This window comes from Cricetulus griseus (genome assembly GCF_003668045.3).
Source record: "Cricetulus griseus strain 17A/GY chromosome 1 unlocalized genomic scaffold, alternate assembly CriGri-PICRH-1.0 chr1_1, whole genome shotgun sequence".
Taxonomy (NCBI): domain Eukaryota; kingdom Metazoa; phylum Chordata; class Mammalia; order Rodentia; family Cricetidae; genus Cricetulus; species Cricetulus griseus.
The window spans coordinates 111,899,168-111,971,256 of NW_023276807.1; the positions used below are offsets into that span (position 1 = coordinate 111,899,168).

At 38.4% G+C, this 72,089-nt stretch overlaps 1 protein-coding gene across 1 annotated transcript; it reads left to right on the forward strand.

The window, feature by feature from the left end:
• The first annotated feature begins 5,670 nt into the window (after positions 1–5,670).
• Positions 5,671–59,209, forward strand: Cpeb2 (cytoplasmic polyadenylation element binding protein 2). Its single transcript, XM_035452639.1, is given in 14 exon segments — positions 5,671–6,222; positions 6,224–6,916; positions 6,918–7,316; positions 9,505–9,795; positions 10,539–10,628; positions 16,847–16,937; positions 30,592–30,642; positions 36,959–36,982; positions 45,602–45,772; positions 46,678–46,767; positions 50,750–50,868; positions 51,012–51,126; positions 53,456–53,637; positions 55,196–59,209. Coding segments are annotated over 14 exon segments (3,096 nt in total). The 3' UTR covers positions 55,424–59,209.
• The last annotated feature ends 12,880 nt before the right edge of the window (positions 59,210–72,089 follow it).

Genomic DNA, 72,089 nt, shown 5'->3' on the forward strand with positions numbered 1-72,089 from the left:
ACCTAATTTAGTCAACTAAATTAAAATAGTAAGGTAAATAGCTAGGCAGATTTGGGAAATATTAGCATGTAGATGATATTTTAAAACATGAGCATTGGTGAGAGCACTTAGAATATGCAAAGGCAAGAAAGGCACCAAGGAATTCCTACCTGAATAGATATCCAAGGGAAAAGGCAGACACAGCAGAAACTAGAGGAAGGGTTAAAAGGTAAGATGAGATCGGGAACTAAAGTAGGAGAGAGCAAGTCTGGAGACTGTATCAGTAGAGAAGAAACTGTCTGGGGTCAGTCTGAATCTTAATTTACACTTTCTCCCTCCTTAAGCCCAAAGCAGAAATAATCAGCCCCATCGAAAGACTTGACCTTGTCTCCTTTGCCCTGGCAGTTAGACACCAGAGACAAGCAGCTGGGATGCAAGGCACTGAGTTGGTCTATGCTGTTCTTCCTGAACTGGCTCACTGTTTATAGGAGTTTCAGCACCTCTTTTGCTCAAGCTTCTCAACATTCCTGCTACTGGAGGCTGATAGTTCAGCTCCAGGTTCTAGGATTCAGAGATATCTCTTCTCTGCTTAAAATATTGGGATTCCTTATCTATTTTTTTCTTTATCCTACTGATGCCTAGAATTGGTTTGCTATTGGACCCCAAGTAGCATTAGTGTGGCATCTGGGATGCTCCTGCTAGAAAATGAGCAACTGACAGATATATCTTGCACTGTCTACTTACTGCTGTTATTTCCTACATGGTTCTTTGTCAGTACAAGAGACCCTTCAATCAGTGCATGTACTTGACAACTTCTGTACATCTACTCTGTATCTACTGTGTATCAGGCTGTGTTGTACAGAATAAAGATGCTGCAGTAAGCACAACTGATAATGTATTTTCTGTGTGGGGTTCAGGTCTAATTTGAATTTCAAACTGTATGTTAGTAAGTAGTTTGTCAGGTGGGAAAAATATCACACAGCCTATGAGCGACAGGGAGCCTGAGGTGTAGGTGTGAGTGTTTTACTGGGGGTGGGGTGGACAGAAAGGGTAGTGCTGTGTATATGATTTTGAGCAGTAGACAGAATTCTCTAGAGGGACAGAAAGGATAGAATTAATATAGACTACAAAGGGGATGATTAGATTGGTTTACCTGATATGAGATGGGTAGTTCAATAATGGTTGTTTGCCTGCTGAGATGCTGAGAAACCTAGCAGCTAACTATTTGGTATAGAAGACAAGATGCCTCAGCAGGCCTAATCTGGTTGCTGAAGATTTGGAAGATTTCTAGAGGGTTGCTAGTCGTCTGTGATTGTGGGAAGGCGGAAGAAGCTAGGATCTGGAGTCAGTGAGACATAACAGCAGTGGTAGGAACATAGCAAATACGTGCACAAGCAAGGCAGGCAGGTGGGAAACCTTTCTGCATTTCCTTCCCAACTCTATATCTAAGACACTGCTAGAGAGTTCTGCCCACTCCGGGAAAGGGTCTTTCCCTATGTTACTCCTAGGAAATACTCTCACAGGCCTGCCTCTTAGTTGATTCTAAGTCCAATCAAGTTGACAGCCAAGATTAGTCATCAGGAGCAGAGACCTCACATAAGCAAAAAAAAAAAAAGAGGCTTAAAACAATGTGACGAAGTAGGAGCCTGTTGGTATTCGGAGGACATACTCCAGACAGTGGAGATTGAAACAGCAATGAGCTCAGCTGACTTGGCTAGTGTGTTTGGAATAAATCACTCCATTCTGGGGCAGAAGGAAGAACCTTTGGTTGTTGAAACCATCCCTTTATTCTGAAAAGTTATATTTAGTAAATGGGTTTGCTATATCTTTCATTCTGAAAAAGGCATTGTAACTATGTTTAGAATGGGTTATAGAGTTAGGAATATTACACAGTGGAGCTCACTACATCACATTCTACTGACTGGAGACTTAGAAATGAGAAAAACAATTAGGAGAGAGGGAGTGTTGGCCTGGACCAGATTGCTGGTGGTTGGAGTGCTGAGAAGTGACTGGACTCTTACTGTGACTTATAAGTAGAAGAAGCAATATGTTGTGATGACTTGGACATGATACAAATATGGATGTCAAGGTTAACGTCAAGGCTTTTAACCTGAGCAAATGGAGCAACGATTTGAGTTATCTTTGAACCATTCCCTTAGATATTCAAATAAGTACTTATTCTGGTCTGTAAAGGCAAAAAGGGAGCAGGAGCTAAAGAGAAAGAACCAGAAGTCAAGGGTATATTTTTGTGTACCTTGGAGTGTTTCCAAGAGAGGAGAGAGATGGTGATAAAAGTAAGGGAGAACTATTGGAACTAGGGCTTGAATAGGTGGGGGTAGATGTGCCAAGGGAGGGTCCGCCCTTAGGCAGGTAAACAGGCATTGTAGGAAGAGGTTAAGTCCTGTGTTCAGGGACAGAGGCAGAGTGACTGGAATTCCTTTGGTGACTGCCTTCATTTCCCAGTGAAATAAGCAGTCAGGCTAGCAGCCGAAGACTAGGCAAGAAGGTGTGATGAGAGATTTTAAGATAGAGCAGAAAGTATGATGAACCTTTAGGGCTGTGGCTTTTAGATTCTGTCTCTAGATATATTTATAGATCTTAAGATTTGTGATTTGAGATCATTTGGATAGATCTAAGCTAAAAGGGAGTTCTTCACACCTACCAAGATTAAGAATTGCTTAATAAAATCTTTTGGATCCATGAACATATGTGGTTTGAGTGCATATAAAGTGGAAGCAAAAATATACATTTTAGCACTTGCCCAAGATGGTGGGAGTGAATGAATGAACTGCTTATTTTGATTTACATACATTTGAGATACCAAAAAGTGAAAATTATATTTAACTAACAGAGAATGAGTCATATACAGAGTCATATACATCCATAGACGATGGCCGCTTATAATATCTACTCTTAGTCTAGTCTGAATCTGCCCCCTTAATTAATGGCTACAAAGTAAACATATTTTCAGAAGAAAGCAAGATCATAATGTGGACCATACTATTTAGGGTTAGAACTTACTAACAGATCACAGGTCCTCATCTACCCTACCTGTCAACACACTCCAGAAAACCTTACTAGATCAAAGCATAGACTCATGCAGTCTGAGTTTGGAACTGTTGTAAGGCCACAAGCCCTTGCCCACCACCACAATCACCCACCTAAACATTACAGGAAACTTTTCTCTCTGAACATTTTCACACACACACACTCGGTAGCTTGAAAGCTTTAGATGTCAGAAAGTAACTTTTCCTTCTATGAAAAATGGGCCCTTTACAACACTCTCCGAGGTATTAAATTAGTGAGTGGAGAACAAGGCCTATAGGATTTAGAATTTGTTGTATTGAAAATGAGATTTGACCTCATGAATAATAATAAACGTGATGGCCCTTGCCCATTCAGAGGCCTTCTGTCCTTTAAAACAATCCCCTGCACTTAGAGCACTAAGAAATCTTGTGTTGTTTTGTGTTCAAACCCTGGTGCAGAAGGGCACCATACAGAATTAGTAAGCACTCGCTCTGCTCTTAGAGGGTCCAGCTAAGGGATGCCTATGTTTAAACCACATCTGTTCTTAAGATTTCATTGGCCCTAGTTGCTCACTTTATATTTTATCCGTATAAAATATATTAACAATATCTAGAATCTTTCAATAGACGAGTTAGAAATAGACCTGAGTGGGGGGTGTTCAGCAGACTGATCTGGGACTTACCTTGACCTCTCAGCAATCCTTCTGCTCCATCCTCCTGGGATGACAAGCGCAAGCCTCATTGACATTTATTTATATACTTTCAGTATGCAGGTTTTCTCCTATTGTAATTTAAAGGAAGCATGTCTCCAGATTCATATTCACTTTGGTTGTTAAATAGGACCTTGAGATTAACTTCAAACAACTGTTTACCAGGCTAATTTCTGAAGCATTTATGATTCTACAAAATATGTTTTTGGGAAAGTTAGTTTAATAGTATATTACACCATTATAAATAAGGCATTTTCTTTTTGCAATGCTGTGGTCAACTGCATATTTGACTTACATATATTTGAGACAAGATGAGGAAGCAAGAGAGAGAATGAGGATTCAGAAAGACGAACAGTTTCTCTTCATCCTTAAAGGATGGTAAATTATAAATCCACTCTGAATCAACCTGTATACGCTTGCGATTAGTCTGTATTTCTGTTTTTTTGTTTGCTTTTTGTTTTTGTTGTTTTGTTTTTCGAGACAGGGTTTCTCTGTGTAGCTTTGGAGCCTATCCTGGCACTCCCTCTGGAGATCAGGCTGGCCTTGAACTCACAGATATCCACCTACCTCTGCCTCCCGAGTGCTGGGATTAAAGGCGTGTGCCACCAACGCCCGGCTAGTCTGTATTTCTGGAATTCATTCACTAGTTTCACTTTTCTAAGCATCAAGAAACTTGAAAAATAATACACAATTCTTACTTTATTGCGTTGTGTGGATCCGTTATTATTGACCTACAGTTAAGTATGTTTTTCTCTATGTAAAATGTTCCTGCGTAAAGGAATTACTCAGGATTAAGTCCCCTTCCAGCGCTCCTCAGAGCTTGACATGGAAAGCTCTTTTCTCTTCCATTTTGCAAGCCTCAACAAGTCCGCTGCTGAGTCACAACCTCCTTTCCCCCCTGATGTGAGAAATCTTTTCCCTTGGAAATTAATAAAGCTTCGGAAATGTTCTGATTCGAGTCTCTGGGGGGAAGCAGGGAGGGACGCCAGAATGAACTTGTAGAGGAGTCCAGGAACACCCTGGTCTCAGTGACAGCGCACCCAAGGCATGCTGCAGCGGGGCTGGGAGCTGGCCTCGGAACCTACTCGGTGCAGGCGTGTGCTCAGCCCCAGACTTTGTTCCCCTTGATGATGTGAACACGTTTGCTACACGGGGCGCTGGTGCTTTTACTCTGCAAAAAAAATAACTCCTTCCCGCGGCGGCAGGGGTCGGTGACAGCTCGCGCCGGTTGCACCAGAACACACAAAGCACGGAACCTTTCCAGATTCCTGCAACAGAGCTCCCTACTCCTAAGAGCTCCCTAGTCCTAAGAGGAGGTCGGGGGACAGGGGGGGGAGGACAGCGGCCTCTCACGTGACCCCAGGGGCTGGGAAAGGGCGGGACCTGAGGAGGGGGCGCGTGCTACCGGAGCAGGAGGGGCGGTTGCCCAGGAACCGTCCACAACGCCCGCGCGTGCTCGCTTTCGTGCGCAGGCGCGCGCTCGAGCCCCGCTAGCCTCCTCTTCAACTTCAACCGGCCTTTTCTCCTATTCCGCTCTTGGCAAGGTCCAGGCCTGAGCGACGCGCTGCGCGCGCCCGCCACCTCGCAACCTGCACAACGCATGCTAATGAGGGGCAGGGCGGGGCGAGGCTGGCGACGGCGCGCTCGCGCGTGCCAGGGGCGCGCGGCCGGGGGCGGGGCGATTGTGAGGTGGCTGCTGACGCACGTTCCGGGGTTCTTAAGCGGCGAGGGCGGCGGCGGCCGAGGCAGCGGCGGTGCCGGAGCCGGTTCCGGGAGGCGGCGGTGGCCTCCGTGAGGGGCGGCGGGGCCCAAGTCGGTGCCCCGGCTCAGTCACAGTGTCCCTTTCCCACTGACCCCCCCTCCTTCCACCACGGCCGCGCCGCGACGGCTCCCGGGGCTTCCTAGGCGGGGCAGGGGACGGGGTGCGTCTCCTGCCGTGGCCGCCGGCCTGATAAATGCGGGACTTCGGGTTCGGGGTGCTGCACACTGCCTTGCTGCGCAGCGGCAGCCCCCGGTCCTCGCCCGGCGGCGGCTCGTACCGGCCCTTCGCCGCCGGGCCGTCCGCCACGCCCTTCGGGCCGCTGTCGCCACCGCCGTTGCCTGTCACCGGCTTCTCGGAGGCCGCCTCCCCCTTCGCCATCCCCTCGGGCGGCGGCGCGGCCACCTCGGCCGCAGCTTCCTCTTCCTCCCCGCTCGTGGCGCATCAGCAGGCCGTGCAGGATGAGCTGCTGCTCGGGCTGACACAGCAGCCGGCGAGGCCGCTCTCGGGGGCGGCGGCCGCGGAGCAACTCCCCAGCCACCACCCCGGCGGCGGCACGAACGCGGGTGTGACCCACCTCCTCCCCTCCCAGGACTTCAAACCGAGTCTGCACCACCCCTCCTCCTCCTCCGCCTCCTCCTGCTGCTGCTGCCGCACCTCCTCCCCGCAGGACTTCAGTAAGCGGCAGCAGCAGCAGCTGAGCAGCCAGAAGAGGAAAGAGTTGAGCCCGCCACACCGTCCCCACCCTCCCGGACGCGAAGCAGCCGCCGCCGCCGCCGCCGCTCCACTGCCCCGGTCGCTTCAGCTCGCCGCCGCCAACGCCGCCGCCACCGCCCGGGCCGCTCCTGCAGTCGGCGCCGCTCGCCCAGCGCCCGCAGCCGTTCAGCCTCCCGCACACGCAGCACCTCCCGCCGCAGGACTTCACCCCGCGGCAGCACCCCGGCCGACCTGCCCCCGCTCCCGCAGCTCCACCCTCGCCGCCCGCAGCCCCGCGGCGCCGCCACGGAGGCGCGGGAAGCCCTCGCCAGACCCCGGCCGCGGGCGAGGGCAGCGCCGCCGAGCCCCCCAATGCAGGCTTGCCCCCCTCGACGCCGCCGGTGAACCCCGCGCCGGGCTCCATGGAGTCGCCCAACCACCCACTGCTCAACAGCCCCAGCACCCTCCTGCCCGGCGCGGCGCTCGGCACCAGCGCCTTCAGCAGCCTGCAGAGCCCGGACCTGCCGCACCCGGGCGGCGGCGGGGGCGGGGGACCCCCCGGAGGCGGAGGGGGAGGCGGCTCTGCGTCTCCGCCGCCGCTGCCGGGTTTCGGCACCCCCTGGTCGGTGCAGACCGCATCGCCGCCGCCGCCCCAGCCTCCGCCGGCGCCCCAGCAGCAGCCACCCCAGCAGCCGCCGCAGCCGCCCCAGCAGCCGCCGCAGCCACAGCCCCCGGGCTCCTCGACCCGCCACCCCGGGCGGCGGCGGCGGCGGAGGCGCGGGCGGCTCTCTGAGCGCCATGCCGCCGCCCAGCCCGGACTCCGAGAACGGCTTCTACCCCGGGCTGCCGTCGTCCATCAACCCGGCCTTCTTCCCGAGTTTCTCGCCGGTGTCGCCGCACGGCTGCGCGGGGCTCAGCGTGCGGCCGGCCGCCGGCGGCGGTGGCGGCGGTGGCTTTGGCGCCCGTTTCTCGGCGCCCACGGTGCCCGCGCCGCCCGCCATGAATTTACCTCAACAGCAGCCGCCGCCGGCGGCACCGCAGCAGCCGCAGAGCCGGAGGTCGCCCGTCAGCCCGCAGCTGCAGCAGCAGCACCAGGCGGCCGCAGCCGCCTTCCTGCAGCAGAGGAACTCGTACAACCACCACCAGGTACGATGCAGCGGGAGGCGGTGGGGACAGGAGCCCGTCGCCCCCTCTAGCGCCCTGCGCCAGGGCATGGCTGCGCACCCCGGGTCGGGGCAGTGCGCTCGGGCGGGCGGGCGGGCAGGCGGAGGGAAACAGGCTGGGGCTGCTCCTTCCCTGGCGTGCCCCGAGGGGACCTGAGTGGAGGCTGTTCCCTTCTGGAGTTTGTTCGGTGCAGCTGTAGGGAAGCCGAGGCGGCACCTGCAGCAGCACCCCGGGACTGTCACAGGCAGGCAGGAACTGTCAGGCGTTGCGAGGCTGGCGGCTGCGGGGCTGGGGTATTCTTGGGGTCTGCTTTTCAGTACTTGGTCTCATCCACCCTTGGATCTAGGAATAATGTGTTTCTTTCTAGACGTCTCTACATGGGGTGTGTACCGGGATCATGGGGTATCTGGCATTAGGAAATGTCACCCAGGCAGGCTCTTCGATAGTCTGTGCCCTTACTGACTGGGGATCTTTTCTGTTATAGCTCCCCCACACCCCGGCCCAATGCACATTTTGGGTGGCCGCTGAATTCATTGATGTTGAGAGTTTTGTGGCTATTTAATGGAGTTAGCATTTATTATGGTGAAAATTCAAAGTCTAATGTCAAGATTAGACTGTCATGGAACCAGAATTTGACCTTAACTGGTTCTTACTTCTCAAACTTTTCTGTTGAACAAAGTTTTCAAAAATGAATGCTGTTTAAATTAACCAAAGTATCGATCAGCTAACAGTTTATCAAAATGAACCCAAGTGGAAGTTAGCAGTTTTGTTGAATCGATGTTTTCTCCCCAAGAATGGGGGATGTGACCTATGAGGAAGGAAAATACCGACTTTTGAAGCAATACGCCATTTCCATGGTTTATGTGATCTTGAGCAACACTCTTGTGTGTGTCAGACTCTTCGGTTTTTAACTGGAAGTTTGCCACGGAAATTTATAGGTAATTTTGAATTCCCAAAGTCAAAATAGAATGTTATCGGGATGTATGTCATGATTCATATTTAACTGCAATATTCGCCAGTAAACAAAAAGAAATGGGTCTTACCTCAAAGTGTAAGAGTTCACTTGGCTTTCATATGGAATTTTAGGTCACTGGAAAAGAACTTTGAACTGTGAGTCATTTAGTAGGCAAAATAAGGCCCTAGTGCATGGGATAATTCTGCCGTGACTCCTTACTGTGCTTTGCAACTATGTGGAAGGGGAAGACTATATATCTTCATGATTAAATTAGCATTTAAAATCCTGTAGTAGCATCTATAGGTACTGGATGTCACATTTTTAAGTTATTCTTGATAGATTTTAATTTTAGGATTACCATATTTATTGAGTTTTAGAAATGGCATGCTCTATATTTCCACCGTCTAAATCTTAGCAGAAAAATTATTAGTTTTAGCTTATTGATAGTGAAATACTAGCAATTCACAATTCCATTTTTTGATTAAATGACTTTCCTTACCATGGGTTCTAGATTGGAATATAATTTTGCTTTTGAATGTCAATGAATTTAACAGAGACTTGCATTAAGATTAAGAATAAGCAAAGCCAGTGGTTGTTTATTGTATATCTCAGTGGATCCACCTATGGGTAGCATCAGATAATTGCTTTAGCAATTCCAGGATAATTAACTGAAATAAAAAATATTGAAAGAAAATGGGAATAAAATAACTTAAAAGTTGAATTAACAGTTCAGGAAAATGAATTTCTTCCTGTACTGATCTGTCTGTCCTTAAAGGCATCTTCAATCTCTGCTCTGTCTCTGTTTTTTCAGAATTGCCCAAGCTGTTAGGGAAGCCTAACAGCTAACTAAAAGTTTTGCTCCCATAGCTGAAATGATTAAGACCATTTAACTAATACTAATTTAACTAGTTAGAAGATAGTTGCTTTCGGGTTCTTCAAAGTTAACTTCAGCTTTAAAGAGTATTTTTGTAACTGTCATGAGACATCACTGTTTACAGTAGATAGGAGAATGAAAATGTCCCTAACGGTGAGTAAATAGGATCTCAAACAGGAAGATTCCAAGACTTCTTTTGTAAGCCGCTTAGGAAATACTCTGTTGGCTTTTGTGTTTCACTTTTTAATGGTCACATTAAATTCTTAGCTTAGTTCTAAAATTTTGAATTTGAATTATAAGCTCTCCAAGGCCTGTAATTTAAATAGATGTGTTTTCCTCAGCCTCTTCTGAAACAATCTCCTTGGAGCAACCATCAGAGCAGTGGTTGGGGCACTGCAAGCATGTCCTGGGGAGCGATGCATGGCAGAGATCACCGTAGAAGTGGAAACATGGGAATCCCAGGGACTATGAATCAGATATCTCCACTGAAGAAACCATTTTCTGGTAATGTTATAGCACCACCGAAATTTACTCGCTCTACTCCATCACTGACTCCAAAGTCTTGGATTGAAGATAATGTGTTCAGGACAGACAACAATAGTAACACACTCTTACCATTACAGGTAAGAATGGTATGTAAATGTCCTTTTTTTCTAATGCTTATCTTTCAAAATAGGAAGTTGGGGTGGTGGAGGCAGCAGTGGCAGTATAGGAAGATTAACAGGATTAAAGATACAATTTAAGCATATCAGTTAATTATTAAAGGGTAAAACACAGAGAAAACACTTGTAAGAATTTCTCTGTAAACACACAATGAATGGAAATAAGCTTCCAAACATTAAAAAAAAAGTTTCTTCTATACAGAGTAAAGCCTTTTAAGTGGCAGTTCCTGAAAAATGCCTAAGCTAGTTATTTCTTAATAAAAAACCACAATTTGTTTTTCTGATAAGCTAAAACATTTTGTAACTGTAGTTGTACATAAGTTTTTCTGTGATCAGCTGTTTACATATTAGAATGTTCTTAATACAGCTGTGATTGTGCACAATAATATTGACTCTAACTCTGATTCAAATTGCCTCCTCTGGTTCAGTGACTATAAATATATACATATGTACATATGTATGTAATTTTCCCCACTACATATGGCCTAATATTAATGGAGATCATTTTTTCCAGGCCTTTTAATATTTTGTCACACTTGCAAATGAGCTTTAATTTTCCTCAAAACCTTTGGAGGATGGAACAAAAATTAAGATAGAAAGAACTTTGATTGTTTTTTGTTTCTTTTTGTTTTTTGTTTTTGTTTTTGTTTTTTCTTGGGTGGGATGGGGAAGAGAACTGCTCATTTCTGATGCAAACTTCTATGCTATTGAAGGTGAGATCTAGTTTGCAGTTGCCAGCTTGGGGCTCAGATTCACTCCAAGATAGTTGGTGCACTGCAGCCGGAACATCCAGAATAGACCAGGTAGGCTGCACAGTGTGTGCTTCTCAGGGTCCTGGCTAGGAGTTTAGTATTTACATTATAAATACCAGTGATCATTTGCTTTTCAATTATGCCATGTAAGCATATGCCAGAGATTATTAAAACAATTTACTTTTTAAACATCTCTTGATTTAAATTCTTAATTCATTTATTTTCAAATGTAAAAGATTTGTAGTCATATTTTAAAATCATAAAAAATTGGTTTTGATTACAATGAATTAATTATGTATCCAAGAGCACCTGACTTTAAACATCAGTCAAACTAAACAGATACTGTCTTCCTTTCAGAATTATCTACAATTAAAATACAAACTTGTAAGTGTATTTAACATCCAGCTTTACATTTCATGTTTTAAGAAATATCTCCCAGTAAATGTTTGTCATGAGGTCTGATGCATTTGTTTTGTGATATATCTCTAAATAGCTCCAGTTTTAATTTAGTGTTTTTACCTTTATAAAAATACTTTTGTGGTATAGTATCTTTATTCTAAATTTTATTATTGCTTATAGCCTACAAGTTACCTTCAAGATCTTTATGATTTAAAAATGCTGTCTATCTTTCTGCAGACTGAATTGAATGTATACTGGTACCAGGTCATGAGGATTATTATATGAGGACATAAAAACCTCAGTCCTTATATATGAAGCTTTTCTTATAGATTCCAAGTTTGATCTTCGTTTTGAGATTTTGTAAGTTAAGTGAGTGGAGCTGTATAATTCAAAGCTAAGGCACTTCCTCAAGTAATTTATCAACATGAACTGATTTTTACAAAGACTGTGTAGACAGATTAATAACAAAACATTTTATGAATAGCATCCTAATTTGGAGGACTAGCACTGACTTGAGTAATCAGTCATTAGCTATTTTTTTAGACAGGGATCTCAGCGTAAAAATGGGTAGTTATCTTGTGTTTTTCAGCTTATTTTGTTAATATAAGCTTCCCACTCATCTGTTTCTATTCTCTTTTCCACTTTGCTCCAGTTTACTTGTATTATGGTAGCACTGTCACAATTGTTCAAACTGAATCCATGATTTCTCAAAAGTGGCTAGGCTGGGATAGAAAAATGATTGTAGTTATTTTGAAGGTGAAAAGGGAAATATTTTCAGAGAGTAAAGAGTAAGTGTAAGTACAAAAGCAGTGGGTTCTGTGTATGACATACAGCCTTTATGAGTGTGTGGACGGGGAGATAGGGCTTGAAGTGTTCCATTGAGCTCTTGTCACTAGAGTAGATAGTGGTGATGGTGAAAGGGGGATTTTATGACTCAGTTCTGGGACTGACGGAGTACAATGCTTTAGCCTTCCTAAACTTCAAAGCTACTGTACCTTTGACCATTTTATAACTTAGGATTTTAGCTAGACTTTTCTTTTGCATTTTGGCTCTTAAGGATATACTTTCTAATAAACTGCTGAGTAATTAGTATTTGTACAGAAGTGTGATGTGATGATGGATAAAAATAGGCTATGGAAATTGAACTGACCTGGAAGGCAAGACATTCCAAAACCAGAGTCGTCTTCTTCTCTAGGTCATAGCCCCATCTATAAAGAAGAGTCTCGAACAACGAACGTCATGTAAAACCTTTGCAGGCCAGGCCTTACACATTTTTGATCTGTTTGGCCTTTTCTATTTCTCCCTGGTCTCATAGTCCTCTGGTCCCGCAGTCTGTGTGTTTTTTTAGTTTTTGTTTTTTTTTGTTTTTTTGTTTTTTTTATATATAAGGGGTTTAGGACCTGTGGGGGAGAGGAGACTAAAGTCTTAAAATAAGACATTGCAAGTATATATGATCCTATTATTGCCTTCTTTAAGTACTCAGATGGTCTTTATTATACATTCTGTTCCTGTTTCCATCTTTCCATAAAACCCTATGGTATTTAGAGTTCTTTAAAACACAACAGCAGCTATAAACTGGCACTGGTATCATAAAATATAGAATATTTGGCAAAATTGAAATACTTTAAATGCTTAACCATTTAAATAGCTTGAGATTTTAATTTTGTGATCCTGTAAATTTTAATTAGTAATTTTTGTTAGCAAGTATTTTAAACCATTTAACTTTGACTTTAGTTCATTGTTTGTATTTCCTTTAGCTTGAAATGAATCAGGTCTACAATAATAAAATTACAGAGCTAACATCTCCATTCAGGATACTTCAGGCATGACCTACACCAAAGATCTGGACACTTAATCAAATTCTTTAATTGAAAAAAAATTTCATAGATTAATTTATTTCATTTGTTTCAAATAAAATTTTGTTTCTTTAATTTCAATATTTTTTATGGAAAAACTTCAAATTTAAAACATTTTAAAAGCACATGTGAATTGTGCACGTTCCTGACTTTAAAAATATCAGGTTTTTAAAATGCATGTGGTGTACGCATCTGTGAGCCAGGTGTATGAGCATGTGGAGATGAAGATGATGAGGTGTCATCTCTCAGGATTGCTATCCACCTCCTTTGAGACAGGGTCTTTCATTGGCCTGAAGCTCACCAATTAGGCAAAAGCTAGGCTGACTAGCCAGTGAGTCTCCCTGGATTACAAGAGCTCTCCACCCCGTACTTGTGAGGCAACCACCTTACCAACAAGCTACCTGCCCAGCCCCTCATTAGACATTCCTACTAATTCTCATAAGCTGCATTTTCTGTTTTGTTTTTTTCTTTGCTTTTGAGAATTGGATCTTACTTTATAGCTGAGGCTGATCTCACTTTGGAATGTCCCTGCCTGTCTCCTGAGAACTGAAACTATATTAGATATGGCCAAATTTTATTAATTTAAAAATGCTTTTAGTATTTAGTAAGAAATCATGCTCAAAACTATTATTTATTGATTTCCTCGAAATAGAATTTTCCATGGGACATTAAAAAAAAAAAGACAGTATGTTTATTCAAGAATACTTAGATGTTCTAAATCAATGTAAATTCCCTTTTAACTTGGTTGTTTATCACTTACTTTTTGTATGTGGCACTTCTACACTACGCCCTGAGAAACCAATCAATACACATTGGTCTGCTACTTGCTGGGCAGTTTTCAGTGTTTTCAGTGCTGGATATTTGCTGTATATATCATGGAAACTACCTTGAATTAATTGAAGATATTTTCTAATATCAATCAAACATCCAAACTGATACAAAGTGATGTACCTAAGCTTCAAGGAGCCTGAACTTAAGAAACCTAGGGAGTGTAAAAGTGAAGAATGCTCTTTTATTTGAGCAGTAGGTGCTTTTCCTGGGTATTTAGTGTCTTAGCCTCAGTTCTTTAAATGCTTTTGAAATATCATTTGCCTACCCTTTTCTTCTCATACGTATTTATGGGTAATATATGGGTAAAGAAAATAGTAACATAAACAGACTTTCAGAGGCTACTGTGCATTTTCTATTTGTTCTATTTTTTTCTTGTCACTATAGGATTCTTACCATCTTATTTTTGTAAAACTCCACTTAACTGATGGCTTTACTATTTTAAAGTAGGTTGGATATGAACTTTTCCTCAGTTTGATTTTTCTGAACCGTCTTAGTAATTTTCAAGTAGCCATAGGATAGTAAATATAAGGTACATTGCTATGAGTTTTTCTGTATTTGTTAGTGTATCAGGACTATTATGTTCATCTTTATTTCTAAATTGTCTCAAGTCTTCCTTATAGTTTTAAACTGATAACAGTTTAGATGAGTATATTCCTATCCTTACTTTAGAAGAACACGTATTTGTTTTATAGCCAAATATAAATCATTAGATACAATTTGTTTTAAACTGTTGTCTTGAAAAGATAGTTCTGCCAGGTGTTGGTGGCCCACACCTTTGATCCCAGCACTCAGGTGGCAGAGGCAGGCAGATCTCTGTGAGTCTCCAGAGTGAGTGCCAGGATAGGCTCCAAACCCTGTCTCGAAAAAAAAAAACAAAAACAAAAACAAAAAAAAAAAGAAAAGATAGTTCTGACCTGTAGCATGTTTTCTTCTAAATATTTAGGGTATAGAACATAAAATATTTTAAGTACTTATATAAAGACTTTTTTGACATTTTATGTATTAATCCTATTTTAAATAGACTTAAGAACTAGAATATTACAATAGTCTTCCATTCAGTAGCTAAAAATTCATTTGATAGCAAAGCTATTTTAATATCTGATACTTGTTCCAGTTTAGTCAATTAGCAGATTCTTTAGAGGATTCTAAGATTTAGTATTTTGTAATTACCATTTAATAATAGTCTTTGTGTGAGATTTTAGGGTAGTGATAGAATATTCATTTAACAGACATCTGAAAGCTAGTTGTGTGTGATTAGAAGGTCCTTAGCATTAATTATTTGAGAAGTTTAGTGGGAGAATCCAGGCAATGTGCACACTGTAGAGTAGAAATGGAGATGGTAGAAATGGCGACATTAGTAGATATGTAGGTGTTGTTTGTACGAACACCATCCTCTCCTTGCTTCCATTTTATGTCATTTATTGTAACAGTACTTTAGCTCTTCTATGATTTCAAGTGGCCTATGGTAACTGTCTAGTCTGACTTGGTTATTTTGTAGAAGACAGAGCTAGAATATAAAGAGGTTCTGTGGTGTAGAAGATTACAAATCTTAGTGCTGTTCATAATGTGCTGGACAGTGGCTTCACTGTCCACCTAGCAGCTACTGAATCAGACACAGTTAAGGTGTGCCATCGGTGTATTAACCTGCTTTTCACATGGTTCTGAAGCATGTTGAGTTTGGGAAGCACTGCTTCATTTCACTGTTTCTCTTTGTCTCTCCTACCAAATTTACTTGTTATACTGAAGAGCATTATAGATGGGTATGTTGTTTGTTTAGGATCTTTCACTTAAAAGTCAGTAAATTTGACTTGTGTAGGTAGTTGGTGTTGAATTGGAACAACAGCCTCCTCTCTAGTAGCTTTGCATCTTTCAGTGTTACTACTCTCACTCTTCCTAATTCCTTGATAGCACCTTGTTTAGTCTACAATGGTGATCCTGGCCCCTAGCTTTAAAAAGCATACAGCCCCAATTAAACATCAAAGAGGAATAAATAAACAACCCTTTTGTTTTTCTTTAGCTCTCTAAAGACCTAGTTTTGAATGTTTTTCTGGGTTGTTGGTCCCTTTGGGAAATCATGAAGGCTACTTTTCTTAAGGAAATAATATATGTAAATATCTATGGGTACATATGATGCTAGAGACTTCTGGTTTGACTTGGAACACCTGGATCCAGGTTGTCTGTGGAAATTGTTGGTTTACTTTTCTGATTGTTTTCTTCTTTCCTGTGCTAATCATCTTGAGAATTTAAGATGGCCGATCCTACTTCCTCCACATGTACACAAATTTGTACATTCGTGCATACAACAGATGGGTGGAGATGGCATTAACATATTTTGAGAAAAGACTTCAGCCTCTGTGGCGGGCATGGACCATAGCTTTTTTGGCTAGTTTTCCATAAGTATCATTGCATAGTCATTGAGTTTGTATTGAGTAGAATATAGTATGAATCTTAGGCAATAAAGAACTAAATGTCTTCTAATAAGCAAGGGGATTGTGCTTTCAGAGAAAAAAAAAAAAAGGCCACTGTTAACACAGAAGGCAGTTCTCAGAGTTGGGAAAGGGAATGTGAATTGAAGTACCACCTCCTTTCTGCTTGCCTTCTTTTGGAGTGGAGTTCAGAGAGTGAGGATTATGAAAAGTGGGAGCACTTTGGAGAGTGAGATTTGAATATAAATATGTGAGGCATTCATCCTTGTTCTGATATTAGTGTCCTACATTTGATTTTTAGTGTATAGGATGTTTATGCATTCATTGTTTTGCAATCTCAATGACTAAGTCAAGTTATAAGTGTATGATAGATGTTTAAAGTGTGGTGCAATTGTTAAATTCTTCTCAAGATACTTATTTTTCAAGTGCTAATATCTGTTTTCCTAAAATATGAAGCAACTGAAAATGTTTTCTGTGTATAGTATTTGTAGATTATTTCACTGCATTCAGTTAATACTGCCAATGAAATTACATTAATTTTTATATATTTTAGAGGTAGATATGCTAAAAATGTTGTCCCTTGATAAGAGATATTGTAGTTGATAAGATACTTAAATAAGTGTTTTCTTGGGATACAAGTTAAGTAGTAATATATTAATCAAGTATCTTGTTTTATGTAAGAAAGATTACTTTATGATTTTTAACTTTTTCTTTAAAATTACATAGATCTTATATCTTTTCTTTTTCTGTCTTCCAGGATCGAAGTAGAATGTATGATAGCTTGAATATGCACTCTCTGGAAAATTCCCTTATTGATATCATGAGAGCAGAGCATGATCCTCTCAAAGGTAGGTGGCAATTTACAGCTTCAGTTTCATATCATATGTTGGTTTATCTGCTTATGGAAAATTAGCACTTATAAATTAACTGATACATGAAGAAATGTCATTAACATTCTTATTTCTTATGTGGTATTTTCTGTCTCTCATTGTCCTTTATATTAGTGTCCTTTATATTGCAATTGTGTCACCTTGAGGAAAGAGGAGTATCGTCTTATACATATAGCCAAACTTTAGCCTCGTGGAGCATCAATAAATAGTTAATTGCCACACAGTGTCTTAGTTAGGGTTTCTTTTGCTGTGATAAATCATCATAACTAAGAGCAAAGGGTTGGGACAAAAAAAGGTTTGTTTCATCCTAGAGCTTTTAGTCCATCAGGGAGGGAAATGAGGACAGGAACCTGGAGACATGAACAGAAGCAGAAACCTTGTAGTAACATTGCTTACTTGCTTCTCCCGTGGCTTTTTCAGCTTGCTTTCTTAAACCATTTAGGCCCTCCTGCCCAAGGGTTGCAAATAATAGGCTGGGTCCTCTTATATCAATCATCAATTTTATGGATACATATTCTCAACTGATTCTCTCTTCCAAAATGATTCTAGTTTGTCTCAAACTGACAAATCAATAGACAACACAGTATATTATGAATTCATGAGAATAATAATTGCTGTTTCTAGCTTAGAGCTTCTCATTGAATCAGAATTATAGAATTCTTTATAAATTCTCCAGTTTTAATCTGACAAATGTAATTCTTTTAGAAAATTTTGCCCTACAAACTCCCAAACGTTTTTGTTGGCAGCTGAGTTGATAACAGCAATCATATGTTGAGTCTTACTCAGGTGCTGGGTTTTATACATAGGTTTTGACTCTCTAATCCTCTTATTTTAAGGATTTTAAGGAGTATGTTATTAATGATTGATGCACACTGGTAGCAATTCTTCAAACTAATAAGGTTATGTGTTGAGTTCTTTTTGTTTTCTTGTGGGTTTTGTTGTTGAACTTTTGCCTCTAATATATTGTTAGGCTATCTGTATGCGGTCTTGTTCTTTATCATAGTGAATACTGTTTACCTTGGATCTTCCATTTCAGAATACAATCTATACTGGATGTGGTGGCATATGACTATACTAGCATTCAGGAGACAGAGACTGGAAGATCACCATTTCAGGGCCACTCACACATGCAAGAAAGAATAAGATTGTTAGCAGCTTACAGCTAAGAATTTGTGTTGGATTCTGTCTTCTCTAGAAAGAAAACTCATAGGCATTCTAGCGCAAGTAAAGTCAAGATAGCTCACTATCACCAGTGGCTAATGAAAGCTTTTTTTTATTTTTTATTTTTTTATTTTTTATTTCTCCTGGTCGTTCTTAATGAGGCTTCTTGAAGATGCTAGAGAAAATGTTTGTTGACACACTACTCGTTATCTGTTTTTCTTGCCTAGGCAGTTTACAAGTAGAAGGGAATATAGAAAGGAGACCTGAAAGGAAATAAAGCAACAGAGTGATGCTAGGAGTAATGATTTAAAAATTACAAGAAACTCATACTTTTTGTTAGAAAGTTAACTTTGGCTCTAAAATAGAAAGGAAAACCTAACCCTTCTGTGACTTATAAATCCCCATGTTGACCGATTTCTAACTGGATGATTATATTTTCCACATGTATTATGGCAAAAAAGGAAACAGAAAACTGAACATTTGTGAGAACATCTATATGTAGTATAAAGAAATAGGGCTACCTCATCTGCCATTGTGTAACAGCTATCGATACTGTTCCCTGAGCACTCCAACTCTTTTTTTTCTTGCTGGCTCATTCCACTGCTTCCTGCTTTACCGGGATATATTTGCTTTTTCCACACATTCTGATTATTACACTTTTATGGGGGTGGGAATACTGGACCTCTATACAATCTGTCTAAGCAAGGTGATGGCAAATAGAATGAGCCAGCCAGGGTTAACCAATGCGTTTGTTGTGTACCCATCTTTGTTTTCCTCATCTTCAGGGCAGAACTTTGTCTTCTCTTATCTTTCTATCTCAGAAAAACCCTTCCCCCTGTTTAATACACAAACTGCCAACCTATTTCTCATAGGAGCAAGATGCTTTTTTTATCCTTTTAAATGCCTTCTTAGACCATTATTTGCTTTGTCTTTCTTCATGAGATCTACCAATAGACAGGAGAGTGAAAATTTTTAATGAGCTCCTCATTCTTTCTGTTTTAACTAGAGATTTTATTTCTTGTCTATTGCTGCAAAACAAATAACTCAGAGTTTAGGTTAAAGCAACAACAATAAGTATTTACCTTATATAATTTCCAAAGGTTAGAATTGAGTAGCAACTTGATTATTTCTGGCTAAGGGTTTCATGAGGTAGCAGTCAAGTTGGTTAATCCTACAGTCTGAAATCTTGGTTAGGGTTGAGAATTCCATTCCACATGGTTGGAAAGTTAGTGTAAAGTTATTGGGAAAAAAGAAAAAAAGAAAGAAAAAAACCTCAGTTCTTTGCTCTATGGACCACTCCACAGACCTGGTGTAGCCTTCTTATAACATGACTGCTAGTGCTACGTCTGCCTACCCCTGCTGCCCAGAGTGAATGGCACATATCAGTGCAAACACTTCAGTGTTCTAGAGCTTAGCCTTAGAAGTATCACTGATGTTTCCACTATATGGCTCATGAGAGTAAATATGAAGAGACAAGGAGAGGTCAAAGGCAGATATATAAGTTCACATTTACTTCCACTCATAAAGATAAACTATTCACAGTGGGTATCAGCAGGGAGCAAATAGTCGAGTAGATGTATAGAATATGGAAAGAGTAAACATTACTGATCTGGCTAAAAACTCAGTGGCTTTGCTTATAGAAGCAACCTCACACCCCACATTCATATAAAATTCTTTGCTCTAGTTACTCACCTTTTCCAGCACCAACCTCTGAGTTTAAAAAGAATTTTATGGTCTTGTATAGCAAACAGAAAGCTCTTGGTGGAGATGTACAGATAGCAAATGGTGGTGGCCAAACATGGAACTTTCTGTGCCAACGTTGTACCCTTTGCTGACTGTGCTCTGTGAGGATATACACTGTGAAGAAAGTCAAGTTCTCCTTCCCTGTGGAAAGTATAGCCAGCTGGGAAAAGACAGTCAGACCATATAGCCAAAGCTATACGTATATCTTTAGAAGTTGGAACTACTACAGAGAGAAAGATGTTTAGAAATATGGTAAATGGAAAGTTATTCCTAATTTATATGTGAAATAAAGGAAATTCTGATACGAAGCTGGAGTAGAACAATGATGAAGTATTGGGAGGAAGTGTCATTACATGAGAAAGCATACATGAGATTATCTATCACCTCTGAAGAACTGAAAGAATGGTCCCAGCATGTTGTTTAGGGCCACATGACACTGTTGGTGATAGCCTCACTGATTCAGTGTGGTCAGGCATGTGCTCTTCTTCACTGTGGAATCAGAAGAACTAACACACTGGATGTGCTTTCCTCAGTCTGAGTGCCTCTGACTGAACTGCTTTGTCCTTTCTGCAGTGTGTTCTCTCTGCAGACACTATTTCTAATGGCTGACTTGATTCTAGGCAACTGCTTCTTTCCAGAGGAAGAATAAGTGTGGAATTTTAAGTGGCTAAAGAAAGTCATGCTTTGCCAAGTACAGTTCCATAATTTTGCAATTTTATATTTGCATATCTACTTAAAATAGTCCATGATCTTTTTTATGTTTGTGTGAGTCGGTTCATTCCCCTATAAACAAAAGAACAAGACAGATCTGTGTTAAGTCATCCTCCCTCCTGCCACCAACAGTTTTTAAAAAAGGGTCTTACTGTATAAGATTTAAACATAGTGCCTTCCCTCCAACTGTAAAAAATTGAATTCCAGCTCATAAAAGTTGACTGAAAGACTACAAGGAGAAATTCAGTTTAACAGTTCTTGAGATGATCAGTCTTAGCTGGTCACAATGATGTTTCCAGTGTTCCCAGAACAGTTCAAGAAAACACAGAAACAAGGTCTTAGAATGGGATTTTATGCCAATAATATCCTAAAGTACAAGCTTTTCAAAGGATTTATGAACCCAAGTCTTTATTACCTAGTATCAGTTTTATTCCTCACTGATAAACACCTGTGTTTATGACTTTAGAAGCAAGAAGCCCTGCTGACATTAGGGTGCCTACTCCAAGAGATAAGAGCTGCTCTCAATATTGCTTGTGTGGTACCAGATTCTTGCTATCTTCCTATTTTTGCCTCTGTTTCTCTCCCATTGGGCTTATGAAAGGAATAGAGTCCAAAGCCACACAATAACTAAGATGAATATGTGAGAAAACATATTCTAGAATTGAGGAACTTCTGGGTGGGTAGAGGCTCTCAAGCACACGTAAGATCCACTCTCCACAATTCTGTATTTTATTATTATTTTTAAATTCTTTTTAAGGTTATTTTTATGTACATTAGTGTTTTGCCTGCATGTATGTCTATGTGAGGGTACCATATGCCTTGGAACTAGAGTTACAGACAGTTGTGAGCTACCATTTTGGTGATGGGAATTGAACCTGCTTGCTCTTAGCCGCTAAGCCATCTCCCCTAGAGCACATTTCTAAAATAATTTTAAAAAAATGAGAATGCTTACTACATTTATGTGTTAAAGCAAAATAAATTACAAACTAAAAAATATACAGTGATAAATATATGAATCATTTTTGTGACATCCCCCTATGAGGCTCTACTTTATTCCCTCTGACAAAGGAATGCAGTCACCTGTGATTACCGAAACCAAAATTTTTACAGCTTCCAAAAGCGTATAGACAAAACTAAGATGTATATGTTAGAAATCCAAAATTTTGATGCCACAAGTAGAAAATTCATGTTACCTTATATGTCACAGTCAAAACACATGATTAAAAATATTATGCAAAATTATCTTCAGACTGTAGGTATAAAACATTTCATGTGGATTTATATCCATATCAAGAGAATGCATTGTATAAATATATTAAATATTTTAAAATTCAACAATAAATCCAGTGTCTAAAATACTCCCAGCCTTAATCATTTTGGGTTCTATACTAAAATGCTTAAAAAACAAAACAAGGAAGCTGGTCTATAAATCCCACCTTTTAGAAAGCTGGAGGCAGGAGGATTCCTGTGAGTTTGAGGCCACCTTTGGGTTATATATGAAGCCTGTCACAAAAGTTCAAAACCAAAACCTATAAAATAAAAACTAAAGGTGTGTTCTCTATGCTTTTAGGCTGTGTGATTTTTAAAATGCATCCATTTGTTCTATGAAAAATTATGATATCATATTTTTCTCTTACTTCATTAATTCCTTTTTCCTATCAGGCATTGACTTTTTGATCCCTACTTTTTCAAAGTAGCCACTTTGAGTCTTTTCATCTTTTAGCTGATTCCCTATTTAGTTGCTTCTGTATTTTTTAAAGCTTCTAGTATTATGTGTCCATGTCCTATAGCTTACCTATCCTTAACATTTCCCCTACTCTGTGTTCACAGTTATTATAAAATTAGCTTTCAAAATATTTTTATCTCAAAATGCATCTATGTAACTATACAGTGCTTTTTGATACATGCAAATACATCAGGTTACCATCACATGATTTTATTTCATGTATTTTAAGTATCCCCATAGCCCTGTGTAGCTGTCAGTGGTCACTGTCATCCTACGGAGCCCATGTCCTATGATTTTCATGTCCCCCTTTCTTTCCTTTTTAATCTTGACTTTTTAATTTTTTTCCTTTTATTGAAAATAGATTCTTTTCTCACATAAAATACATCCTGATTGTGGTTTCCCCTCCCTCTAACCCCCCCAGTTCTTCCCCACCTTCCCTTCCCTCCCATCCAGATCCACCAGCTTTCTATCTCTCATTAGAAAACAGACAGGCTTCTAAGGGAATATAATATAAAAATAAATAGATTTTCTAACACATCATAGTTGGACAAGACAAACAGAAAGAAAAGAGCCCAAGAGAAGGTACAAGAATCAGAGACCCACTCATTCACACACTCGGGAATCCCATAAAAACACTAAACTAGAAGCCAAAATATATCCACAGAGGCCATGCCCTTGTCTTAATGGTATCTAGATCTTCTTTTGTTGGGCCTGCTTTACAATACCTTCCCACTGATAGGAAATAAATTTTGAACCCTTGTATGCACTGATTTTCTTTTTATAAAGATGATAGAGCAGTGTATAGTTATACTGTCTCGGTTTGGGATGTCACAGCATTACTGGCTTCTCTTTTAGTTCCTGGATTGCTATCAAGTATGATGCTGTTGTTATGAAGCCTCAAACATATATATGTATAGTTGTCTCAACTTTTTTTTGAGGGGGGCTCTTTTTTTAATGTCTGTAGTTCAGAAGTTCCATAATAATAATTTATTATAGGTTACATAGACGCATGCATACACTCTTCTCTATTTTTCCAACTTTTTAAGTTGCATATTCATTTGGATCCTCAGCCTTCTTTACTTCATAGAAATTTGGAGCTTGACTTCTTTTATTAATTTCACCGCTTCTACTAGTTTGGGAATCCTTTAAATGTTAAACCTCCTATTCTCATAATCTGGTTTTAAAAAGCCAGTTCCCATTGTTTTGGTTTGTGTTTCTTTATTCTGGTGCTGGGATGGAGAAGATGACAGCATGCTGTCACTGTTTGACCACTGAGCTCTTGAGAAGTTTGCAGGTTACATGACAAGTTTTAAGACCATCTTTGGACATTTTCCAAACGTTGTTAATATACCTTTTTAACTTAGTTGTCTGATGTATATAGTGTTATTTGAATATTATTATACAGTGTTGTCTGTGCTTTCTCTGTGTCCTTTTTTTCTGCTTGTTTTGCTCTCATGCTGGATGCTTTCATCAGATACAGTGACTGTTTACTCTCCATACATACTTAGAAGTAACATAGTAAAGTGGAAATGGGAAGCTCTATGCATGCCGTTAGGTATAATAGTAGTGACTGCAATAAAATAATGGTATGAGATACTGGCAGTGTCTTTATGTTGGTCTTTCACTGCAGCGTCACTATATTAGGATTTTAGATATTTACAGTTTATAATGAAAATCTTGTGAGTTTTTATCAGTATTCATTTCTACAGGGTATACTAAATGTATGTTTTCTGACTATAAGTTGAAAATATTGTCAAAATGTATTTACCAAATGTCAGCCAAGCTGAGTTGACATGTGTACAGAGCATTTACCACAGCTTTGTATAAAGTGTGTAGGGTGAGGGATGGAATTACTCAGGGCTGGTAATGGCTATATTCTAAGTGTATTTTTGGAACTTCATATAAAATATTTAAATATAGAAGTAAAGGTGAAGTGTAGATTGTGAAAAATACTGGATTAATAAACAGTGAGAACAATGCTTCATTGAAAGCACTTAAGATAGAATGTTATTTGTCTTCAAATAAGAATGTATAGGTATGGGTGTTAATATACCTCTACACTGATCTCAGATCAACCTTACTTTTCCCCACAACCAGCATGTTTCAGCCATACTTTATGTTTGGACACCAGTAGCTCATTATTAATGATTACTAGCAATTGTCAACTGCTGATAAGTAGTAGACCTTGGTTATTCTTGAGTTGGCACTTTTAACCACTGTGCCTTTTTGTGCCTTTCTTTTTAATTGGTCTAATGTTAATTCTAACCTAGGCTCTTTGGGATAATAATATGTGATATTTAGTTTTCTCTTTTAAAATGTTGGCAAAATGCATGACATTGTTTTTTAGCAACTTTCTCATTATTGGTGAGGAACAAGTTAGAGTCATTAACATTATCCACAGCAGAAGATGCCTGAAATTGCTAAAAATAGCATCAAACTCTAGATAAACACTGTAACTCCATAGTACTTTGATTTACAAGATGGCTACAAAGTGATAAGTGGTGAATAGCATTTACAGCATGGTGACAGTAGACAAAAGGGTAAATGCATCTCCTGGGTAGGACAAAATGGTGTTGTGTGGGAATTTATGATACTGCTTAAAAAAAACACACACACACACAACTTAAAATTTACAAATAGTGTATTTCTGGAAGTTTCTCTTTAATGTTTTCATATCACAGTTAATTAGAACTGAAAATACAGAGAGAAAAACCAGTGATAAGAAAATAATCCTGCTTTCATTAAAGAAAATTGCTTTAAAGATAGGGAGAAAATTGTCTTGGCAAAGATTAAAAAGCAATGCTTTTAGTCTTTGATGTGTTTTGTTATCCTGTTAAGTTTGTTTCTGTGTGCTCATACAGCACATCTTTAGGTAACTTCTTTTAGTTAAATTTTTATTTCACAGCATAGAATAAAATGATATATTCATTCAACAAGTAATTGAGAGTCTATTATATAGTACCATTCTGTTATTGGTACTAGAAATAAAGTAGACACTAAAAGAAATGAAGCCCTGCTCTTGGAGATCTTTTGTTTTAAAAAAGAGAATGATGACAAGAAACTTAATTTTTAAAATGTGATATAATGATGGTAGAGGAAGAAAGACGCTGCTGTTGGGGACAAGATGATGTTTAATTCACCTAACACTTAGCACTCCTCAGCACAATCAGACTCAGATTGTGCAGAAACCAGAAGTAGAAACATCCTGCAATGGAAGGATACCTGACACATGAGAGAAACAGCAAAAAGACCAAAGTAGACTCTGTAGAAGATGAGGCACCAACTGCTTATTATAATGTATTCTGATACTTTGTCCAAACAGGAGATAGCTTGTTTTCAGTTGTCCTGTTCCTAGTGTAACCAGTTGCTCAATATACATTTAAATGGCTAACATGAACTAAGACTTGTGTGTGTGTGTGTGTGTGTGTGTGTGTGTGTGTGTGTGTGTGTGTGTGTGTGTGTATGTGTGTACAAATCATTATCTAAAAATGTAATAGACTAAAAAAATGATTTAGAGATACTATTAGTCCTCTAGCTTTTCATAGACACTTAAAAATTAAAAAATACACATTCTTAAAAATATTTTAAAATACTTAATATTGTCATTTTTTACAGTTTTTATTTGTGTTTGTGCATGCATGTACACATTTGGAAAACAGAACCACTTGTGAAAGTTGGTTCCCTCCTTTCATCGTAATGGTCATAGGGGTCAACTCAGGTCCTCAGTCTTGGCAGCAAGCATCTTTACCTAGTAAGCCCCATGTTAATGCTAAAAGAGAATTGCCTAGAAGTAGCACATATTCATTATGGATGTATTATAAGTCTTTGTGGGCTGGGCATTGGTGGCACACCCCTTTAATCCCAGTACTCAGGAGGGAGAGGGAGGCAGATCTCTGTGAGTTCTAGGCCAGCCTGGTTTCCAGATCGAGTGCCAGGATAGGCTCCAAAGCTACACAGAGAAACCCTGTCTCAAAAAACCAAAAAAAAAAAAAAAAAAAAAAAAAAAAAAATCTTTGTGAAATGCTCATTCCCCAAACTTGCTTACAATTACAAGGAATGACTTGCCTCAAGACTTTGTAAGCTTAGATCCATTGGGTTACCATGAAACTCAACTTCAGGGAGATGGAGGTTCCTTTTGTAGAGTGGAGCACATAGAATATGGTGGTTTGATGAGAATGACCCCTGCAGGCTCATATGTTTGAATACTTTGTCACCAGTTGATAGACTTGTTAAACCTTGTGTGGTCCTGGAGGAGGTGTGTCACTGGGAGTGGACTTTGAGGTTTCAAAAGCCCACACCAGGCCTAGTGCCTCCTTTCTTCCTGCTTATCAGAAAGTAGCTCATAGCCACTTCTCCAGCATTGTGCCTGTGTACCTCCATGCTCCCTACCAAGATGATAATGAACTGACCTTCTGAAACTATAAGCAAGCTCCCAGTTAAATGCTACCTTTTATAAGAGGTGCATGGTCATGGTGTCTCTTTACATCAATAGAACAGTTCCTTTTCACTTTTCTGCTATCTGGAAAATCCTGTTTCTGCCTCCTGGAGCCTAAAACTTCATTAGTTTAGCCACCCCCCTGCATCTCAGCAAGCAGAACAAAAGGAAGTCTTTCCTTTTAAAAGTATATTTTCCAAAAACTGTACATACCACTTTTATCTTTTATCCTCTGGCCATAACTTACACAGTATGATAAAAACCGAGAAATGATTTTTTTTTTATGTTCTGAGCCTTTTCTTTTGTAAGAGAAATTGGAGTGTTTTTGTTGATAGGTACGTATTAGTGTCAGTTTATGCACCACCAGGCTTTTAGACTAATCGAGGAATTAGTTTTATACCCATGTGTTCTTTTACACACTTTTCTATTCAAGTTTAAGTATTCCACAGCCATGTATGCATGCCTTTTCCTATATCCTGTTATCTATAGGGAGTCAGTATCAAGGCAATATGTAAGAGAATTAAGTCAGTCAGGTTCCCATGCTGTCAGTCATTCCTGCTGTTGATAAAACCTCAGGCAAGTGACCTAACCCTTCTTATGATAAAGTATTCTCACATTAAAATGGAAAAAAATAGTATCAAATTCAAGGTATTGTTAATATGAGTAAATAATTGGCAGTCGAGAACCTATAAAAGCCCTTTGCATATAATGAACCCACAGATTATTTGCATATAATGAACCCACATAAAGTAAACCCATCATTACTTTCAGCTGGCAGGTTCTTAGTAAAAGCGGCTTTGATTTAAGTAAAACATAACTGTGAAAATTAACTTACTAATTTATATTAACATTTTCACCATTTAATTGTGCAGTATTTTATTACATTGATTTATTTTTGTGATGAGCTGTAATATTTTAGTACATATATTAAAATGTATATTCAAATGTATGTTTAGTACATATATTCAAATGTATATTCATAAATAAGTTTTTTCTGTTGCCTTTTTTTTTTTTCCCCCGAGACAGGGTTTCTCTGTGTAGCTTTGGAGCCTATCCTGCCACTCACTCTGGATACCAGGCTGGCCTCAAACTCAGAGATCCACCTGCCTCTGCCTCCTGAGTGCTGGGATTAAAGGTGTGCACCAACAACGCCTGGCTTCTGTTGCCTTTTAAAGTCCATTTAAGTGCCAAGATGTATAAAAGACCGTTTTGCAGTCAAAAGGAATAGTGAACCTATTAGAGAATAAATTGTTGATGTAAAGTTATCTGCCTTTAAGATGGGGCAAGACCTCAGGACAAAGGCTCTGCTTACATAATGTAACATTCTAGCATGTAGGCCTGCATGCCTGGGTTTAGCTAAGTACTCTTTTGTGTTTTGTTTTGTGAGATACTGGAAATACATGATACTTACAGCAGTGGGCAGATGTTACTGAAGTATAGTGTTTATGTCCCTTTGACTACACCATAGGGAAGGAAGACTTGTCTTATTTTTTGTTTATGCCTTTTGTGTGCTATATTCTATTAGGAAAAAAGTACTCAACAGTAATATAGATTACCACTTGAAGAAATTTGGTGTTTTAAATATCATGTCAGAAAATCTGCAATTTTTGATGGATGTAAATTATTCTTTAAATTTGCTCAGCTGCAATAAAATGTTAGAAAAGTCCCAATTTCCCAGTTAAAGTTTTGTGACTTGTTACTAAAATGCAATTTAAAAAGCTGTATTTCTGCGGGTGCCTGCTTCTGAACACTGAGCCATACTCCTGGAATCCAGTTGTAGAGAGGGAGGAGGGATGAGCAAAGGAGACAAGATCATGCTGTAGAAACCCTCAGAAACAGTTGGCCTGACCTAGTGAGAGCACAGAACCCTAGTGGTAAAGCTGGGGAACCAGCATTGGACCAAACCAAGCCTTCTGAATGTGGGTGCCAGCTAAGAGGCTTGGGCAGTCTATGGGACTTCTAACAGTGGAACCAGTGTTTAGCCCTAGTGCACAAATGCACTTTGAGAGCCCATTCTCTATGGAGGGATACTATTGCAGCCCAAATATAGGCAAGAGGGCCTAGGCCCAAATGATGTGACAGACTTTGTTGATCCCCTGTGGGAAGGCTTCACTGTCCTTGGGGAGTGGGTGGGGGGTGGGTTGGGAGGGTCAGTGGGGGCATGGAAGGATGGGAGGGCGAGGGAATGGGGGATTGATATGTAAAATAAGATTATTTCTAAAAAAATAAAAAAAAGAAAATTAATGAATTTTTTTTTTCTTTTTTTTTTTATTTGAATTAGAAACAGGATTGTTTTACATGTCAATCCTAGTTCCCTCTCCCTGCCCTCCTCTCCTACCGTCCTCCCTTAACTAAAACCCCACCTATCACATATCCTTTCTGATCCCCAGGGAAGGTGAGGCCCTTCATGGGGGCGTCATCAGAGTCTACCATATCCTTTGGGATAGGGCCTAGGCCCACCCACCCCCATGTGTCTTGGCTCAGGGAGTATCCCTGTATGTGGATTGGGCTCCCAAAGTCCATAACTATGCTAGGGATAAGTACTGAACTACTACTACAGGAGGTCTCGTAAATTTCCAAAAATTTTCTTAAAAGGGAAAAGAGCTATATTTCCTAGGTCTTTCTGTTTTGTACCTTCTGCATATATTTTCCTGATTCCTACTTCCCAGAGGAGTAGACATAATTGTATGTTTTGGGGCTATGGAAGCTCATTTTGGTAACTAATGTCTTCATTCTTGAAACTTGGGAGTAAAAAAAGTAAAATGTCCTTTTAAGGGACAATCACTTACTTTTCTTAACTATATTGATTCAGAAATCAAGATATGCCAGAGATCATATTGTACGTATTTATCTGTAAATCTCTAAATCATTTGTATGTGCATATGCATGCTCATCCTTCTGATGTAGTGAATTTTATGGAGGATTATGGTCATTTTAAAGAAAAGCTATACAGAAGGTGCCTTGAATGCAATCCTAGTACTAAATTTAAATGTAGCCTTAAAAATAAAGTATCAGAGAGTCAGACATCAGAAAACATTCCTGTCTGTCAATGAGCGGCAATAATGGTTATCCTTGCTGTTGGCAGTAGCCAAGCAAATATTCCGTTGTGCAAACCATAGCTGAGTTACATCGTGTTTTCAGCATACAAACTTTGTAGCATATATATAATACTGTTGTCTCCAAATTTTATAAATACAAAGTCTTCAAGAAGAGCAGCATAGAGCAAACATTTTGTTACTGTTTTCATAAGCCTTAGTGTTTTCACTTTTTTCTTCATAAACAATTTTTAAACTCTAAATGAAGTACTCATAATATATTTGTAATAATAGCCTAGGATATCTTTGAATTTCTTTATTAACATGACAGTATAAAACCACATTGACAGTTTAAAAACTGCCATTGAATTAAATTTAAAAAATTAGGTTTGTTCTTGTTTTTTCCTTTTAAACTTTTAGTTATTCTTCATTTCAAAATTAAATCCATTTTGTTGAAGTTTTGACAGCAAAAATCTAGAGAAAAATTCAATCTATTTGAGTACATTAAAAAAAAATCCATGTATTATGTTTTCAGAACCAGAGCACAATTCAGATAGAAATAAATGTAGTTTTAGTTGCTCTCAAATCACATTGTGATCTGATGGCATGGGACTACAATGAACTTTTTCATTTTATTTTCAGGTTTCAAAGCTAATATTCTTTGAGTTAAAGATTAGCCTTTTAGTTTTAAAAACTATACAGTGCTTAATATTTTCTTCCTTATCCTACTTACCACTACCCTTTTTTTCTTCTCAGATAGCTTCATGGTCTTTAAATTCTTCTTTCTCTGTTTTTTTCAAGGTCGTTTGAGCTATCCACATCCAGGAACTGACAATCTGTTGATGTTAAATGGTAAGTTTTGCCTAACATGTTATGTTTCCATTTGGCTCATGCAAATGAAGATGATTTTTAAATATGTATTCCCCTGAACCTTCCCTCATATAGATAGTTTAATCATCTTGTTAAATAAAGCAGTGTTCAAGCATAGCTGAACTCAACTGTAGCTCCAGCTCAGTGGGAAACTGGAATGAGCATCACTTGACCCATCAGATACAGATCATCCTGGGCAGCAGAGTGAAAGCCCAACTTTTAAAAACATGAAGCGAAGCTGCAGGAATTAGGGGTCTGTATGTGTTGTTCCTGAGAAAAATTGTCATTGTGAAGTGCATTTGTGGTGATATATTTCAGCCACCTCAACCTCAGGAGCAATCCTTGTTTGGATATTGGGGTTCTGTCTCAAGCTGTGATCTAAGACAAAGTTTGTTCTTAGTTTCCTATTTCCCACTCTGTAAACTTGAGATAAAGTAAAGATATATATCTTCTAAATCTATTAAATAAGATAAAGTTTGCAAAGTACGTAGACCCTTGTACACAGTGTAAGCACTTGTATTTGTTTCAAGGAATGTATTGGTGAATTTATAAATGTAGAATCACACTGATTTAACTTATTCTAACTTTCCAATTAGAAGATTAACAGTCAGAAAAGAAAAACATTGATTAAACCATTTTTCTTCACTTTGGACAAATATAAATATATTTATAGTCATAGAATATAATATAAACATGATCATAGGAGTGGAGATGAGGGAGAGAGTCCTTTTCAGGAGTAATTTTGAATTAGAGGCAAGGAAAGTAAACACTTATAAATAATATATGCTTAAAATGACATCATTATGTTGGCTGGGGACTTTTTCATTTAAAACTTTTTTGAAATAAGATATAATGAAGGTGTGTAAGCAAATATGAACATGGGGTCACTGTGAAGTTAGGCCATGTGGATGATGACTACAAAGACAGGAGGGTAGAAAGGAAGCCTGTGGCCCAAGGACTGTCAGATGAGACAGGATTTTGGAATGAGAGAAAATATTGAGGCACAGTGATAGGGTAGGTGATGGGCTGATCACAGTCTGAGTATGATGCACTGAGCTGCCAAACTGAGACTTTGAGTTGAAAGATGTTATCAAGGACCTCTTTATTCCAGTCTTTGGTTCTCAGTCTATGACTAACATGATGCTTTTAAAATAAAAAATAGCTTATTGTTAATGTTCTGTCCATTTGATGTGTAAAATATGATAGGCTTAGGTAACAATAAACCATATATGGATTCACTTTCCTTAAATATTCTATGTGGGAAATAAAGATAAATTACTTATTTATCTTAACATCTGAAAAATTCACTGAAAATTCCCATTTTTCATGTATCAGAATACATTTGAAAAAGGTACCCTGAAAAATATGAGTTATGTATTATCCACAGTTCACCTGACATTGTTGATTGGATAGTAGCCCAGATGATTACGATAGAATAGCAGTCATATAAGCAAGGAACTTGAAAAGGCACAATAGTTTTGCAGCTTATATTGTTGTTACATTAGTCTATTAATCAGTTACTTTTGTAAATTGCCTAAAGTCCTATAAATATTGACTGAATTATGCTTCTTCATAAAGAAGATATGAGAATGTTTTATTTCAGGCAGGTTACATCTAGAAAAAATATATTATTATATTTTTTAAATATGAGCACCCTTAATTGTCTGCATTTGAGGACATAGCGCTTACTCGATGAAGAAAGACAGTCTGGGAATTTTGAACATTTTTAGCAAGGGACTAGGGAAGGAAGAAGTAAGTAATGACTCTAGGACATCAAAATGTACTCAGGTCAGGACAAGAGATTTGCTCCAAAGAGAAGCATGTCCTTTTTTATTCCCTGGGCACAAACAGCTAAGAGGTGAAACAACAGTCACTTAATTGGGTACATCGGTGGGGTGAGGAAGTCTTAAAGAGTGAGACATCAAGGATACTGAATAAAGTCAGATAACAGCACTTGGTAAGGGGCAATTTTCTTTAACAAATGCAGTTTAGCTATATTCTTAGAATTTATGTTCCCTGGAAACCAGGGAATTAAATGCTATTAGTGCAAGGCTCTTCCTATATTAAATAGCTATTAAATATTACTGACTGATGGAGTGCAGCATCTTATGTCATAGATTGAACTCACTGTAGGGAAGTTGGTTAAGTAAGTTGCTTCACCATTACTTATTATTATTGTTAGAATAGCTGATACTGTTCACTTTAAAGATAAATATTTGGTAGTACATTTTGCATCATCATGTTTTGTGGGTGGCATCCCAGATTCTAAGGCTACCTTGCCTTCTGTACAACCTGGAACAGCATACCTAACTTGACTCTGACTTCATTTCTTAATATCTAAACCAGAGCACACTGCTTGCCGCAGGGGATTATTGAGAAGAGTGAGTGAATTCATGCACGTATTTAGAACAGCTTCTGTGAATAACTATTAGCTGGGGAGAGTGAGTGATGGAAATCCATGCAAAAGATCATCAGGAGTGAAAATCAGACAAGAAACTGGGCAATTATTTCAGATAGCATAAGAGGAAGAGACCATCTAAGTGATGTCTTCAGCTATTGCGAGGGTGTTGTGTATAATGTTGTTGTAGGGAATCAATAGGAAGAAGCTACATTAGAAACATGGGGAAAGTGTGGGTCCCCTGTTTTCTGTAGTGAGGGACCCTTCTGTGGAGGACACAGAATAAATTTCAGTAATGCACAGATATATTAAACAAATGCATATCTGTTGCAGCTAAGAGCATTTTTGAGACAATACATATAGCTGACAGAAATCAGTGATATCAGATCTGAATGCCTTTAACTAAACATGGTACAATATAAATAATAGTAATATAATGCCAATAAGATATACTAACATTAGAAAGGCCTTATAATTAATTCCTCCTTAGGAGTTGTAGTTAAAACTTTCAGATATAGGTTTAAATAAATCTGGTGGTACGTAGCCAAACAGGAGGGTAATCACACAGCATAGCACTAGGGAGAGCCGCTGCCAAACTCATGACTGAGTTTCTGCTACTCAGATACCCCTTAACATGGGATACAGCACCACACCCACATGGCTCATGGAGTTGTGTAGACTAAATTTTTTAACATAAAATGCCATATAAAGTGGGAGCATGGGTCCATTAACTGTGACACTCAGGAGCCAGAGAGAAGCAGATCTGTCAGCTGTAGACCAGCCCGGTCTATATAGCAACATCTAGCCAGGGCTGCATAGTGAGACCTGGTCTCAAAAGAAAGAAACAAAAACAAAAATCCGTATAATTGTAACCACAGAGATGTTCCTGTTTCTAAATAGACTGTGTTCCTCAAATGAGTTTGAAATCAAGTGAACTTGATGTAGAGACTGCTGCTGTTATAAGTCACATGTGTCCATGTTTAGTGTTCATCGGCTTTTAAAGAAAGTTGCATTATATGCAGATGTAGACTGTTTAAAACCCAGTTTTAGATATTTAGAATGATACTTTGTTTACATTTCTAATACTAGCAATATAATATCAGGAGAAAAACTAAAGCCAATGCCAGAAATCTGTGTGTTTTCTGTAATAGTAAAGTGTAATGTTATATATGTCAAGTATTTGTCTCTATTTGAATTGAATTGTATTTTCCCCACTTTCCCCGACGAAAATAACATATTTTAATTAGTACCTTTTCACAAAAGGGGAACCAACAGAGCAAAGTGTCAGGTGAGGGAAAATGTATTAGCAAGCTAGTTTCAACTTAAATTTGCATTTAAAAACCATATACCCAACCACTTATGTGATTAAGAGCTTGTTTTATTTTGGGAGTGAAATGAATTATAGCTATCTTTTCACTAAGGAAATGTACCCAAGCTTGGCATGGTGGAGCACACCTGTCATCCTAGCACCTGGGAGGTAGAGGCAGGAGGATCAGGAGTGTATGATAACTCTTAACTACATAATGAGTTTGAGGCCAGGTAGGGCTAAAACAAGACTGTTATTGATCCTATACTTCTAAAGACAGATACTCCAAATCTACTGTATCAATTTGTGAAGCTAGGAAACCAGGGAGAGTGAAGGGGGTGGATGAAAATGGGGGTTTTGAAAATGACTTGGAGCATAGCTATTTTTCTTTTTAGTTTTGCTTTATGTTGGACAAATACTTGCTTTAGCTTCTCACCAAGAGAACATTAACCTGTATTTCTAGCTGATTTTATGTATTTTTCTTATGCTACCTTTTAGCTGAAGTAATTTGCTATAGATCTGAGAATCAGTATGGAAGAACACAAAGTCCCTAAACAGAGTGTAAAATTGTTCTCTTTCCTTATTGTCACCGTGGCCAGAACCTGAATAAGATCATTGGTAATCCTACCTGGCATTTTGCAGTCATTTGATAGAAGTCAAGAATAAATCATTGCCCTGTCCTACTTTAAACTATTCTTATTTGGAGGTTCAGATACAAAGAAGGCTTTTTAAAAACACAATATTCATGGTGACTATCTTTTTGGTAGAGATTCTTGACTATTCTGCTGCAGTTACACTAAAACAGACCCTAGAACTCTACATAGAAACATCAATAGAACGACATAACGTTTTCAGTACAGTGATAGCAAAATAGTGATTTCCACGATAGGGTAGGAAATGTTTTGCAGTTTAGCTTTAATTGTAGTCTATTCTGTTATACTTAATCATCTCCTCCTACCACATATGCTAGTGTCAGGGTGTGGGGGCTATGTGTGTGCCATATTGTCCCTGTGGAAGTCAGGATGAGTGCTTCCAGGTTGTGTTCCCAGGATTTGCTTGCATGGCAAATGCCTTTGCCCACTGAGTATCACACTGGCCACACTTCTGGTTTTAGTGATAATAGAGACTTTGAACCTGACGGTTGTCCAAAAAATAAGTAGAGTAACTCTTCAAAGGATTCTGAAATTACTGTGATAGGAGATAATTGAGAAAAATTTTCTAAATGATTATGTCCAAACATAGGAATGGCATGACACTTAAGATGCTATAAATTCTTATGTGTTTTCACTATCTTTAGTATTGAATAGCCCCATCTGAGAGTGTAAAGGTTAAGAACATTAGCAGGATTGGTGTTGCGTTACTAGGTCGGGAAATATTTGCCACATTCCAACTTCATCACAATTTATAGTTTGAAAATAGTTTGGTTTGCTTTATAAATCTTTGATCTCTGAAACATTGTTGAAATTCTCCAAAGTAAACTTAACTTGATTAGTAAGTATTATTGGCCCACCAAAGGAAAAGTAAAAGACGCAACTCCTGAGACGTTGCTATGCAATGTTTTAGGGCCCGTTGATCACTTGAAGGTTTAATGTAATTGTTAAGAATTAAGGAATTGCAAATTGAGTTTTTTTCATGTTGAATTTTTCTTGCTTCCCCACTCTATAAGCATTCAGTCTTATAGCATTCATTTTATTTTGTTTATTGTTTGCTTCATATAAATTATCAGGTGAAACACTAATTGTGTCCACTGCTTGAAGGGAAAGATTTTCTCAACACTGGTAACTTCTTATGAAGGAGAAATCATATTCATACATTATCCATGGGAATAATGTAAACAACCAGTTTACATTATTTCTACTTTATATTGCTAGCATTAATCATTCTGCCTTTGTAGTAATTTTAATTCACATTAGAATTCCTTTCACCCAGAGGCAGACACATAGTCAGTAGCTTTTATAAAATATGTCAGGAGACTAGCAAGTATCATTTGTGTCCTTTGCAGCAGTCTCTTACTCTTTCTGTAAGCAGCTGTGTGAGCTTAGTTTTGATTACAGGACTTAGAGTCGTATCTCAGTGATAATGACTCTCTTTAACAGTCTACATCTTCTGGTACTACCTGATCAGGGCGTGGTACAGCATAGATGGATTCTACATAGGTGTTAGGCAATATATACCAAACAACATTTTATCAAAATAAGAAAAATAGGAACTTCATTCATTCATTGAGAAAGGTATTTGGGAGCTACCTAACTGTAAATTGTTACATCTTTCTATCATGATTAGGTGAAACAAGTGCTTGTGGGTTTTAAATGTGAATTAGAATAAATTTTACAGTTCTGGCTGACTCAGATGGCATGTGTATGAAATATTTGTAAAAGTATATCTGACATATATCTTATGTATGTCTTTATGTATGTGTATGTATAAGTTCTTTGTAAATGGTAAAATATGCAAATTATAAGTGCTGACATTATCATAATGTCTTAAAGTACAGTTTCTAAATGCCCACATAACTTTTCATATCACGGATATTTGTATGTGTGGGCTTATTTTTAGTTCTAACATTCTACAATTTGTCCTTTGTTTACATGCAGCAAGGAGTTATGGGCGAAGACGAGGTAATTCATTTCTGCTTGCTATAGTTCATCTGTTTCTAATTGGGCTATATTGATCAATGTCATAATTACTGATTTCAGAATTCTTTATGCAATGTCTGAGAGCTCATAGAGGAATCACACATTGATGTGAGCACTTACCAACTTTCAAATTCTAACTCTTAACCTACAAGGGTATATTTTCATACTAATAGTTATTAAATAAAATTTGTCCATCTTAAACTGTCCAAATTTTTAACTCCTATTAAAAATTATATCTATATCTTCTAAAATAAGGCTGTTTTTAATCTGTTTTAAGAAATAAGTTTTCTAGTATTAACCAGAGTGACATGTGATGTGATTTTTCTACTCTATAACCAATTGTTACCAATCATTATGATTTTTGTCGACTCAGTTAGAAATGACACCTGTGTAAGTAGATTACTGTCATCATTGACAGAAACCATGTAGCTAATGTTTCTGTGAAGCTGTGATCCTTTCAGCCCCTTTGTCTAGCATGCACACCAGTCCCTTCCCACTTCCTCTGTCACAACATAATTTCCTTGAGCATTCTTACTGGGACCACGAGACAAGGCTTTGTGGTATGGTGCCACTATTGAACTCCCTCAGAACACCTAACCTTTGTGGCTGAAAACTTGCAACTCCCTTTTCTGTGTGTAGAAATCGAAAGAGAGAGAAGCCAGCCTAAGAAGAAGAAGCAAAATTACATGAGTAGAGTAGTGGGCAGTACCTCATGTTTTACAGTTCTGCACACTGAGTAAAAAGTATTTGCCCTTCTCTCTAGAATTTCCATGAAGCCAAGGAAAGATAGACAGTGATAGGTAGCTGTGTCCTTGGTTGTATTTACATGTGTGTGGCAGTGTTCTCATCTGCTGATGAGTACATTCCCCCAAAACACACAAGCAAAACCAGTTATCACCACTGACAATCAAGGCTAGTACTTTCTGTTATTAAGCAGTAAGTAGTTCTGATTCCACATTTCAGCTTAACTTCATCGATGGAATCTTGACTCTCCAAATACTTGACTGAAATTTTGGGTTCTTACTTTTGTAAAAACCTGGAAGAGAGTGAGGCTGGGTTACTTTCTAAAGGCTGTTATTAGTGAACTGAGAAGAGAATGGGGAGGTTACAGTGTTCATACCTATTTTCAGATCTGTGACCCAGCTCACTTCACAGTCAAGTGTGGAACTGTGATTCTCTTGAAAATACTATTTACCAATCTGTGATTTTTCAGTAATTTTAAAATGATGGAGAAGTTCAGAATTCCTTTCATGTCAGAAACCATTTATCTGTTCCCAGTAACTTGTGTTAAGTCCGTTGGGCATACTCTGGTATAAATATAATGTTCGAAATTTTTAAGAGCAAGATATGAGAGTTGATGATTTTCTTATTATATCTCAGATCAGTAACTGCAGATTGTGACACAAAGAAGGAAAACATTTAATTACTTGCTGCTTAGATAGATACTTGTTACCTGCCTAGCTGTGTCTTCCCTCGGGAGCTGTAAAGAGAAGTGTTCCATTTCAGAGCTGCCTAGGCATGCAGGTGTAAGGCTCCATGCCCTTTCCTTGTCCTGAACTGGCAGCTTCTCCACACAGCTGGTGCAGTGGAAGGTGCAGCCTTGTTCCTCAGGTTGTACAGCACCGTTGTAGTTGAGTTGTAGTTGTTCTCTAGGGGTTACATAAATCTGTTGCTACAATTCCAGTTTGCTCAGTCAGATGAGAAAGGTTTAGTCCTGAAATCTAACTACTGTGAGATTTTATTTGAATTTGGCAGCACCTTAGCTTGGTAAGTAATAGAAATATTTCATAAGAAAAGCCTGCAAACCAGAAGAATAGTTCAAAAAGGAGTAGAGATGCTTGCCTGGCTATCTTTTCTATTTTCTCTTCATCTTCCCCTCATGCTGACACAGTACCCTTCTCCAAACCTAGCCAACCAGGAATCCCCTATTATGAACTGTGCTGTGGATTTGATGGGGTAGTGAAATGGTGTGTGTTCATTTTGGTCTTTCTTTTGTTAGAATAAATAGAGCTTCTCTGTTCCTGGGGCATGTGTCAAAATGAGTTGGCACAAATGGCCAAAACCTAGTCCTGACTGGCACCAGTGCAGTGGGGGTGGGGCAGCATCAAATGTCAGAAGGCAGTCTGGCTTCCAGTGGCCAGCTGATTCTAGAAAGAGCTGTCTTCTTTCCTTCCACCTTTGATTGACCTTTCAGTGCAGCATAGAGCAGCACTTTTTATTTTAAAGACTTCCCACTTCACTATAGTTAAACTAAATTATTGCCAAAATCCCTTTGATATATTTCCAGTTCCTTAATAATGTCAATAAGAACTTTAAATCAAGCTGGCTGTAGATATTGATTTATGAAATAAACTTTAGAGATGATCAAAGTATAATTACACCAAAAGCAATTGAGCAAAACCAGGATTCCTCTCTCTGAATGTCAGGAGCCTGGGGCCATGGAATGCTCTGCAGCATTCCGAAAGAGCAGGGCACATGGAAGCTCCTTGACAGCAGGAAAACTGCTTTCTTTTAGAGTGCTGTTCTGTTCAGTATTTGTTCCATCCCATCTGAGAATGAACAAACTGGTCTGAGATGGAATAGGGTCAGGATTGTGCTAAGAGGTGTGTAGGACTATTTAAGCTCTGTCACTCAGAATTTTCTATTCTGTGTCACAATCCCTCATTATTATTATTAATTAAATTTATTCATTTATTTTTACATTGAGACTGCAGTTCCCCTTCCTTTCTCTCCCCCATTCCCTACCCTCACCTCCCTCTACCCCCAATCCAGTCCTCCCCTGTTTCTGTTCAGAAAGTGGCAGGCCTCCCATGGGTGTCCACACAGTATGGCATATCAAGTTGAGGTACAACTAAGCTCCTCTCCTTGTATTAAGACTGGTCAAGGCAATCCAGTATGAGGAATAGGTTTCTGGAAGCCAGCCAAAGTGCTAAGACAATACCTCCTTCTAATAGAGGAATAAATAACTATTGTTGTCCAGAAAAAATAAAAAAATTATATAGGGTAGTTTGAATAATTTTAATTAATGTACTAAGCCTCAGCTAGCAACTTTTTTTTTTTTTTGAAATTAAACCCAAAGTTGGTAGGTTGCATATGGAATGAGAAGATAGGAGAAATAATTTTAGAGAAAGTTTTGGAAGTTGCTGAAGTTTGGTATGTACAGTGTGTAGCCATTTAGATTTACATGCCACTATATATAGAGTTACTAAGAGTTTAATATAGAAAGTTTTGCTTATTTAAAGTTGAACTGGGATATGAAATATACTGTATTCATGCCCTACCTTCCCACGTCTTTGATAAGTAATTATAATAGTTATCAGAGAAAGGGCAAGAGTCTCTGAAGCATAAAAATTCCATATAGTAGCTGCATACAGGATTAGCCGGCCATGACGCTGGGTGCAGCTCCTGTGTTTTAACAGTGCTTCGATTTGGTAGCAGCACTGGCATTATCTACTGTTTTTTGTTTTGTTTGCTTGTTTCCCACTTTGGTAACTCTGAGTAGTTAATAGCAGAGTGTACTTCTTGTAAAACTCAATTTACAGACCCAAAGAGGCTGTTCTTCAAGGTGTACACTACCACACCAATTTTTAAAGAAAACAAAATTCCAGTGAAATTAATTTTAAGGCAAGTATATCTTAGTGGTTAAGTTTTAAAAGATGTAAACTCTTAGCTTAGAATTGATTTATTTGACTCTTTATCTTCTGTAAGAAAGATATTGGGGCAAAATATCTTCAAATAGTCATTGTACATTAAGTAGTAAATGTTTTTCTCTTCGTTGGAGATACATACCAGACAAGTGAATCATTGTTGGGTGGTACTCAAGGGAAATCAATCCTAAACCTACCTCTACTGTCATCATAATTTAAAGACAAAAACAAAAAACTTGCATTACACTGGAGGGTATTTACTGCTTCCATCCTAAAAGATAGGAAGAATATTCAGATTACCAATAATTTTAAATTTCTGTGCTTCCATATTTTTAAAATCTCACAGCAACATTCTGTAAATATAAAGTTATGGGACAATCTATAAATATCTAAGAATCTTGCTTAGAGACAATCTGTAAATTGGTTGATTTGTACACATTTCCCCTCCCATATCTCCTTATTGATATGTTCAGAATTGTTTATTCTTAAATTCCAGAATAAATGAAAAATCAATTAAAATCTGGGGTGCAACTTCCCTGACATATGTTTGTATGTGCTACACACATGCTGTCCACACAGGTGGATGAGATGGGGGAGGGAGATGTGGCCATCAAAATTAGTACCAGCATCATTGTGCATCCAGCTTGCATTTTCCTAATAACCATAAACTTGGAATATCTTTTCATGTACTTGTATTTTTAAACCAGTGATATATTCTGTTATTTACTCTTTCAAGAAAATATTAAAATTCACTGTTTTTATTATTTTTTTTCTTTTTTTTAGAGAAAGCAATCATTTTCTAGAAGTGAAGATTCTCATGAGTGTGGCTAGTATATGAAATGTTTTTAAGCCATTGTGTTGCATCCTTTGTTCAGCTGCACTTTAGTTAATGGATTATACAATATGTGCATAGTTACAGTAAGCACAGTACTCAGTTACTGATTGATGTTTCAGTGCATTTACCATGTAATAGTTCAGAAAAATCTTGTTGCCTCTTATTCCTGTTTAGATTCTAAGTATTTGTGATCTGTGTTTTTTTCCCAAGACAGAAGACTTTTAGAATTTTGTTTATTGTATTTATGAACTGATAATTTTGTATAAAATACTTCAAAATGACACTGTGCAAAATATTAGCATGTCTAAATTCAGTCCAGCATTTGGATTAGTCACTTTAATTTTCTTAAAATCCTAGGCAGTTGTTTCCCTAGTCATTTTATTCTTTTTAAAATGTAGAATTATTCAATTAAAGTAAGATGAGTTGAGCAATTAATTCACAACTTACCAATTTTAAAGGATATTGTTGGTGATCATTTTATCGAGGGGGGAAAAGGAAGGATGAAGAAAGGAAGAAAGGGAAGAAGGTTGGGAGGGAGAGAGGGAGGTTGGAAGGGAGGGAGGAAGGGAGGGAGGTTGGAAGGGAGGGAGGGAGGGAGGGATCAGGCAAGTTGATTATCCTTTATCTGAAAGTTCAAATTTTAAGAAATAGCAAAACAAGAACCATTCCTGGCCCAAGTGTTTCAGAGAAAGGATATTTGACCTATAATTTCATGTTGAAGATTTGTTTCCATTGATTGCAAAGAAAACATAGACATTTATTTCTCATTGGCCCCTATTTCTGATAACAGAGGAAATTTAGAAATTTAAATTATTACTCAGCATGGGTCTCTTACAAAACATCTTATTTCAATTGAAAACATCCATGAAGTAGTTCCTGTTTTCTGTAGGTTCTTTCTTCCTGTTGTTAGAGCCTATACCTTTTATAAACTTATATCCAACATATATTTAGTTAGTGTCTGAAAGGGAACACAGTTCTTACCTCAAAAAGAAGAGATAGTTCATTTGGGAACCAAATATGTATGGCCACAGCCCAGGAACACTGGTTCAGATTGCCTCAATTGGTATGTTCCAGTGTGGAAGACTTTATATGGCTAAACTAAAGAAAGTCAAGTAACTGGTGATAATAGTCAGGCAGTGAGTGGTACCTTGTAGGGGTGCAGGAATGCATTTGTTTTGTCTGAAGATTAAAAAATTTAAGAGGCAAAAAAAAAAAAATTGAAAGTCAAGCCAAAGCAAAGTTTATTCAAAGACAACAATTTCATTACAGTTTGAAAGGGAGCCCTCAGGGAAGGTAATCTGTAATCTCAGCAGCCACCCAGAGGAAGAGAAGTAGAGAGAAGGAAAATAGCCGGAACCTTTAGTTAAGGCCACATGGCGTGAACCAGCACTTAGTGGGGACAGAAGCTGCAGAGTAAGGAAGCTCCAAGTACCAGAAAAAGCATACTTGGGTCTGGCGAGCATTGGGAAAAGAAGAAAAACTAAAATAGTTAGCTACCTTTGAGTCTGCTTAAGGAGTACTAGGGGGAAGAGGTTCTTGGAAAGACAAGTGTATTATCTCATTAAAAGGCTGGTTATTCCACCGGTTGCTTTAGTGTGGCTTGAAGTAAAATACACCTGGGTTGAAGGATTCACCCAGGTTTTGCAACTGGGTTAACTTTTTTATGTTTGGGGTAGATTGGAGAATTAGGTCTCCACCCAGGCCAGATATTCCATCTTCTTGACCAGAAGAAACTAGCTTTCCTTAATGGGCCTATCCTGTTGCTGTGTCAGTGGGCATGTTAACAGCAAAGTGAGAGATGTCTACTCTAGGTCTCAGATCTGTCTGATGTGTAGCATTAGCTTAGGGGTTCATGGAAGCTATTCTAACTCTCCATACTCACTCAGTCAGCTTGGTAGAATCTTTAGCATGATGTGACATTTTTCCCCTGGTGACTCCATTTTAGACTGACTTGCTTATTGTCACAGGTATGTAGCTCACCTCTTCTTCCCCATCCGATTCTCCATAAGATGCCATGTTCCTAATTTTCTTTATTTATATCACAACATCATGGGTCACATATCATGTTGACCATATTTTATTTAAGAATTTATTTTTAGATTAAGATAAATGTTATTAGAGTGTACACTTGTCTCTTCATTCTAAAACTATATATCCTTGATTTAATCTTCAAAGAACATCTTGTCTGCATTGTTACTCCTTTCCCTTCTCTAATATATTTAGGAAGACTAGGCTTCATTTGATGTCTGTATTATAATAAGCATATACAGTACAACATATCACTACATGTGACACCCACCCAGCTTCTTGAAAATTGCTACTGTCAAATATCGGGACACTCTCGAGCACAGTTTTCATTTCTTGAAATTGTCATCTCATTTTACTTAACTGTTCCTTTTCCTTTTTCCCTCCTGACCTGACCTTTCTTTGATGCTTCTGTTTGGGTTTCTCACTTTATCATCCTTCCTGTGGTGCAAATTCTATGCCTACTGCGTTTGTCAAGAAACTGCCCTCCTCATTGCTCTCTGAAATTTTCATCGCTAATAATTGTTAATCATTTTCTTGGAAAGCTATTTACTTGAAAGTTCAATTTCTTTTTTCCACTCTGTTTCTACCTTCTCCCGTGCATCTGTTCTGAGCACCCAATCAGCACTTGTAGCTTTTTGTGTGGTTTTCCTTGTACCTTTGTCTGACATTTACTTCTTTATATTCAATCAACATGTGACTTTCTTTGGCTCCTTTCCCATTATTGCTTCTCTTTCATTTCTCATCCTTGTTTTCCTGCCTTCCTTGTAGTTTGGAGCTTTCCCTAATCTCTGCTGTTCATTTGTCTTCTTCAGCCCTCAGACGTAAGAAGTTACGTTTTGTTTGTTTGTTTGTTTGTTTGTTTGTTTCCCCTGGGGCTCCTGCAACCAGATGTTTTGTTTGTTTTTGTTTTTTTCCACCTACTCAATAAAATGTCTTCTTTTGAGGGCTTTCCTTTTATGCTGTCTGTCATGTTTCAGTGAGGTAAAGTGTTACCTAATACCCTTAGGGATTCAAGAACTTACCATGGTATTCAGAATACTGTTGCTTTCCTCTAGTCTGCTTCCTTTGAAGCATTTTGAGGCTTTCTTAGAGATATATGGCATCCTTACATGAATAGATCTTACCTTCCCTGCACATATATTTCTTGGGGGCAAGGGTACTATATTTTGTTGGATCGTTTTATTTTGTGTGAGTATATAGGGCATGAGTATTACTTAACAAGACTGAATAAGACATGCCCACTAAAGGGATACACTCCTAAAGAGTGAACGCAAATAGGAACTAAAGTTCTAAGATGATGTTCTATATCTAAGTCCACATATGCCTAAGTCCCCTCTGCACAGTCATTTGATTATAACATGTGATCAATTATTTCAAGACCTTATAGACAAGTACGGCTTGCTGCTTAGTGTAGCATCTTAAGTACTTTCTTGGAGTTTTTCTGTTTGTTTTGTTTCTTTTTGCTTTGTTTTTCAAGACAGGGTTTCTCTGTGTAGCTTTGGAGCCTATCCTGGCACTTGCTCTGTAGATCAGGCTGGGTTTGCACTCACAGAGATCCGCCTGCCTCTGCCTCCCTAGTGCTGGGATTAAAGTCATGTGTCACCAAGGCCCAGCCTTGTTTTGTTTCTTACAGTATGCCCTCTTACCTATTTAACTTCTGCTGTTTCCTTTTTACCACCAGTTTCTAAAGAATTTAGTTACGTATTCAGACCTGTTTCCTACATATTAGGCTCTTGCTGCTAGCCATAAACATTTGAAATGAGCTAGTAGATTTTTTGTTTCTTTTGTGCTATAGTTACTGCATGTGACTACTTCTGTTCCTTTTGTTGCTGGGGATTGGACTTGGAGGCTCATCTATGCTAGACAAGCATCTGTTCCTGACCTACTTCCTCAGCTCAATGTCTGTATATTTCTAGGTCATACTTGCAGTCACTTCACTCTTGAACCTTGGCATTGTACTGTCTATTTCCATTCATTTTTTATGACACTGTAAGCTTAGTTTCTAACACTTTAAATTTGACATCTGTATGCTGGCCTTTGTTTTATCATTTTTAATATGAGATTAAGTTTATATTTGTCCTTATATTTTAGGTCGATCTTCCCTGTTTCCAATAGATGATAGCTTGTTGGACGATGGTCACAGTGATCAAGTTGGTGTTTTAAATTCGCCCACATGTTATTCAGCTCATCAAAATGGAGAACGAATAGAACGCTTCTCTCGAAAAGTTTTTGTTGGTGGGCTTCCTCCAGATATTGATGAAGGTAAGGTCATCCTGCCTTAAAAACAAAACATAGTAAAAAGAAATAGTTTTTGAGCTGTTGAAGTTTTCAACAAGTATTTGAACAAATACTTTTAAGTTGTAGTGTTTTTATCATATGCATATCATCACTATGAGCCTGTTTATAAAGATGTCCATGTTCTAGTTCATATCTTAATGTTTAATGCAGAACACACTTGACAATATTTGTGTGACTGTAACACATACACAACACTTGAATGCAGACATATACAGTACAATAAATGGAGCAAGCTATGAATCTCTGCAGTGTATAAAAAATCAAAAGTTAAATTTTTTTAAATTTATCAATTTACTTAAAGATACAGAAATACAGTACAAAATCCAATAAGGAAATAGAAATAAAACAGAAAATTAGTACTATTCAGATGTTAATAAAGTAACTTAAGGTAAAAGTTAAAAAAATATTTAAACCATACTTATAATGTCATAGGAAATCCACCCATTCATTAATAGCCTACAGAGAAAATATAATTGGCATTTGGAGAATTTTTTTCAGCTATGGTTCATGTATCTGCAAATGTATTCTGCATATTCATCAGCTTAACACAGAGTATATCATTGAAATTGAACATACAATATTTGAATGTCAATGAAACTGCCTGCCTTATGTTAGCATTGGTATGTTTTACTAACATAGCTAGTCTTCTTTCAGTAGACCTTATCCTAACATGAACATGGTTTCACTTGTAAATACCAATAGTTGTTTTAGTTAACTTGATGATAACGACATGTTTCAGCCCAATGCTAGATATGAATGGGTCTACTGCAAAGCCATTAGTATTCAGGTGGCCTATGAAATACTAGGGTTCATATTGAATACATTATTATTAGAACTAATTTGTGGTCCACATTCTTTGCTTTCCTAAGATGAGATCACTGCCAGTTTCAGAAGATTTGGACCTTTGGTAGTAGATTGGCCTCATAAAGCAGAAAGCAAATCCTATTTTCCACCAAAAGGTAAGAGGCTTTTTACTAATATTTTCGAGGTTGTATGAGAACAAATGAAATAATAATTATTTGGGGCCAGCTTTTAGAATTGAACATAAGTACCTTTTTATAAACACTAATGATTTAAGCACTGAGGACATGGCTTATCTGGTAAAGGCTCTTGCCACACAAGCATGAATTCTACCCTAGATTCCACATAAAGGGAGAAGCAGAGAACTGACTCCTGAAAGTCGTTCTCTGACACCCACATATACACAAACAATAAATAAAAAAACCTTTTTAAAGTTAATCTTTGTAGAAGCTGTTAGCCTGAGTTGAGTGAGGAAAAGTGATTGTAAGAACTACTATAGTTTTTCTTGATGCTGCTTAGGAATCACAAGATTTGATATACTTTTTTCATAATTTCCTAATGATTTAACAAATCCAAATGAGTATATGTTTGAATATTTCTCTGCCTAAAGTATTATTCTAAAGTAGCATAGATTTGAACTTATTTTCCATTCTATAAAATCAAAATGCACATGGAGTGATTTTATTTACATTTTACAGAAATAAAACCATTTTAGTAATTTCAGTATTACAAGGTACACACAAGTATTCAAATGATAGTATGACACAGCATTGGGGAAGCAACTTGTTGAGTATTTTTAACTCACTGTCGAGTACTGTTTTTAAACTTTCAACTTTATAAAAATAAGTCAACTGTCAGAGAAAGAAGGAACAGGTAGGAGCATGGATAAGGACTTTGTCAATGGTCCTCCAGTTGCTCAGGAAATAGGCCCCCATCCTAATGAAATTAAAAAACTATACAGTGAAGGAAACAACCAAGTGAGGAGACAGCCTTACAGCTACACAATGGGAGAAAAATATTCACAACTATACTTGTGGTGGCATGGGATTAGTATCTGGAATATACAAAGAACTCAAAATAACAGACCAACAAGAAAGCACATGACCCAAGCAAAAATGAACTTAGGTAGTGAATAGATTTCTTTAAAAAGTACAAACAGCCAATAAGTCATTTACAACTAATTCAACAATTTAATCAGAGAAATGCAAATTAAAACTGCTTTGAGATTCCATCTCATCCTAGTAAGAATGATTATCATCAAGAAAACAAGCAAATGCTTATGGGGATGTAGGAAAGAAGAGCCCATTGTTGGTGACAGAGTAGAACCAGTACAGCCACCAAGTAAATCAGTGCAGAGAATTCTCTAAATATAAAAAGAGTTGTCATTTGGCCCAGTTGTACCACTGCCTGGCAGGTACCCAGGGGGCTTTATATGAACCTCACAGACAGCTTATACATTCCTGTTTACTGCTGCTCTGTAAGAGGTGGGAAATGGAATCAGTCTGGCTACCTCTCCTCTGATACATAGAAAATGAAAATGACATTCAAGTGCACAGTAGACTTTTATTCAACCACAAAGAAAGTAAAAATTTCAGGAAAATGTGTAGAAGTAAAAAATGCATTAAATAAGGTTACTCAGAGCAAGAAAGACAAATGCCACCTGTCACCCTCACATGTAGATCTTAGTTTATAATTTTTAGTATATGTATGTGGTAATGAGTGTGTATAGCAGTCAGAAATCTAGAAAGGGGCCATGAGTCCATGTGAGGAAAGGGGAAGAGGTATTAGGAAGTGAAGGGAAAGTACAGCAGAACACAATGACATGAAGAGGAAGAGGGACTTCTGGGGTGGAGGATTTAAGTGAGGTAGGAGCAGAGAGACAAGCAGTAAGGGCTTTGGAAGGAGAGGGGTCAACAACACCCAAATATGTGTGAATTGCCCTGAGGACACCTGTTAGTTGGTCAACTAACTAAAAATAATTTTTAAAAAGGTAAATGTGAGGAGAAAACTTAGTTTACTTGGATCACTTAATGCTGGATAATTCTGTGGCTAATCACCACACAAGAGTCCCTGCCGTTGCCTGTGTCCATATACAAGTCATGTGATCAAGGTTATGTTGCCAGCAAAGGGAAGAAAGGGCAAAGAAATCTGATATTATTCCTCTTTCAGAATTACAAATGGCAAATTATCAAAAGTGAGTAAAGAGAGTATACATTGAAAACCTTTTAGTTCAATGTCATTAAAACAGGTCTAGAAAAAGTTATTTCATGGTTGAGAGGATTAGCAAATCTGGACAAGGCACCTATAAACTCCCACCCATCCCCAACCTGGATTGCTTCAGCCACTCTTCTGCAGCTAGTGATGTATTCTAGTAGTTGTTCCTGTGGTCCGGCCACAGCAGTCTCTAAAACCAGTTCCTAAACCCTTTACTCCTAGGGTAAAGGCAAAACTACATCCATCCCATCTGATCTTACATCTCTCTCACTGTTTCTGTTCTTTATGTCCTCTTCAAAGTCCCACAGGGCTGTCTGCTCCAGGACTTCTCTGTGTAGTGGTCTCTTGCCATGAGCCTTTTGTGCCTCTGCTCTGGAGAGAGAGAGAGAGAGAGAGAGAGAGAGAGAGAGAGAGAGAGAGAGAGAGAGAATGTGTGTGTGTGTGTGTGTGTTAATCTCTATTTAAGAGTTAATTGCTCACAGAAAACTTTGGGAAACTACCCAATGAGGTCAACTTGTCTTCCTTGTAGGCCATCCCAGCTCCCTGCACTGTTTGTCTTTTTCACAGCACTCATAGTTGCAGCAAGATGTTTAAAGTATATATCTTCTATAAGTCTCTAAGAACATACTCAACTATGTAAATACGTGTATTCTATATCAATAATTCATAGCTTGGCAATTACATAATGAATGATATGAATAGCAGTTAATCCTACAACAGTTAATTCTACAAGATAGAAAAAAAATAATTGACTTTTGAAAAACTTCATTGAGCTTGGTATCCAATGTAAAGATTACTGTGTACTTTAGGTGGGTAAAAAGTTTTTAAACAGGATTCTAGGCAGGAAATGAACTGTCTTCAAGTTCTTTTCATAGATAGATTCAATAAAACACGAGCCAAAACTGTTGCAGGGGTAGCCTTTATTTTCCACTGGTTGTTTTCCTTACTTGGTTTCCCAAGAACTGTGTATCTGACATTTACATTATGTCAGATATTATAAGTAATAGATGACATAAGCTAAGTATACACAATGTATATGGGTTATAATCTGTTTTGTAAAAACTAGAGCATCCTTTGCAGTCTGAGGGGTGTCATGGACCCATCCCTCCATTGGAACCAAGCAGCAGGTACAGGTTTTCATGTGATCCATGTGCCTATGTGAAAAGAAGGCACAGTACCTAGGGAGGCAGTTGAAGCATATATAATGAAACAGTAGTTTTCCTCATCGCTATTGTTGCCATCACTGTTACTGTAATCTTTGAACTGTTTGTTTTCTGAAACTGAACAAAGATAACACTGGTAAATCATTGTTTTAGTGAAATTGTAGCCCTTGCTCCATTACCAGTGTTGCCCAAACTCAGTTCTTTCAAGTGTTATCCACCATTTCTGTAGCTGAGTATTTCCCATGGTTGGGAAACATAAATAAGATAATATCCAGTTGGCACAGCTACCTTGAGAGATCAGAGGACTGAGCTCTCGGACCCTGAGCCTAGCTTTGCCGTGGCAAGCAGCATTTACCTTATATAAGCATTAGCCTAGTTCATTGAATTCTTAAAAAATCATCATATGGAGTGTGTTTGTACAAATATTATAATCTCTAATGAGATTCTAATTGCATTCTCTAGGTTATGGTCATAATTTACATATAATCTCTGGCACCTCAGTTTTTCCTTCTATAAAATGGGAGTGTTTGATAGATTTATATGAGTCAACCTGAAAGTGCAGCTGACTCACTCACTCACTGTGTGTGTGTGTGTGTGTGTGTGTGTGTGTGTGTGTGTGTGTGTGTGTGTGTGTGTTGGAATATTGTGTTCTCCTATGGAAAACAAAATGATTCATAAAGCCTATTATGTATCTTTTAACAGTACATATATTGAGGTAAAGTCACTTAACTTGATATGCTGCATCATTTTATGGTTATTCTAGGCTATGCATTCCTCCTCTTTCAAGAAGAGAGCTCGGTTCAAGCACTCATTGATGCGTGCATTGAAGAAGATGGAAAACTCTACTTGTGTGTTTCCAGCCCTACTATCAAGGACAAACCTGTAAGTAAACACCACATGAACTGTGGCCTATAAAAGCAGGTTTTCAAAACAGTATTTTAAAATTATAGCTTAAAAAAATTAAGACTGAATTAAAAATGTTTGAACTGTAAAAAGAATAGGACTAATTATAATTTTCTTCATAGGTTCAAATCCGTCCTTGGAATTTAAGTGATAGTGATTTTGTCATGGATGGTTCTCAGCCTTTGGATCCCCGAAAAACAATTTTTGTTGGAGGTGTTCCTAGGCCATTAAGAGCTGGTGAGTAGAATCCCTAAGTCAGAAAAATTGGTATTCTCTTTTTGTTGATTTTGAGTTATTAACTGAAATTAGTATTTTAAATGAGTCAGTTACAAAGTTCTGTTCCTCTGTAACTAGGAACCAAAAATCTGAAGGATGTCAAGTAGGATGGAATTATAAATGTGAATATTTACTGAATATGCATGCTATGTAGTATCATATCATCTGAAGGTGCAAGTGATTTCTGTCTCTAAAAGCACCGTCCTCAAGTCAGGGAGATACGAATTAACTTCACACATGTAGATGCTTAAAGAATGTGATAACTGCTGCAAAGAAAGGTGATTGGAAATAGAAGTGTGTGTGTGTGTGTGTGTGTGTGTATACATATGTGAATGTGTGTGTGTCCATATTTAGAATATGCCATGGTGTGATTTCTTAAAAATATTTGAGCTGGACAATAGGAGCATTGTGGAGGGTGTTTTTCAGATAAAGCAAACAGCACATTTGGAAGTACTGAGTGCAGAGCAGCAGAGTTTATTCATGAAGGGAATGTATAAAGCATAAAATGGTGGGAGAGATACAAAAAGATACTGGTTAAAATCAATAGAGGTTAGATCATGAAAGTTTAATAGACTAATTGATGTTAATCCTTAGTACAAGAGAGACGTAATCACATAGACTTTTTTGAAATATCAGATAAGCTGATGATTCATGAAAGAGAAGAGGCTGTGAGTAAATGGTAGGCCAGCTATGGGCCTCTTGTATGTGATTGGTAGTGGTGGTGGAGAAAACCAGGTGAACAGATATTCGAATACTCAGGCAGAAAATAGAAGGTTGAATCCTATTTTTAGCTTTAAGCTGCTGGGTGGTTGGTGATAGCTTGTACATGGCTGTGAGAAATGGCAAAGTGGGGGCAGATTAAAGAATATTGTGGTTTTATTATGAATATAAGTTCATGGCCCCACTCAGAAGTTTGAAGTAGAAATTTCAATTATACAATGTGGTTTCTAGAATAGTATTTTTTGGGGGGGCAGGGGGTGAGACAGGGTTTCTCTGTGTAGCTTTGGAGCCTATCCTGGCACTCACTCTGTAGACCAGGCATAGTATTTAAAAAAATAATTATTTCCAGTGTTTTGGAAATAAATGGAGAGGAGTGATTGAAGACAAACAGATAAGCTTGTTTCCATAAAGCAAATGAAAAATGATAGTAGCTTTTAAAGAGGACCTAACTGATGGAAGTGGGCAGGTTGGGTTCTTTTTGTGTTCTGAAAAACAAGTCTATGAGATTATCTGTATAGTGAAAATAAAGGATAAAGGCAGAAACTCTGTTGCTTACACAATTGAGTCAGCAAATCTTATCAGATCATGTTTCATGAAATAGAGGAAGAATATGTTCATGTGTGGTCCTTTTTAAGCTGCTCTGTATCAGAAGAAATTGTCTGATAGACAGCTGCTTTATGAGTGTGAAATTCAGATGTGCAAATTCAGGAGCTTAAAGGTATACAGGTCGTATTTAAATAGATGATATAGAATAGGACCACCAAAACCCAAGTGTAGGCAAAGGTACAAAGACTGAAACTTAAGGTGTTCTGGCATTGAAGTGAGACTAAGAATTCATCAGTGAAGCGAATTATCAGCAGAATAAAATACCTTTCAAGTCATATAGAAAAATATTTCCAGACAAAGTAATAGATTAGCTATGATCAATACTGCCAGCAAGAAGATTGAGCACTGGACTTAGGAGGCGGGGGAGTTGATCTTAAAAAGATCAATTAAAGTGGAGTCACAGGTGGTAATCTGATCATTTAGAGTTATACAGACAGATATGGGGCCAATCTGGCTACAAAAGCTATCACCAGGGTGACTGAGCTGGTCTAGCCTCCCTCACCACACTGTTTGCCTTCCAACCTGCATGCTCTGTCAGAGAGGACAAGATTCTCTTGTAGAAGAGGATTGTCCTTAAGGAAGGAAAAAAAAGGCCCAAGCTTGTTGAAATGAGTATGAGAGGAAAGCTGAGCTATGGGAGAGAGGAAGGTTGCCAAAGCAGTGTCCTTCCATAAAGAAACTGAAGGAGATGGATATACAGGTAAAAGAAAGAATATGAATAGGTAATGAGGATAACTTTACAGTAAGCAAGTGCTTTGGGGTTGTTGTTTTGTTTTGTTTTTTAAGGTTAACAATGTAACTCGGTAGTAGAATGCCTGGGTAGTAGAATGCCTGCCAGCTTGTACAAAGCTCTGGCTTCCATGCTTTCTCGCAACAGCTGCTTTGTGTTAGTGTTCTCTTGATTTGTAATTGTTGATTTACTACTGTCTTCTCACCTTCAATGTGAATGTCTTTTCTTTTGAAGTGGAACTTGCTATGATCATGGACCGGCTGTATGGTGGCGTGTGTTATGCAGGAATTGATACAGATCCAGAACTAAAATACCCAAAAGGTGCTGGGCGAGTTGCTTTCTCCAATCAGCAGAGCTATATTGCTGCCATCAGTGCTCGATTTGTTCAGCTTCAGCATGGTGATATTGATAAACGTGTAAGTTATACATTGGGAAGTCATCTGTGTCTTAATACTTACAGGTGCTTTTTTACCATATGGAGTTAATAATATGGCTCACTTTTATCTTCCTTTGTCTCCTAGTGTTATATCCTCGAAATACAAATTTCTTGATGTACTTTAAACTTGAGGCATTGCATAAAAACTAAGTATAGATGTGATTTTAAAACTATATCAAAAATGTTTATCATATTGTTGTGGGGGGGCAGTTTATAGGAGCTTTGCACCCAAAACAGAGTGCAGCCCCATGTCTGCATTAGCTCTATAATCTCAGGCAAGCATCCCTCTCTCTGCCACTTTTCCTGACTTAGCAAGTGGGGAGGGATGCTACTTAGTCAGTCTCTGGATTATTTTTAGGACTGAATGAACTTCACATGTGCCCAGCACTTAGAGAAGTTGATCCACAGGAAGTACTAGTTAAGAGCTAGTTTTTATGTATAAAAACTAAAACTCAGCCACTATGTATTTCCATAAGTCATTTAACCTAAAGTTGAAAACATTAGTTCATTAGTAGTGTAGATTGGGTCTGACAGCTGAAGCTATCCTGTTGAATACTTGTGAGCTCTGATTACCATTTAAAATAGGAGAACAAGCTACTCATGTACATACCAGTTTCACACTGAAATCTGTGCATTGTACATAACTATAACTATTCTTAAACAATGACACAATCCAGTCAGCCGGAGACATCAGCCTAGGAAGTTCATAAGTTACGAGAAACTGATCCACAACTCAATTCCCAGGTCTTAACACTTTCCACATGTGATTTAACCGTCCCAGCTCCAACACAGTCTATCATTCTCACTTGTGGATGTGGAAACAGGTCAGGGGAGTCTGGTGTTTAGAGCCAACTCAAAGCTGACATCATTTGCTGAATCAGTCCTTCACAGTGGACCTTTATTTCTTTAGAGTTTATAAAGAAGTCTGGACATGCCCTAGATCAGATTAGCCACAGTTCTGATTTGATTGCAGCAGTTACTGCAAGCAAGGTGCAGCTCTGACCTGCATCAGAGAAGGCTGCTGAGTTCCACCACCTTATGATATTTTTATGAGAGAAAAATCTGAGAAGAAATTTGACTTCCATAAGGGACTGATGGTCCCTTATGGGTTTTGCTGTCAATTTGAAAATATTAATGCTAACATACAGGTGTTCAAAGATGTTACAAAAGTGAAAGTAGAATGTCTTAAATCTTTAGTTTTTAAAGTGTTTTTTTTTTTTTTTTCCTCTTTGGAAAATAGAGTAAAATTGCACTTTGTGACCTCTGAAGGAAACATGTTGAAATAAGTGAATTAGTGTTTAACCACTTAAGCTCACAGCCAATTATGAACATGAAACATGATATGCAAACTAGTCAACACAGAAGCAAACTGGCTTTCAATACCCTTCTGTCAGGGGAAACTGTGTCCCTAACATACTGCTATTTTCTCATCCTTTTCTCTAGAACACCATAAACATTTAAAATCATTCCAAATTTTGATTTCCGATGCAGACTCCAATGAGGTTTTTTTTTTTTTTTTTTTCCTTTACTATTTCTAGGTGGAGGTAAAGCCATATGTGCTGGATGACCAGATGTGTGATGAGTGCCAGGGCGCACGATGTGGTGGAAAATTTGCCCCCTTTTTTTGTGCCAATGTCACTTGCCTGCAGTATTACTGTGAGTTTTGTTGGGCAAATATCCACTCTCGTGCAGGACGTGAGTTCCATAAGCCATTGGTGAAGGAAGGTGCTGATCGCCCACGTCAGATCCACTTCCGCTGGAATTAAGTATATATATAAACTGGCCTCTGTCTAACAAGGAAAGAAAGGGTGCATGTGGCTTACTGTGCTGAAGATACTGACCTGCAGAAGAAATAAGTGCATTCTTCTGCTTCTCACCCAGCTCTCAATACATGCATCGTTATCAGCAGCCAAAACACTACAAGCCTCTTGTTTTTCACCAAAACCCTACATCTCAGGCTTACTAATTTTTGTGATATTTTCATGTTAAAATAAAATGTTTTTTTGTATTTTCTCCAAGTTATTTTTATATGTAAAGTTAAAATTAGATATGAGAATGTTTTGCGTAGGGGCAACACAGTCTGCTGCTATATAGTGGGTGAAGCGTGCACTTATTTCTTAACATGGGTTTTTAACTTCAAGATCTGCCCCAGTACTTTACCAAAGGTAGCAAAATAATAGTGAAGATGGAATATGTCTGCTACAAATGCTTATTTTTATTGTTGCTGTTTTCAGTGTGTACATAAACTAAAAATTAGGGTTGATTTTGTTGCTCTCCATTTTGACTTGCAAGAAATAATACCTCAAGATAATCTGATTTATTAGCTATTTTTAAACATTTTTAATCACAAGCTGTATTAGCTTTGCTGCTATATAGGTGTTATGTGTAAATGTCACCTATTAATACGGGATTGAAAAAGTTAGAGACACACTGCATTGCGGATGAAATGCAGGCAGCACAATATGGCCGAAACTGCCATAGTTTAGAATGTGAAACAATGCATGTTTACTTAACCTGTGTCCACCATATGCATGCACTGGACATTAACTAATGAGGTGAGGTATTGCAAATGTTCAAAAAGCTCTCTTGAATCTAGATAGCATGGACAAATTATAAAATTTGTTTCTTTACAAAAAGCAAACTTGCATGCATTATTGTGACTTCAAGTTAAAAAATGTTGTCCTACATGTGTACAATATGCAAATTAGTTTTAGATTAGAGAGTGCAGCCATTTTGTGATCTGGTCAGTAGTGGAATTCGATTTTATGCAGACTGGATGTAATATTTGTAATCCCTGTGCAATTTTGTGATGTGCGGTTCTAATTCATGTGCAGTGATATAGTATAGATAAAAGATTGAATAAAAGAAAACACAGGAATTTTAAAGAAAGTTGATTTTAGCCCCTTTGATAGTTCATGGTTAAGATATCCTTTAAAAACCAAAGATGGCCAGCACACTGCTAACCAGTCACCGAATGTGAGACCCATAAGAAGCCCATACTTTAAAAGAGGGTTTTATAGAAGAACACAGAACTTTAGTGAAGTCAAAATGGAGATGGGAAAATATAACAGATGGCTAGTTGCATAAAATTTACCTTTAAGACAATGGTGAAATCTGGCTTAAATTTGCTTACATGTCTGACCTATGTATATGGGGTCTTCTGTCTACACTGGGGTCACTGTTGCATGGAGGTTGTTATTCTTAATGGTTAAGAATTGCTTTTTTTAAACTTTGATGAAGGAATTTCAGTAATGACTTTGCTTGCAGTTTTTTTTTTTTTTTCTTTTTTCTTTATTGAGGGAGTTGCGTGGAAACATGCACAGTTCTGACCTAGAACATCCATCGTTCATGGTGGTTTTCCTCTCTAGAGCATCCTAACCGCAGCTAGCCCTGTGTTGATAATGTAGGAATTACTCTGCAATGGAAGCAAAGCACCCCACAATGGTAAATGTTTTTGTTTTTGGTTTTGGTTTTGTTTTGTTTTTAATGCAGAACTAAGATTTTTGACTCTAAAGAGAGAACATTACAAGGGTACGGCCTATGCAGCCAACCCTTGGGACAATCCTTCACATGAGCAAAGTGCTGATCTCAACATTGGTTGTCAATGGTATGCTTTTTTGTACTGTAAAAATACGTGGTTCATGTCTAACTCTGCTGTTTTATTGTGGTTGTGGCTCAAGTTTTTAATGTTTGAAGTTGACGCTGTTTTCAGAGGAGCTCTTTACTAATTTATTTGTCAGTGTCCCTACTTGTTACTCCCCATGACCCTCCAGAGTTTCTGGAGCATTCTTTTCTACCCTCACCCTGCCAAACCTTGATCCATTTTGACATTTGTTATGCACTATTTTTATATCTCTGTGAGAGATTTTTCCAACAGTCAGCTATTTTATGGCACACTTTTTTTGACTGATGACATCTCCTTTGCTATACCTCAATTTTTGGAATTTAGAAAAGAAATCAGTAGTTTTGCAATGTTAATTATTTAGATATTTAATTTCGCAGATTTTTAAACTTTATTTTCATAATTTCTGCTTAATGTTTAAAATTGAAGAGCCTTTTCATGTATTAAATAATGAACTCTAAAATAAATTATATTATGAAATAATTGGAGATGCTGAAAATCATTTTCCCTTCTTAAACAGAAATTAAAATTTGAAATGAAGGGAAATGAAATGGACACCCTTTCCCACCAGGGTAAATGTGACAGAAATGCTGGTTGGTGTCACCTTCGTTTCTGTTAGGACAGAGCTTATTGGTCTAATATTTTGTTCCTCCCTGCCTCACCCCTACCTCTAATTTGTTTCTTTTTCTGTTTGGGGATTATTTTTCCTTTTATGTACTACATTCTTATTTTCTAACTGTTAAACACTGTATTAGAGGTTTTTTTTAATTTACAGATCATATTTATTTTACTATTTTTGTAGAAAATTATTAATTTTGATTGTATTTTTGTATTTTCAAAGCTTCTTCATTTGTGTTCCCTAAATGTTCATATTGCTGCCCAAAAGTATGAATGACTGTGGAGGAAAAAATACTTTAAAAATCCACATTTTTTGTTAAGAAGGAGACATTTAGCATTTATATATTTGTGTATGGAAAACACTTGATATTTTATCCCTGTTGCATCTGGCTGCACGAGCCTCTCCTCACAGATGCCGCAAAACTTGAATATAACACACTTTGGAAGGCTGACTAACCTCGATTCTGTGTTGTGATGTGCAATACTGTTTCTAATGTTTGTATAAAGATACAGTGTAAACCTTTTTAATGCAAATTTATTTTTTTCATTGCATATTTTGCAGACTTTATCCACAGTGTCATTTTTTACTGTCAGAAAAGATGCCCCTTTTGTCATTGCAACTATTTTTTAAACCCAGAAATCTTTGTACTGATGTAAATGATTGTAGTTATTTTGGATAGTGTTTTGCTAACAAAAGGAGAGACTTTTTTCATGCATATTTCTATTTTGTTTTTTTGGGTTTTATTTTATTTTAATAGTAGTAAAATACTTGGAATAATTTTTCATATTCTTGTCATTAATATTATTTTGTATTTTTATGTGAAAATATATAATTTTATGACACTAATTGCTAAAGTTTATTTTATGTTGAATTATTTTTGGAGCTGAAATCTTTGTAATATTAAAGCAACTAGTTTCTAATTCCCAGTTTCTGTATAGAATCGCACAAGTGGTTTATGGAGTGTTTGGATTGTAACTATAAATGGTTCTTTGATATGCAAATTAATATTTTCAGTTGATTTTATTTTATATTCCTAATGGGGTGTTAAAGCCGTTTTTTATTTTTTTCTAAATAAAAAGAGAACCCATGCTTTTATGGACACTAGGTATAAAACGCCTTCAGCTTAAAATTTTTGTTAAATAATTTAGTTTATTTTATTGTTACCTTCCAGGTGTCTAAATCTCCAGTCTGTCTGTTGTACTGGTAATTTAACTCTGTAATGGAATAGTTTGCTGCCAACTATTTATATTAAGTAATTTTTAAATATTTGTAATATTGTTGACTGACTAATAAACTATTAAGTTATTGGCATAGCTGTGGAACCTTATTCACACCTTATACACTCTCAGAAGCAGTGAAATTGTGTTTGCTCAGTGCATCATATATATATATATAATATATATATATAGAGAGAGAGAGACCTGTTAAAGGACAAGTGAGATTAACCCCTGACCTGCACATATACATGAACACAGCTACGTGAACACAACACACACACACACACACACACACACACACACACACACACACACCACACACACGGGGGGGGGGGGAGAGAATGAAGTTTAACAACCCAAAAGCCTTTCTAAAATAATTTACCCAAAGGATGCACATTCATACAACAAGGACTTCTGTTCAGCTATGTTCATAGCAGCATTATTTGTAATAGCCAGAACCTGGAAGCAACCTAGATGTCCCTCAACTGAAGAATAGATACGGAAAATGTGGTACATTTACAATGGAGTACTACTCAGTGGGGGGAAAAAAAAAAAAAAAACAATGGAATCTTGAAATTTGCAGGCAAATGGATGGAACTAGGAGAAACCATCCTAAGTGAGGTAACCTAGTCACAGAAAGACAAACATGGTATGTACTCACTCATGGATTACCAGCCTACAATCCACAACCCCAGAGAAGTTAGGAAACAAGGAGGACCCTAAAAGAGACATACATGGTCCCCCCAGTGAAGCAGAAAGGGACAACAGCCCCTGAAGAAATTGGGAACATGGGGGGGAGCGGGAGGGAAATAGAAGAAAGAGGAGGGGAAAAGAGGAAGGGGGAGGAGAACATGAGGGACCAGGAGGTGGGAGAGGAATAGAGAAGAGCAAGAAAAGAGACACATCAATAGAGGGAGCCACTATAGGTTTAAAGAGAAATCTGGCACTAGGGAATTGTACAGAGATCCACATGGATGACCCCTAAGCAATAGTGGAGAAGCTACCTTAAATTTCCTTCCTGTATAATGAGAATGATGACTACCTTAAATGCCATCCTAGAGCCTTCATCCAGGAGCTAATAGAAGCAGAAGCAGAGATCCACAGCTAAGCACTGAGCCAAACTTCTGGAATTCAGTTTCAGGGAAGGAGTGACCAACAAAGGGGTCAAGACCATGCTAGGAAAACCCACAGAAACATCCGACCTGAGCAAGTGGGAATTCATAGATCCCAGTCTGACAGCTGGGGAACCAACATAGGACCAAACCAGGATCCCTGAATGAGGGTGTCAGCTAGGAGCACTGGGCAGTCTATGGGGCCTCTAGCAGTGGAACCAGCATGCATTCCTAGTGCACGAACAGAATTCGGGAGCCCATTTCCCATGGAGGGATACTCTCTGAGCCTAGATACACAGGGGAGGGCCTAGGCCCTGCCCTAAATGACTTGACAGATTTTTATGATCCCTCATGGAAGGCTTCACCCTCCCTGGGGAGTGGATGAGGAATGGGATTAGGGGTGGGGGTCGATGGGGGTCATGGGAGGATGAGAGGGAGAGGGAACTGGGATTGGTATGTAAAATAAGATTGTTTCTAATTTAAATAAATTTATAAAATAAATAAGGAAGAAAAAGAAATTCATGTTCACAACTCAGAAGAAGTAGGTATGTTTATACCCAGAAGATGTGAGTTTCTCAAGGTTTTAATGCAGAGTTTGGATACAAACCTTCATCTACCAGACTCACAAGTATGTGTACCTTACAGTATATTACACTGAGAAATATTTGAAAGGATGATATGTATTATTATAATTTTGCAAATTTTTAATGCAACCAATTAAAACAGAAGCACTTTCATTCAGCTTGCATTTAGTTTGGATGTGAGTACATTTTAAAAATAAAAGTTAATATTTAAAAATAGCTTTAGGAGAATGGGGCTGATAAAAACACAATGGGGATCTGATGCCAATGAACAACATAACTTTGTGAAGTCCTAACTTCTTTGAGAAAATGTCCTTACTTACTAAAATAAATGTGAAACTGGCAATGGAAACAATTATAAGGGCCTAGAGAGAGGACTTAGCAGTTACAACACTTCTTGCTCTTCCAGATGACCAGAGTTCAGTTCCCAGCACCCAGGCCAGGTGAATCATAACTGCCTGTAACTACAGGGGGTAATATAATACCCCCTCCCTCTCTTCCCCTCTCCCTTCCCTTCTCCCTCCATCCTTCTCTGTCTTTCTCTCCAGAATCAAAATGTTTTAAAAAGAAAAATTCATATGAACAACAGTCCCACCAAAAATAAGGATATATATAGGAATTAAAAGATGGTGCTAGGTAACAGTCATGGGTAAAGACGACCATCTAATGTAACATGAGGGAATAAAATTTCTATTCCAGTTTGGTGACCACTTTAATCTTTTTGGTTCTACCACTTTTACTAAGGAGAAGACTTACCTGGTTCCATATTTTTCAATTCAAGATATTTTTAGTGTGTACATACATGTGTGTGCATGCATGCACGCGCGTGCGTGTGCGCGCGCGCGCGCGCGCGCGCGCGCGTGTGTGTGTGTGTGTGTGTGTGTGTGTGTAGTATGTATGAGGTATGGGGAGCACACACATGTCACAGTGCACTTGTACTTATGTGGGTTCCTGGGGTCAAACAGAGGTGGTCAGGATTGTGCAATCACCTGAGCTGTCTCACCAGCCCCTCAGCTATTACTGTCTACCTAAAATAAGCATGCTTTCCTTTCAGATGTACCAGACATGCATGCACTCAAGCCACGGTGGTCACCTTGTAACTAATCTGATGCATTTCCACCTACTCACTCACCTGCTTGTTTTATATCTTGCTAATGAAGTGTATTTTAAGGAAGATGGAAAAGGAAATGCTTGCTTCAAAAGTAAGGTAAAAGAAAGGTAACACTATCAGAAGAAATTTGAAACCCATGTCTCAGATTTCCCTTAGAAACTGAATTCCAGATATTCAAGACTTCTTTCTTTTTTATAATTGTATGATATCACTCAACATCAATTCACATTGTATTTTAAAACTCTTGCCAGGAAATGGGAGCTTCTTTAAAATGAGAATCCAGCCACCATTCTATGTCTGTGTTTATGATGATAGCAGCCTAGTCACAATAGACAAAGGGAAGCTACTTGCATCTGTCAATGGAAAATCAACAAACCACTTGGTATATAAAATGTGCAGGGAATATAACTCCTCTCAAAAGGACATTCTGACACTTTCTATAACAATGGATGAGCCTTGAAGACATTACACTAAGAAAAAGAACTCAGTTGCTGAAAAACAAAACGACCAAAAGAAAAGTATTCCATAATACAAGGTACCCAAAATAGTGAACTTCACAGAACAGAATGGAGTTTTGCAGAGCCTGGGGAAGTTATTGTTTGGTTCAGACATCGGGATGGATGAGAACTGGTGATGGATGGGTCGTATAAAACTGTGAATGTATGTAATGTATGTAGCATTCACAGAACCATAGACCTTAAAGATAGTGTGGGGGCCTCAAGAGGCACTCACATGTTCAAAGCCCTGGCTGCTCTTTCAGAGGAATGGAGTTGGGTTCCCATCACCCACATCAGACAGCTCACAACAGCTACAGTGGACCCAACACCCTCTTCTAGCCTCCAGCCCTCCCTCCCTCTACACCATTCATGTGCATATAAGTACAGATACATATATACACATAAACTTAAAATAAACCTTAAAATTGAGATAGTAAATTTTATACATAATTTGTACAATTAAAAAGAACAGTATCTTGAAACTCTTCTGGGTTGTCTTGTGTGTAAAAACAACCATGCCCTCTTCTGAAGCAACCTCTCATTTTCCCACCTAACTACAATTTTATTGTGCACATGTCAATTCCAAAACATGTGCACATGTTTTTTTAATGTTTAATTAAAAATACAATACTGTATTTACTCATGTACCTGCTTTTGTACATTTTTTATAAGACACACCAGTGTTCCCACTGGGGATTCCCAGCTCCAAAACATACTAGAACCCAGAAGGACAAATGTTAAATCCTAAAGCTTCATGTCTGTCCATGTGAGCATCTTGGGCACAGTGTGGTAGGAGATGTGTGCCCAAGGTTTGGGGCAGTACTTCCCCATGTTGCTCTGCTGATCACATCATACAGGGTTACTCTATCAGGCTGACTTCTCACACTATGCGCAATCTTACCCTAGTAGCATTGCATGTCGCTGGTACCTCTACCATCCCAGAAATAGCCTTCAATCTCAGTGGTGTCTTGAGAGAATTAAACCACACCCAAACAGTAGCAGAGCACATGGTATATCTATACTTTCTTCCCAATGATTTCTTAATCTCTTTTAGAATAAATACTTGACTTAAAATAAAAGTCACTTGTCAGGCATTGGTGGTGCATGCCTTTAATCCCAGCACTTGGGAGGCAGAGGCAGGCGGATCTCTGTGAGTTCCAGGCCAGCCTGGTCTACAGAGCGAGTGCCAGGATAGGCTCCAAAGCTACACAGAGAAACTCTGTCTAAAAAAAACAAAAACAAAAAAAAAAACAAAAAACAAAGTCAACTCCCCTTAATTCTTCTGTTCTTAGCTTACATTTCTTTGTCTCCAGTTTATAATTTCTTTTTCCTTATACTTTCCTTGTAGATATTGCACTTCTCTTTATTATTTGGAAATTCTAATGCATGGTTCTCAAAATTCTCTTCAGAATCTGAGTGATATATGCACCCATATATCTGTAATAAGTGCTCCCATCATTGTGTTTTTAGACAGTCCTTTCTAGAGATTGTTTTGATGGCATGTTTGCAATTCTTGCTTTCACAATCATCTATGTGGAAATTACCAATGATTTCTAAGTCCTATAATGCTTGATTTTCTGAGACTCATGCCTATCCAGTTGCTACTCACTGTGGTATTTAATTTGCCAGCCCAGACCAGGTTTTATTTGGGTACTTGGGTCTCTTAATGGAGCCAGAAGTTAGCTGGCTCCAGTCCCAGTTTTAGAAGCTGCTTGATACAAGCTGTAGCCTCAGGCAGAATGATATAAATAAACTTAAGTGACCTTGCAAGGAGGAACCCAAGGGAATGAACACATAGAATAAGCATCTTCTACACCAATTCATCTGTCCTTCTAACTAGTCATAGCTTGATGACAATCCTATGCAGGTCTTTACCTAGTCCGTGGTGAGAGTGTTGCCACTATCCATGATCTCCCTTCATTGCTCCCATACCTTCCACAGAACTTCTCTGCTGCCTGTGGCAGCCCACTCAGCCTCCATCTAAGAGAAATACATGTGGACCCTTAAGGCAACTTTCAAACAATGAGAACTGGAGGCAATGGTCACTTCATTCCTTTCACTTTCTGCTGTGAAGTGCTCAGACAAAGTCCACTTCTCTAAAAGCCTAGACTTGCATTGCTGCTTTTTATTATCACTTCAGGACAAATGCTCTTGGCAAACTCTGATTTTGGGAAGACTCTTGTTGAAAGAATGACCTGACATCAATGGAACCAGGAAGAAGGCAGCAAGGAAAAGTAAATAGAGTAGAACAGAGGATATTTGAGAAGGAATCTGGAGCTAAATAGTTAGACTATTTCCCCAAAGTCTGTGACCTCCTCTCTGAGGACTAGTCTGTATGATATACTCTTGCAAGAAAAGGAAAGTTTGCACTGGTCTCCTTTATATTCTTATTCAGTGACCTATTGAGTCTGGTAGGGGAAAAAGTGATATGTCTAGTCAATTCTTGAGTTTCAAGCAACAGCAACATGAAGTTATTTAACTTTATTTAGCATGGGCAATTTGCCTAGTCAAAAGGCAACACAAGGCCACCAGTTCAATGATGGTACTGGTGAATGCTTTGAAGCCTTGTGGAGATGTGCATGACAACCTTTAATTAATCTTTTGATTCTAAGTCAGACAGTTTCCACTGGTAAAGACACAACACTTCCTTTCATGAGGTTGCATGAAGATCAGCACGGGGATGCACCTAAATTTTATGGAGGAAATGTGTCTGCTAACTAAAGGTGGCATCACTAACAGGAAAGATTTCTCAACCAAAGGGAATCTCCACAAAGTAGCAGGGATCCAGAAGCTTCTAAATGGAGACTTTGTGAAGCATGTTCCAAAAATACAGGCTAACTTGCAAAGTTCGGAAACCCACTAACCTTTGGCTTGATTTTTTTTTTTTTTGTAGTAAACCCAAACAGAACCTATGTTCAGGATTTGACATGTAGTTTTCTAGGTTTAAAGTGTTGTGACTTTAACACTGAGAATTGACTTTCTGACTTAAAATCAGAAGATTCGTAAGAGACTTTCACACAAATCTCCACAAGGCTGCAAAGCAGTCATCAATAATGATGATCTCCCATTGCCTTGATTGTGACTAGACAAACTGCCCATGCTGAAGTCAAATAACTTCATGGTGTTGCTGCTTGAAATTAGAAAATTGATTTGACATATCACTTTTTTTTTCTTTGAGACTCAATAGGTCTCTGAATAAGAGTGCTGCACTCTGGAGAGATGTATGAGACACCTAGAGAAACCATCTTGGAAGAAGAAGCAAGAGCTAGGGAGGAGAAATACAGTCAAGTGTGTTCCTTCTTCTCCCAAGGCTACTCAGTGTACACCAGGCTATGTCTACTAAGCAAAAGTCTGCTGGAGAATAGAGGAGCCATCCCTGCTGGCAGTTGATAGTGATGGACAGACAGACTCCTGAGTATGCAAGACAGCCATGAGAAAACAGCCCCTATCAAATGTCAGGTGACAACTCCACAAGGCAGCTGCTATTGGTAGCCCTGTTCCACAGATTGTACCAGGCTCAGACTGGTGGAGTAACATTCCCAAGGTTGTGAAACTGGTAAATGTCAAATTTGTACTGAAGTCATTTGCCTGCCACACCTCAGTTGTTATGCTTTCTTGGCTAAAAGTGAAAGACGTCTGTGGATTTAGTATTTCTTAGAGCATAAATTTCCAGGCATTGTCAACATAAGAGCAATGCTTAAAGGTCTTGGAGGTGCAGAAAATGATTTTATATTTTTGCTTTTTAACTTCAGGCACCTTTTCATTTGATTTGGGGTTTGGCACATGCATGTGTGCCACAATATAAGTGTGGAGGTGAGAGGCCAATTTTTCAGGAGTAATTTCTCTCCTTTCACCTTGTTTTGGGACAAGACCTTGTTTCTGTAGTTCATTACATAAGTTCACAGCTGACCCTCCTGTTTCTGTCTCCTCCCATCTCTCTGCAGTAGTTCTGGGAACATAGGTGAGTGTTAGAAAGTCCCAGTTTTTATGTGAATTTGAGGGATCAAACTTTAGTTATTAGTCCTATGTAACAAGAGCTTTTAGCCACTGAACCACCTCCCATCTCTAGAAAATGAATATTAACTATTTACTTGTTATTAATCTGGTTTGATCCTGTTGCTTTAGGGAAACTTGAGTAACAGAACAGGAACACTTTATTTTTAAGCAAAAATAGGGTATCTTAAAAATTCTTCACTCTCCTGGCTGCACTTGGAAAGTTTTAGAATAGAAAATACCCTGTTATTCATTCCCAGCATCATTCATTCCACTGCTGGGAATTGTGACATCTCCTTATATACATACCACTGTCACTATTGGCTATTTTTCAAGAATATAATTTTGGCTTATCTGATTGCATATCATCATTTCACACTAAATTATAGATATTTCTCATGACGAATTTAGTCTTCACAACCATCCCTTTTAATACTTGCACCAGAGGAGAGCAAAAGTGCCATATCTGACTTAACTCCTTCTTACATGTGGCAAACTTAGTTTGTTCCCATTTTTCACTATCTAGCTACATAAAGGATTTTACATATTTGGAATTGTTTCCTTGAGGAATTTTGTCAAAGGTGGAATAATATATCAAAAAGTACACATTTACCCAAGTCACAAAATTCTGGTTGTCTATCAAAGCCTGTCCAACCTATATCCCACCCACAAAATATGAGCATCTTCATTTTTGTGACTTCATTATGGTGACTTCATTTAAATTCCTTTCAAGTAGTAGGAAGCCTCTGCAACAATGAGTTTCTATTTAACTTTTCAAATGGTCTCTAGTGTTAGCTGTCTTTCTATTCCTTCCTTTACCATTCCCCATGCATGTTCTCACTTGTCTTCTTCCTTCAGCCACCTTCCCATTGCTCTAGGCCTCTTGCTGATCCTCTTTCTCAAATAGCCCCACCCTGTCCTCATGTCACTTGTATTACATTACTCTTTCCTGCCTCCTCCATTTCTGTTTCCTTTAAAAGCCCAGTGTCACTTTGCCTGCCTCCCTGGGTATGCCTGTGTAACCCTTAGTGTACAGGGTCACCACAAATTTCATCCCATTTTTCAATCTTTTTTATTCCTAAATAAGCCTTTTGTTTTTGAGAGCCAAAGAGGCTGCCCCTCTGAGTTTCTTTGGTGGTAACATGGGACTACTGTATATTCATAAAAAAGGTTTTTGAGGAGGAGCTGATGGATAGTGACTCATCTGTTGGTAATTCTATATGATGAAATTGACAGATCTCTCGAAGATTGGCTCTGACTCTATTCATTCCATATTTTGTTTTGTCTCCATTACTGTTATCTGTTCTCCTGGGAGTGGGGCAGGCTGGCTCCTAAACAAAAAAGCTCATGTTTTATGGTCAAGTAATGTAGGCTGCATTCCAGAACCTTCCAGCAGACAAACAGCCTACTTTCATATGCATTCCACACCCACAGTTCTCAAATCCAGAAAGATCTGCTGCTTTATTTCTCTCAAACACTTAAGTTGCACTGAAACAAAGCTATGATTAATCTTAGTATTTTTCATATGTATTTATGTAAAAATATTAGGGGCTGGCTGTGAGGTATTACCAGTGTTGTTAGAAGTCTCGGTGTACACTTTGCTAAAAATTTAAAATTCTAATAAAAAAAGTCTAACAGAGTGTAAACAATTACTAAAGGCTGACTTTATACTGTAAACCTGCTTAAAAGACAAAGGAACACTAATGTTTATGCCGGGGAAGTTGTTTTATATGTAGTGTGACCCCTACTAATCAGTTCGGGCATTTGTCACCAGTGTTAATGCAGACCTTCAAGTTAAAGGGCATAGTCTCACCTAACAATGTCATCCTCACTTTAGACGCCAGATAAAAGTGAGTTATGTCAGTCACGTAACTTCAGATGAGTTGATTAAATTAAAATTTCCTGTAACTTTTCTAGTCTAACCATTTCTAAGATGATTTCTAGAATTCTAGAAAAATTCTGTGTTTATTACAAGGATCCTAGGTAATCTTCAGAAAATGCTGTATTTATGACAGGCATTGTTGTGATGATCCATTTCAGGAAGAACCAAAGAAGAGGCTCACAATGTGATGTCTAGGAGGGTGTTGGGTTACCTTCACCCCATGGAGTCAGGATTCAGCCCCTCCCTGACCCTTGACATGTTTACCAGCTGGATAACTGCAACAAGCCTCCAGCTTCACTATCTAGCATTTCCATCAGGGGTTCACTGAATACATGTGGTAGATTAAAACATTAAATGACTGCACTTACCTTCCAGCCACTCCCCTTCTCAGGGGTTCAGATTTGCTCTGAATCTCAACCTGCTAATCATGTCTGGTCTCTTAGTGATCAGGCCCCAAGCTGAAGCTGTCAAGGAGTGTCAAGGAGTTAGCTCATCAGTTTGTGGTTCATGGGACATGCACGAAATTAAATAGTGTCTGTACCTTGGAATATGGACAAATACCAGGCCTTTTCTCTGGAATGCAGCAACATCGTGTCCGTTAATATCACTTAGAACCCACAAACAGACTTATGGGTCAGTTTCTGATTCCTATCCATCTGTTGATACTGATACTAATACTTGACAGAGAAAATGGCTTCCATGATTTTTCTCATTGGGGTTCATATTTAATTTCAGATCCTTCTTGAATGCTGGGTAGGGACAAGGTGATTTTTCACTCCAGCCTTGACAGATGGTAAAAATACAACAACATACACTTGTTCAGTTGAAGATTCTTGGTGCTGGGGAGACAGTTCAGTCAGTAAAGTGCTTGCTATGAAAGCAGGAGAGCTTGGCTTCAGACCCTCAGCACCTATAGGAAAGGTCAAGCACAGTGATATAATCCCATAACCTCCAGGCCAGCATGTGACGACAGCTCCTAGGAGCTCGATGGCCAGCCAGACTGGCAGTATTGTTGAGCTGCAGACTCAGAGAGAAACCCTATTTCCAAAAACAGAGTGGGGAGAGATGGAGACTTAGGAAGATATCCAGCATTGAACTTTGGCACATGTGCACACACTTAAATAATTAATGTTAGGAGCTTGGCGTCCTCAAATTCAGTGCAACAACTTCTAGCATTCTATTTTTGAGACAATGTAAGCTATTTTGGAACATATTCTGTCATGCTAACCACAAAGACTTCAAGACCTGTGTGTTTAGCATTTTTACTATTAATAAAATTTTATTTTAGTTACGTTCACTTTAGCACCATTAATTCTTTGCATTTGCTTATTTGGTTGGCCACTCCCACAAGTTCTCTATCTCCATTGCCCCAGCACATCTTGCAAGCAGGATAGACTGAAGCAACAATCACAGACTCTGTATGAGTCTGCATTAGGTCCTCTGCAAATATGTTTTAGTTGTTAGCTTGGTATTTTTATGGTACTCCTAACAGTGAGAGTGCAGGTGTCTCTAACTCTTTCAACTGCTCTCGGGACCTTTATTCTCCTACTGAGATGTCTCACCCAGCCTTGATAAGAGGGTTTGTGCCTAATCTTATTGTAACTTGTTATGCTGTGGTTAGTTCATATCCCTGCTCTTTTCTCAATGGAAATGGAGGAGAAATGAGGAGAGGAAGTGAAGAGAGGATAGGAGAAGTGGAGGGAAAACTGCAGTTGGGATTTATTCATGACAAAAGAGTAAAAAAAAAAAAAGGAACACCTTTTCCTACCATTTTCTTTATACTATTCAATATTCTGAGAAATACAAAAAGAAAAATAAAAGGATTTCCACTGCTCAATAAATTCAAGATGTGCTAGACCCTCCTTGAGCATCAATTGACTCAAACAGGTAAATGTCAAGTCTTCTGGATTTCTGCAGATATACAATGTGTACAGCTCATAGTTACAATTTGTGATACATTTTTGGACACTGTATGGGTCACAACCTATTGCACACATCACATTTACCTTAGTTGTCATAACACTGTATCTCAATTCTTATGAAACAAGTCACCATGATGGCAACAGAACTAGATCTCTGCTGCATTCTTTCTTTGCCTCTGGCTCCATCCATGATGTTATACCTATCATTTTCAATGTCCTTAGAGAGTGGCCTGTTAGACACTATTTTTTTTATTAGCAAACAAATGTTGCAACTGAATTGGCTTTTAGGTTACTTAATTTGATTGAACAAGGACAGTAATCAGTGTTAATTAGGTTGGTAAGTCATTGCTATCACCTTTCTGGTATTTGGCTCACATTCACTTTTCCATGCACTGAAGTTGCTAGGACTTTCCACAAGCCACATCTGCTCTGTGATGCAGGCCCATAGCTTGCCTTGAGGCCTCACTAGACTCCATGACTGAGTTATTCCTGTTCAGGACTGGAAGTTTAATTTCTTTCCTGCTCAGCTTCTGGAGTAGTTAGCAACTTCTGTGATTGGAAGACTGTTCTTCAAGTAGCTGCCAGTGTAAAATGAAGCCTTACTGCAGTGTGGGAATGTAGAAAGGATACCTCCCTGTAGTGGCCTCAGGCCTGTTTTGCCATCACATCTGTTTATTATTGCCAATAAGCATCCCAACCAACTTGAAATTGCTGTTTCCTCATCTCTTTCAGATAGGATATCACTTCATGGAACAATAATATGACATAAATTTATGGAAATAAAAAAAAAAACTTCTGATGGAACTAAGTGGTGGTGGCTCGGACATTTAATACCAGCACTCAGGAGGCAGACAGGCAAATCTCTGTGGGTTTGAGGCCAGCCCGATCTACAGAGCAAGTTCCAGGACAGGCTCCAAAGCTACAGAGAAACCCTGTCTCAGAAAATAAAAAAAAAAAATTCTGATGAAATTTGAATGAAATACTTGATCAACGAAGACCTGAAGATAATCCTGGCACACAATTTCTGTCAATTGGAGAGTCTGAAAAATGCAGACTGGTGGTTTTGGATTATACTGATTTTATTTACTTTGGGGTTTTATATTGATTTTATTACATAAATCTTTGATTGTCCTTTAAAATAATCTCCATAAATCTCTTTGAGCCACATCAAAAACTTCAGGGAATTTCAGGGAAATTTTTAGGCAATCATTCTACAACTTGGAAAATTATTTTCTTTTTAATATCTCTGTGTGTGTGTGTGTGTGTGTGTGTGTGTGTGTGTGTGTGTGTGTGTTGTCCAGTACTGGAGGGTAACAATTCTACTTCTAAAAGTTTATCCCAGAGAAACAGTTGCATAAATCACGTGGCTATAATAATAATTAGCAGTTCCTGGGCCTGCCTTGTGCAGGGTTTCAGCTGGAGGCATTGTCTGTGTCTCCACAGTGAGGCCAGGAACTGTACATCTGTGTTACCTTTGCTTTACAGATGAAAGAATGAGGTTTGCAAAGGTCAAGGAACAGATTCCCAAGGCTACACAGTTTAGAGCCAGTAAGAAGGAATTTCAGCTTGTCTAAATCATAAGTAAGAAGACACACTTAGTTATATTCAAATAGAATATAAGTATCAAGAAAAAAGACTGGAAGGATAAGCAATGTTTCCATGATGCAGTTGAGCTGTGGGAGGAGGGACAATGTTTTTTACTTTGTCATTTAAAAATTTATCTTAAATAAAAATGTTACAATTTTCTAGCACACAGGTATATGCACATATGTACACACACTCATATATATATATATATATATATATGTTCACATATACCTATACACACACATATACATATTAATGCATATACATTGACACAAAGAGATAGATACTC